At 45.8% G+C, this 72,089-nt stretch overlaps 1 protein-coding gene and 1 long non-coding RNA gene across 2 annotated transcripts; both read right to left on the bottom strand.

Moving 5' to 3' along the window:
• Nucleotides 1-11,416: 11,416 nt before the first annotated feature.
• On the bottom strand, nucleotides 11,417-26,293 carry LOC135050472 (uncharacterized). Its single transcript, XR_010241617.1, has 4 exons — nucleotides 26,215-26,293; nucleotides 22,946-22,990; nucleotides 19,783-19,885; nucleotides 11,417-11,655 (listed from the first exon to the last, which is right to left on the bottom strand). It is a non-coding gene; the product is annotated as an uncharacterized LOC135050472 (long non-coding RNA).
• Nucleotides 26,294-30,253: 3,960 nt separating this feature from the next.
• On the bottom strand, nucleotides 30,254-34,812 carry LOC134989691 (odorant receptor 131-2-like). The gene is made up of 2 exons (XM_063950623.1): nucleotides 34,373-34,812; nucleotides 30,254-31,190 (listed from the first exon to the last, which is right to left on the bottom strand). The coding sequence occupies exons 1-2, from the start codon at nucleotides 34,810-34,812 to the stop codon at nucleotides 30,254-30,256; spliced, it is 1,377 nt and encodes a 458-aa protein (XP_063806693.1).
• Between the last annotated feature and the right edge of the window lie 37,277 nt (nucleotides 34,813-72,089).

The raw sequence follows: 72,089 nt of genomic DNA on the forward strand, positions 1-72,089 counted from the left end.
AATTCTCCAGGGGTGCTGCCTATGCTCTATAAATCCAGGGGTGCTGCCTATCTGCTGTATAAGTCCAGGGGTGCTGCCTATCTGCTGCATAACTCCAGAGGCGCTACCGTATAATTCAAGGGGTGCATTGTCTGAACCCGCTCCTCTCTAGCAGTTATATATTCTAGTGTCCACTGTGTGTGTACCCAGCATTAGGGAGAGGTTCTTCTCAATTATTAATTTTGATTTATTAATAATGTTCCACATTTTGGGATTATTTACAAGATGCACATTTGTTGTACAGGGTTCTTTTTCTTTATATTGTAAATGTTTTCTTAATAATTGTACAATATAAGGGCTGCGTATGGTTATCGCAAGACCTCTCGGTGTTAAAAGAACAGAGTTTCAGTGATCTTGCATTGCATCAGCTTTCCATTGCACTGTAGCACTAGATGGGCCAGGAGCTCATGTGAGGCACAAACAGTTACTGAATAAGGGCCCAGTATGGAGTCTCATGGTGGCTTATAGCCAGGAAGATGTCTGACTTGCCAGGCTGAGGCATGCTGGTGGCACAGAGGTTAGCATTGCTTCTCTTTACAGTCCTACTTGTAATATGAAATGAGTTTGGACTAGAGTGGTACTAGGGCAGGGGCTCGGTAACACAAAATTCAGTGCACAGTACTGCTTAATGCTGTACCAAACCCACCTGAACTCAACTTGCCCAATCCGGGGCTGCTGTGGGGTCTCACGAGGGGCTGCTAAAACATCAATATGAATAAAATAAACAAGACACACAGGTATGCTCACATGCATGTAACTGGGACACACAGGTATGCTTACATGTGTGTAACTGGGAGCTGTGAAAAACGAAAATAAGGCATCTATCACAAAATTTGTAAATAAAAATGCAATAAAAAAAATGGAAAAAAAGAAACCCACGATATTTTCACAAAATATGTCTTCAGACTCTGTGGAGGGGAAAATATCCAAACTTGATCCTGTGGTATACACCAGTTTATTTGCATCCCAGCATTAAATCCGAGATTATCGTAATCTATGAACATGGAGAAGGGGGTACACATTTGGAGGCATTGGCCCCTAGTTTTTCAGTTTGTCCCGTAATGTGGTAATTATATATTTGCTTGGTTAAAGTCCTTTCTGTTCCACACCAGTATAGGAGTGTAGGTGAAAGCCTGTGTGCTGTTCCTGATTGTGTATTCCTCTCTAATTTTTAATCACCTTCTTGACACTGTCCTCTTCCTCTTCTCATGTGAAAAGTCATCAAATATGGAGGTGGTATGTTTGTAGCTAGCTATGATTCGGAGAACTTGGCTAGCTTTTTCCATGGGGACCGCCTGTCGCTGAAATGATGGGTTTATTAAACTGTGCATGTCCTGTTTATAGAACATAAGGGTGGGTGGGAGGGCCCAAGGACAATTCCATCTTGCATCTCTTTTTTTGTCTTTGCATTATGTGCTGTTTGGGGCCTTGTTTTTAGAAGTGTCATCCTGTCTGCCTCTGCAGTGCCACTTCTAGATGGGCCAGGTGTTTGTGCCGCACACTTGGGTCACTTAGCTTAGTCATGCAGCTACCTCGGTGCAATCTTCTGGCCTAAAAACAATATTGTGAGGTGTGAGGTGTTCAGAATAGACTGGACATGAGTGGAAATGGATGTTATTGAGGTTAATAATACTATAGGATCAAAATTACCCCCAAATTCTGTGATTTTAGCTGTTTTTATGTTTTTTTCAAAAATCACCCAGATCCAAAACCAAAACACGAAACCTGAAAAGTGTCTGGTGCACATCTCTAATAATAAGAATTTACTTACCGATAATTCTATTTCTCGAAGTCCGTAGTGGATGCTGGGGACTCCGTCAGGACCATGGGGAATAGCGGCTCCGCAGGAGACAGGGCACAAAAATAAAGCTTTAGGATTAGGTGGTGTGTACTGGCTCCTCCCCCTATGACCCTCCTCCAAGCCTCAGTTAGGATACTGTGCCCGGACGAGCGTACACAATAAGGAAGGATATTGAATCCCGGGTAAGACTCATACCAGCCACACCAATCACACCGTATAACTTGTGATCTGAACCCAGTTAACAGTATGACAAACGTAGGAGCCTCTGAACAGACGGCTTACAACAATAACAACCCGAATTTGTTTGTAACAATAACTATGTACAAGTATTGCAGACAATCCGCACTTGGGATGGGCGCCCAGCATCCACTACGGACTACGAGAAATAGAATTATCGGTAAGTAAATTCTTATTTTCTCTAACGTCCTAAGTGGATGCTGGGGACTCCGTCAGGACCATGGGGATTATACCAAAGCTCCCAAACGGGCGGGAGAGTGCGGATGACTCTGCAGCACCGAATGAGAGAACTCAAGGTCCTCCTCAGCCAGGGTATCAAATTTGTAGAATTTTGCAAACGTGTTTGCCCCTGACCAAGTAGCAGCTCGGCAGAGTTGTAATGCCGAGACCCCCCGGGCAGCCGCCCAGGATGAGCCCACTTTCCTTGTGGAATGGGCCTTGACAGATTTAGGTTGTGGCAAGCCTGCCACAGAATGTGCAAGTTGAATTGTGCTACAAATCCAACGAGCAATCGTCTGCTTAGAAGCAGGAGCACCCATCTTGTTGGGTGCATACAATATAAACAGTGAGTCAGACTTTCTGACTCCCGCCGTTCTTGAAATATATATTTTCAATGCCCGGACCACGTCCAACAACTTGGAATCCTCCAAATCGTTAGTAGCCGCAGGCACCACAATAGGCTGGTTCAGGTGAAACGCTGACACCACCTTAGGCAGAAAATGAGGACGCGTCCGCAGTTCTGCCCTGTCCGTATGGAAAATCAGATATGGGCTCTTATATGATAAAGCCGCCAATTCTGATACTCTCCTGGCTGAAGCCAGGGCCAGTAGCATGGTTACTTTCCATGTAAGATACTTCAACTCCACCGATTTGAGCGGCTCAAACCAATGGGATTTGAGAAAATCCAAGACTACATTAAGATCCCACGGTGCCACTGGGGGCACAACCGGGGGCTGTATATGTAGTACTCCTTTTACAAAAGTCTGGACTTCAGGAACTGAAGCCAATTCTTTCTGGAAGAAAATCGACAGGGCCGAAATTTGAACCTTAATGGACCCCAATTTGAGGCCCATAGACAATCCTGTTTGCAGGAAATGTAGGAATCGACCCAGTTGAAATTCCTCCGTGGGGGCCTTCCTGGCCTCACACCACGCAACATATTTTCTCCAAATGCGGTGATAATGTTGTGCAGTCACCTCCTTCCTGGCTTTTACCAGTGTAGGAATGACCTCTTCCGGAATGCCTTTTTCCCTTAGAATTCGGCGTTCAACCGCCATGCCGTCAAACGCAGCCGCGGTAAGTCTTGGAATAGACACGGTCCCTGCTGAAGCAGGTCCCGTCTTAGAGGTAGAGGCCACGGATCCTCCGTGAGCATCTCTTGAAGTTCCGGGTACCAAGTTCTTCTTGGCCAATCCGGAGCCACTAGTATCGTTCTTACTCCCTTTTGCCGTATAATTCTCAGTACTTTTGGTATGAGAGGCAGAGGAGGGAACACATACACTGACTGGAACACCCACGGTGTTACCAGAGCGTCCACAGCTATTGCCTGAGGGTCTCTTGACCTGGCGCAATACCTGTCCAGTTTTTTGTTGAGGCGGGACGCCATCATATCCACCATTGGTTTTTCCCAACGGTTCACAATCATGTGGAAGACTTCTGGATGAAGTCCCCACTCTCCCGGGTGTAGATCGTGTCTGCTGAGGAAGTCTGCTTCCCAGTTGTCCACTCCCGGAATGAATACTGCTGACAGTGCTATCACATGATCTTCCGCCCAGCGAAGAATCCTTGCAGCTTCTGCCATTGCTGTCCTGCTTCTTGTGCCGCCCTGTCTGTTTACGTGGGCGACTGCCGTGATGTTGTCCGACTGGATCAACACCGGCTGACCCTGAAGCAGGGGTTTTGCCAGACTTAGAGCATTGTAAATCGCTCTTAGCTCCAGTATATTTATGTGAAGAGACATCTCCAGGCTTGACCATACTCCCTGGAAGTTTCTTCCCTGTGTGACCGCTCCCCAGCCTCTCAGACTGGCATCCGTGGTCACCAGGACCCAGTCCTGTATGCCGAATCTGCGGCCCTCTAACAGATGAGCACTCTCCAACCACCACAGAAGAGACACCCTTGTCCGTGGCGATAAGGTTATCCGCTGATGCATCTGCAGATGTGATCCGGACCATTTGTCCAGCAGATCCCACTGAAAAGTTCGTGCGTGGAATCTGCCGAATGGAATCGCTTCGTAAGAAGCCACCATCTTTCCCAGGACTCTTGTGCATTGATGCACAGACACTTTCCCTGGTTTTAGGAGGTTCCTGACAAGTTCGGATAACTCCCTGGCTTTCTCCTCCGGAAGAAACACCTTTTTCTGAACCGTGTCCAGAATCATTCCCAGGAACAGCAGACGTGTCGTCGGGGTCAACTGAGATTTTGGAAAATTCAGAATCCACCCGTGTTGTTGCAGCACTAGTCGGGTTAGTGCTACTCCGTCCTCCAGCTGTTCTCTGGACCTTGCCCTTATCAGGAGATCGTCCAAGTAAGGGATAATTAATACGCCTCTTCTTCGCAGAAGAATCATCATTTCGGCCATTACCTTGGTAAAGACCCGAGGTGCCGTGGACAATCCAAACGGCAGCGTCTGAAACTGATAATGACAGTTTTGCACCACGAACCTGAGGTACCCTTGATGTGAAGGGCAAATTGGGACATGCAGGTAAGCATCCTTTATGTCCAGGGACACCATAAAGTCCCCTTCTTCCAGATTCGCTATCACTGCTCTGAGTGACTCCATCTTGAACTTGAATTTTTGTATGTACAGGTTCAAAGATTTCAGATTTAGAATAGGTCTTACCGAGCTGTCCGGCTTCGGTACCACAAATAGCGTGGAGTAATACCCCTTTCCCTGTTGTAGGAGGGGTACCTTGACTATCACCTGCTGAGAAAACAGCTTGTGAATGGCTTCCAATACCGTCGCCCTGTCTGAGGGAGACGTTGGCAAAGCAGACTTTAGGAACCTGCGAGGGGGAGACTTCTCGAATTCCAACCTGTAACCCTGAGATACTACCTGCAGGATCCAGGGGTCCACCTGTGAGCAAGCCCACTGTGCGCTGAAATTCTTGAGTTGACCCCCCACCGCTCCTGAGTCCGCTTGTAAGGCCCCAGCGTCATGCTGAGGGCTTTGCAGAACCCTGAGAGGGCTTCTGTTCCTGGGCAGGGGCTGCTTGCTGCCCTCTCTTACCCCTTCCTCTGCCCCGAGGCAGATATGACTGTCCTTTTGTCCGCTTGTTCTTATAGGACCGAAAGGACTGCGGCTGAAAAGACGGTGTCTTTTTCTGTTGGGAGGGGGTCTGAGGTAAAAAGGTGGATTTTCCGGCAGTTGCCGTGGCCACCAGATCCGATAGACCGACGCCAAATAATTCCTCCCCTTTATACGGCAATACTTCCATATGTCGTTTGGAATCCGCATCACCTGACCACTGTCGCGTCCATAAACTCCTTCTGGCAGATATGGACATCGCATTTACTCTCGATGCCAGAGTGCAAATATCTCTCTGAGCATCTCGCATATAAAGGAAAGCATCCTTTAATTGCTCTATAGTCAATAAAATACTGTCCCTATCCAGGGTATCAATATTTTCAGTCAGGGAATCCAACCAGACGACCCCAGCACTGCACATCCAGGCTGAGGCGATGGCTGGTCGCAGTATAACACCAGTATGTGTGTATATACTTTTTAGGATAGTTTCCAGTCTCCTATCAGCTGGATCCCTGAGGGCGGCCGTATCAGGAGACGGTAACGCCACTTGTTTTGATAAGCGTGTGAGCGCCTTATCCACCCTAGGGGGTGTTTCCCAGCGCGCCCTAACCTCTGGCGGGAAAGGGTATAATGCTAATAACTTTTTTGAAATTAGCACTTTTCTATCTGGGTTAACCCACGCTTCATCACATACATCATTTAATTCCTCTGATTCAGGAAAAACTACAGGTAGTTTTTTCACCCCCCACATAATACCCCTTTTTGTGGTACTTGCAGTATCAGAGATATGCAAAGCCTCCTTCATTGCCGTGATCATATAACGTGTGGCCCTACTTGAAAATACGTTTGTTTCATCACCGTCGACACTAGATTCAGTGTCTGTGTCTGGGTCTGTGTCGACCGACTGAGGTAAAGGGCGCTTTACAGCCCCTGACGGTGTCTGAGACGCCTGGGCAGGTACTAACTGGTTTGCCGGCCGTCTCATGTCGTCAACTGATTTTTGTAATGTGCTGACATTATCACGTAATTCCATAAACAAAGCCATCCATTCCGGTGTTGACTCCCTGGGGGGTGACATCACCATTATCGGCAATTGCTCTGCCTCCACACCAACATCGTCCTCATACATGTCGACACACACGTACCGACACACAGCAGACACACAGGGAATGCTCTTATCGAAGACAGGACCCCACTAGCCCTTTGGGGAGACAGAGGGAGAGTTTGCCAGCACACACCCAAGCGCTATAATATATATGGGAACAACCTTATATAAGTGTTGTTCCTTATAGCAGCTTAAATATATCAAAATATCGCCAAAAAATGCCCCCCCTCTCTGTTTTACCCTGTTTCTGTAGTGCAGTGCAGGGGAGAGTCCTGGGAGCCTTCCTCACAGCGGAGCTGAGCAGGAAAATGGCGCTGTGTGCTGAGGAGAATAAGCCCCGCCCCCTATTTCGGCGGGCTTTTCTCCCGGAGTTTTAGATATCTGGCATGGGTTAAATACATACATATAGCCTCAATGGCTATATGTGATGTATTCTTTTGCCATAAAGGTATTAAATATTGCTGCCCAGGGCGCCCCCAGCAGCGCCCTGCACCCTCCGTGACCGCTTGGTGTGAAGTGTGTGACAACAATGGCGCACAGCTGCAGTGCTGTGCGCTACCTTCATGAAGACTGAAGAGCCTTCTGCCGCCTGTTTCCGGACCTTCAATCTTCAGCATCTGTAAGGGGGGTCGGCGGCGCGGCTCCGGGACGAACCCCAGGGTGAGACCTGTGTTCCGACTCCCTCTGGAGCTAATGGTGTCCAGTAGCCTAAGAATCCAATCCATCCTGCACGCAAGTGAGTTGAAATTCTCTCCCCTAAGTCCCTCGATGCAGTGAGCCTGTTGCCAGCAGGACTCACTGAAAATAAAAAACCTAAAAACTTTTTCTAAGCAGCTCTTTAGGAGAGCCACCTAGATTGCACCCTGCTCGGACGGGCACAAAAACCTAACTGAGGCTTGGAGGAGGGTCATAGGGGGAGGAGCCAGTACACACCACCTAATCCTAAAGCTTTATTTTTGTGCCCTGTCTCCTGCGGAGCCGCTATTCCCCATGGTCCTGACGGAGTCCCCAGCATCCACTTAGGACGTTAGAGAAATATGTGTATACTGTATTTAATCTTCTAAGTGCCTTTATTTCATTCTTATAATAACTAAATCACTTTATTGTTTATTTTTTTATGTAACTGAATTCAAGTTTCTTAAAGTTTTAGTGCAAACAGTAATCGGAAGTCTGCTGAATTGAAATAATGGGTTCAATTTACTAAGATGTGAGTTCTATTTAAGATGGGATGTTACCAATGGCAACCAATCAGATTCCAGGTATTATCTTCTAGAAGATGCTAGATAACTGAGAGGTAGAATCTGATTGGTTGCTATAGGCATCATCCCATATTAAATAGAACTCCCATCTTAGTAAATTTACCGAGGGTAAAATGTTTTGCTGTAGCATGCCTCCGGGCTGGACACTTTCGGCAGGACAGTCATGAGCCCTGTGGGCTATCCCGCTATCCTGGCAGTCAGGACTTGTGACCCTGTGACTAGAATGTGTTGGGAGGTCTGTCTGGCTGACCACTTTCATACACAGCAATGGAGGCTAGTGCTTTATTGCTGTATAAATATTAGACATGCCACCAGGGGAATGTGGTTCTCCCCCCAACATCATCCTCATCATGATGCAGACAAGTCCCAGTTTTGGAGACATCATGTCTGATTCTCAGCAAAAGATTTTTGTGAGGCATGTTTCAGACGCTACCAGAAATGCCACCACTGTCCAAGCTCTGTAAATTACTCACCCTGATGTTTTACCTTTCCCTCTACCATTCCTGTTCTTTATCTTACCACTTCCCGACTGTTTCAATTAGAGATGAGCGGGTTCAGTTCTCCGAGAACCAGACCCACCCGAGCATTGCGATCCGAGCCGGAATCCAAGTCTGGCCTGGGGTTTACCATCTGACTCGGATCTCAAAACAAGGCAAAACGTCATCCTCCCACTGTAGGATCATCGCAGGTTTTGGATTCTATATAAGGTACCCAGTGATCGAGCCATTTTTTCCGGCTGTGGAGGTTGTAGTGAGCGGATGTATTCATGTGTTGTCTGTCCAGGGGTGCTCCAGGGGTGATGTTTGCTCTGTTTTGTCCATCAAAGGGCTGGGACTGCTAAAGGGGTACCTGTGACCTGGGCTGCTGTGTTCATGGGTACTCTCTCCATCCATGAAGGGTCTTCTGTATAATCAACGTACTCAATACTCTTACAGTGTACTATAATCATATATCATACACATAATATATTATAGCTAAATAAAATAATATATAAATATATATATATATATTTATATATAGATGTGAGACAGATGAGGCGGCACTCAGAGTCTGATAAATAAGTGATCTTTGTATTGGCAAAAAAGTTGACGTTTCGGGGACGTGCTCCCCTTCCTCAGACGCGTCAACTTTTTTTGCCAATACAAAGATCACTTATTTATCAGACTCTGAGTGCCGCCTCATCTGTCTCACATCTGTATTCTGGGGTAGCCCCCCGGGTGGAAGGCACCGGAGCAAGGTATTCGTTGCTGCTAGAGGAGTGCCGGAGTTTGCATGAAAAGGATATATATATATATATATATATCTAGCGGAGACAAGGGCGCCTATTTAGTGTTTAAATAATAATATAGAAAGAACCAAGTGGTAATGTATGGATGTCACTTATTTGATACACACAATGTCTTTGGTCACATGACCAGTATAAATATGTGGAAAGAAATAGAACAGAAATAACATAGCACGTACAGTTTTTAGACCATATTCCACCATAAAATGCAGTTGTATCTAAAAAACCTCCTAAGGATAAGCAAATCCTCACTAAACATCCACCAACAGGGTTTCTAAAGGTTTTTCACATATTTTGAATACAACATATAAAACATATAAAAGAAAAATGGTAAAAATGCAAGCGTACAGAATAAAAACAAGAATTAAAGCTTATCAATCTGTATATGCAACCGGATACATCCTATTTTCCATATAAATCCAATAATGGTAAAAGTGCAAACGTACAGGAATATTATATTAAAAAAGCTTATCTGTCCAAGCTTATCAGTCCGTATATGCAATCGGATACATTCTGTTTTTCATATAAATCCAATAATGGTAAAAATGCAAACGTACATGAATGTTAAATTGAAAGAGCTTATCTGTCCATAAAGAGGTCTCAGGTGCAGCAGTCCAACGCGTTTCGTAGCAGTTTTACTTCATCATGGGGATAGGGTCAGTGAAGAAGAGTAGCCGTATTTATACCTGTACACAATATGAAGGTCTAGCATATTGCCAGGCTGGTGGTGACCTCACTTCCGGTGCTTGCAGCTGAACAGAGTGCACAGTGATTTCTTCACAAACACTGCCATTTCTTTCTGGTCTAGCAGATGTGGCCTGGGTTCAGAAGCCACTCGTCTCTAATTGTTGGGTCCGTGTAAGTGCTCATTGACACAAACAGACAGGGAGACCAGGAGATGAGTTTTTATATATATATATGGAATAAAAATAGAGGAATTGGGTGCCCTAGGATTATATCAACCCCAGAAGATTGGAAAGAACCTCAAAAAGTTATACAATAAGATTTATTTAGGCTTTAAAATATAGAAATTAACTGTTCATTTATAAAAATTTATTAAAAAAATACAAGAGCATACATAGGGGTAAATTTACTAAGATGGGAGTTCTATTTAAGATGGGATGTTGCCCATAGCAACCAATCAGATTTCAGGTATTATCTTCTAGAAGGTGCTAGATAAATGAGAAGTAGAATCTGATTGGTTGTTATGGGCAACATCCCATCTTAAATAGAACTCCCATTTTAGTAAATTTACCCCATAGTGTCCATCATATTACATAGGCAACAAGATGTAAATCTCCTATGCTTTGTGGAAGAATGTAGTCAAACTTCTGCTGTGTCTTTAATCTTCCTTGTAGAATGTTCGGAGATAACATCAGAAAACAGAGTAATAACCCCATTCCTATGTTTAGTTTCCTCTAACAGGGAACTTAGTGGAATCAGGCAGCCAGTTTCTTTAGTATTCCATACGTTTCTTATATTCTATTAGAACAGCGCAGGAGGGGAGTATTGTTTTTGTGTGTGTGTATATATATATATATATATATATATATATATATATAGACCCCTTGATGAAGACAGACCAGACGAAACGCATTGGGTGATTCCTGCTACTATTGATATCCTCAGATAAGCTGCTTTTTTGCTATACCGAATATTCTATATATATGAATTTTGCTGTATAATTTTAGCCTCTTTTTATTCCTCATTTTTAGTAAAAAAATATTTTTAGCACCACTATACCTTGTCTTTTACATGCCTTTTAGAATGTTTCTTAAACAATTTGAAAACATTTTTTAAAAACATTCTTATACGGTGTATTTTTATGTTCAAATCCTTTTTTTATATGTACAATTGTCCTAAACGTTATTTGTAATAAATCCCTCTGCTTTGAGAAATCTTTTGCATAGTCACTTAGATTTTGTACCACCTAAGGTCGCTTGGATCTTATCCGCTTTTTCCAATATATATATATATATATATATATATATATAATTTGTTGGTTTTTTTGGTGCTAAACCCCAGTTTACTATAATATTATTTATGTAAATTGTGCTAAACCCTGGTATGTTATACAACATTTTTTTGCACAAGGATAAGAGCGCTCTCCAGATACCATGTTCAATTAATAGACACCAGTCAAATATATAATGATATTAATCACCATAAATAAATGGGGTCCTCTGGACTGAAGTAACAATGTATTAGTGAATTCCCCCTTTAAATAGTGTTCTTGAATATAAGATGCAAGCTTCTTTAATGCTTTTTGCACCTGAAGGACACTTGTCTCCCTATCCCAAACACTTTGCACTGATAAGGGTGGGTATAGACACTCAAAAAGCACAAAGCATAGTGCAGCGATCCTTTATAAAAAGACACATTTAATGTACAAGATGCACTTACAATGAAGAACAGTTTACAACAACATATTATAAACCTCCACTCGGTATAACAGCATACAGTATAACATCACACCGGGGGATTCCTGGAATCTCAGGTGTTCAGAATTGAATAGGTTCCAAGCTCCAGATGCCCAGTTCCAAACAGGAATCCACATGAGTAAAGTAGATGGCAGCGCCTATGAGTCCACAAGCAAACACATGAGCCATGCTTAACGCATTTCACACTTGTAGTCCTTTGTCAGAAGCGTGGGTGATGGCTCTCAGTGTCTCTATGTAAACCCTAAAATGATAAAACTCATTGCCGCTATTCAGTGTTTTCCCAATACTGCGCATGCCTTCTTTATCAGGTTAGTAGGATAACCCATTACACAGAAACGGTCGGAGATTTCATCTAATTGTTGCTCACATATCTACGCCTCTACAGTTTCTTTTGATTCTTGAAAGCTGACTAAAAGGTTTCCCATCTAGCCAATTGGCATAGTGTTGGCGATTTTTTTTTATATAAAACTATTTGAATCAGTGGCCTTTCTGTAGGTCTTTGTGTTAACCGGTCCATTTAAAATATAGACACTGAGGCCCAAAAATGCCACTTCACTTGATACTGCTAATGAAAATAAGACGAATGGACTTATTATTAAAACGAAGTCCTTCACAAAAAAAAGGGATTCTTCAGTACCTTGCCAAACAAAAAAATGTCATCTACATAGCGCTATGAGGACACTAGGCTCACCACCAGACCACCCCCTTGCCAAATTTGGTGGTCTCCTCAGAAGGCCATAAATAAATTGGCATAACTGGGGGCAAACATAGTGCCCATAGCAGTGCCATGGGCAAACCTAGTGCCCATGGCAGTGCCAATTCGCAAGAAGATGGTACCATTGAAATAAAAGTCCAATTTTTATTTGGATTAAACAAGTAAATAGTAAAATACAGCTACTTCCGTAGCAGCTCTACTGTGGTGTAATGTGTATAAGGGGCTCAACCATAATGTAATGTGTAAAAGGGGCCCTGCTGTGTGGCATAACATGTATAGGGGGTACTACTTTGTGGCATAACATGTACAGATAGAGCCACCTTTATCTTGGCCTTTAATAGGATTAAATGAGCCAGGGCAGTCAGTCTTAGGTGGTCATTCCGAGTTGTTCACTCGCTAGCAGTTTTTTTGCAGCCATGCAAACGCTATGCCGCCTCCCACTGGGAGTGTATTTTAGCTTAGCAGTAGTGCGAACAAAAGCATCGCAAAGCGGCGGCAAATTTTTTTTGTGCAGTTTTAGAGTAGCTCAAAACCTACTCAGCACTTGCGATCACTTCAGACCATTCAGTTCCTGTTTTGACGTCACGAACACACCCTGCGTTCGCCCAGCTACGCCTGCGTTTTTCCTGGCACGCCTGCATTTTTTTGAATACTCCCTGAAAATGGTCAGTTGACACCCAGAAAGGCCCACTTCATGTCAATCACTCTGCGGCTACCAGTGCGACTGAAAAGCTTCGCTAGACCCTGTGTGAAACTACATCGTTCGTTGCAATAGTACGACGCGTCTGCGCATTGCATCGCATGTGCAGAAGTGCCATTTTTGCCTGATCACTGCGCAGCGAACAAATGCAGCTAGCGATCAACTCGGATGACCCCCTTAATCCCCTGCTGTAATGACTTAATCCCCTGCTGTATTGTTCTCTCTTATTGTATTGCAGCTGAGATCAATAGATGAAAGGCTTATGCTAAAAGCCATAGTGTACCTAGGCAAAACATAGAAGTCAACATAATCGTGGCTCCATCTGTATAAGGGGTACTACTGTGTGGTGTAATGTGAATTGGTACTATTGTGTGGCCACGCCCTTCCCATGAAACCACACCCCTATATTTTAGTTGAACTGTCCATATTTTAAGCATGGTGGCACCAAAAGGAAACTTTTGTTACACAAGGTCTAGAACTGGCTCTGTCACCAATTTAGGATTTAAAAAAAAAAAATCCTTCAAATATAACATGCCACCACATGTTGGCCAGGCCACCAATTCAGTACAGGTGAGGGGTGCGCCAAAACATACCTTTGCTCCAGGCACCATGGCGCTTAGCTAAACCTCTGTATCTAGAGAACAGCTTGATATCTGCAGCTATACTGTATATGTGTTTGTTTTTTTATACTTTTATACTCCCTATAGAATGTTGCATAATTTTACACAGAGGTCCAAAGCTGAGACTGTTACCCATTAATGAGCTGTCTCATCAGACTATATCAGTCCTGTTTCCCGGATGATGCAATACTTCCACCTGCAGAATACAGGTTTTCAGAATCTCTTAATTAGGTTGGGTACACACTGGGTAAGATTCAGGTCCCAACACTGTTGTGGTAAAAGCCTAAAGTACTGATGTTTGGAACCTTGCCCATGTGCCAAACCCATACTGCGTGTCACTGCCATTTTGTGGGAGTGCAAAGGTGATGGAGCTGTGGTGACCAGTCTGCGTAACATCATGGGTTACTCAGCAGGCCGATGGTGTAGCAGATTATCTAATGCTGCATTCTCAGATGCAGCAGACGATCACACATGCAAGCAGGAGACGTCTACTTATACCAGACCCCCCAGCTGCATTATCATATCTGAGCATTACCGCTGCCTCCTTGGATGATAAAGCTATCACCATACGAATCACCCCCACTATGCTATTTGTCATTTGTACAGCTGACTACCGACCTAAGTGCATCTGTCTGTGTGTACATAAGATATGTCTGTTAACAAGGTCATCCCTGCAGCACAGCTGATATATCATGCAGAAATACAGTGTCTGTAAATCTGTATTTGGGTATGGCCAACCCTACATCCATCACTATTCCATTGAATATGACTACTTAAATAGAGATGTCTGTTGACTCTTGTGTTTTGATTTTGGAACTGTATTAACTTTGAGTTTTGGTTTTGCTAAAACCACTTTCACGTGTTTTGGTTGGATATTAAAAATAACATGCATAGTGTAACAAACCAAGTACTTCAGCAACACTACCGCTTTTGTGGCTGAAGTGCTTGGTTTGTTTGGGCCCCCACAAAACAAGCTACCAATGGTATTAAGGCAGCTAAGCTATCAGTGCTGCCAATGGTCTGTACAGTTGCATGATGTCATCATTATTGTCATCCTCACTGTCACCCTCATCATCCTCACATAGTATTAATTCATCCCCACTGGAATCCACAGTCTGTACTTTGGTCTTCTTCCTGGAATTTGTAGTTAATGTTAAGTAACATCATCTTTTTCCACAATTTGAGGAACTAGTCTCCTACACCGATTGCTGACAAGGTTCTCGGGTAGTGCTGAAAACGCTCTCCGAGTACACTCTGGAGAGTGGGCAGCTTAAGTAATGCAAAGCCAGTTTGTAAAAGGGCCTTCAAATTGCCTTTTTCCTTCCAGTAATCAAAAGGAATCTGTGATTTGCCTGTTTGTACACTGTCATTAAAATAATCCTCCACCATTCTTTGGATGATGACCGTATCAAATGGAGTTACGGTAGAGATGTCACTAATTTTGGGCAGTTCTTTTTGACCCAACCAGATGTCATAATGTTGTGTTGACTCATCTGCAACACCACTGGGTCTAAAGGACTTGATCTATAAGTTCCTCCATCTGCTTAAGCATATAAAAGGTGGATTAAACCTTGTTACCACCTCTTGCTTCAGCTGGTGTCCGGAAAAATTGAACTGTTGTTGCTGGCACTGATATCTCCTACATGTTATTGCTGAATGCTGAAAAGTCCCAAAATGTTTTGGCCTACAGACAGCATCTCCGGCATGACTCTGTCATTTCTTAAACTCTGTACCACCATGTTGATTGTGCGAGCAAATCATGACATGTGTTACAATTCACCCAGCTACAATGCTTTCACATTATTTGTGGCATTATCAGAAATCGCAAATCCTGGAGAGTCCAAGCGGAGTAAGCCATGTTGATATGACATACCTTAGTTTCTCTAAGAGGTTGTCAGCGGTATGCCTCTTAGTGAAGCCGGTGATACAGAGTAGCCTGCCTCTGAATGAGCTAGCATTGCTTGTTAGATGCTGCTGCTGTTCGTGCTGCTGAACATGATTCATCTTCCCAGTAGGCTGTCACAGTCATGTAAACTTTAGTTTGTGTGGTTAATCATATCTGTGGTTAAGTGGGTACAATTGCATTATGTAGGCCAGGGCCGAAAACTGGGATTTATGACGCCCGGGTCAAGGCAGTAATTATGTCAGTATATAAATGTGTTTTGTTTATATATATATATATATATATATATATATATATTAGGGATGAGCGGGATCAGTTCCCTGAGAACCAACCCCTCCCCCCCCCCCCCTCCCTGAATTTCACGCCCCGAGCCCGGCTCAAATTTTTACGCCAGACTCAGAATCCAAAATGAGGCAAAACTTCATCATCCCGCTGTCGAATTCTCGCGGGTTTTGGACTCCATATAAGGAGCCGCGCATCACCGCCATTTTCACTCCAGTCCTGGAGAGTGTAGCGAGAGGATGTGTCCCCTCAGTGTCTGTGCGGAAAGTGGTGTGGCACATGGGGTGGCGGCCTGCTCTTATGTGTCATTCCATTTCTGCATTGTGCTACATCAGTCCAGTGGTGTTGTCTTGTGCTGCATCAGTTCAGTCACAGTGGTGGTGTCCTGTACTGCCATAACTCCAGTGCTGCTGTATAAATCCAGTCCAGTGCAGTGGTGGTGTCCTGTGCTGCATCAGTCCAGTGGTGGTGTCCTATGCTGCATCAGTCCAGTGGTGGTGTCCTATGCTGCATCAGTCCAGTGGTGGTGTCCTATGCTGCATAAGTCCAGTGGTGGTGTCCTGTGCTGCATCAGTCCAGTGGTGGTGTCCTATGCTGCATAAGTCCAGTGGTGGTGTCCTGTGCTGCCATAAGTCCAGTGTTGCTGCTGTATAAGTCCAGTGCAGTGGTGCTGTGTTGTGCTGCATCAGTCCTGTGGTGGTGTCCTGTACTGCCATAAGTCCAATGGTGGTTTCCTGTGCTGCCATAAGTCCAGTGGTGCTGCCGTATAAGTCCAGGGGTACTCCCGTATAAGTCTAGGGGTACTGCTGTATGAGTCATGGGGTACTGGCGGATAAGTCCAGGGGTACTGCTGTATAAGTCCAGTCCAGTGGTGCAGCAGCATAAGTTCAGGGGAACTGCTGTATAAGTCTAGTGGTACTGCTGTATAAGTCCAGGGGTACTGCTGTATAAGTCCAGGGGTACTGCCGTATAAGTACAGTGGTGCAGCCGCATAAGTTCAGGTTTACTGCCGTATAAGTCCAGGGGTACTGCCGTATAAGTCCAGGGGTACTGCCGTATAAGTCCAGTGGTACTGCCGTATAAGTCCAGTGGTGCTGCCATATAAGTCCAGGGGTACTCCCGTATAAGTCCAGGGGTACTGCTGTATGAGTCATGGGGTACTGGCGGATAAGTCCAGGGGTACTGCTGTATAAGTCCAGTCCAGTGGTGCAGCAGCATAAGTTCAGGGGAACTGCTGTATAAGTCTAGTGGTACTGCCGTAAAAGTCTAGTGGTACTGCTGTATAAGTCCAGGGGTACTGCTGTATAAGTCCAGGGGTACTGCCGTATAAGTACAGTGGTGCAGCCGTATAAGTCCAGGGGTACTGCCGTATAAGTCCAGGGGTACTGCCGTATAAGTCCAGGGGTACTGCCGTATAAGTCCAGTGGTACTGCCGTATAAGTCCAGGGGTACTGCTGTATAAGTCCAGTCCAGTGGTGCAGCAGCATAAGTTCAGGGGAACTGCCGTATAAGTCCAGGGGTACTGCTGTAAAAGTCTAGTACTGCTGTATAAGTCCAGGGGTACTGCAGTATAAGTCCAGGGGTACTGCCGTATAAGTCCAGTGGTGCAGCCGCATAAGTTCAGGTGTACTGCTGTATAAGTCCAGGAGTACTGCCATATAAGTCCAGTACAGTGGTGCAGCAATATAAGTTATGGGGTACTGCCGTATAAGTCCAGTGGTACTGCCGTATAAGTCCAGTGGTACAGATGTATAAGTCCTGGGGTACTGCCGTATAAGTCCAGGGGTACTGCCGTATAAGTCCAGGGGTACTTCCGTATTAGTCCAGTCCATTGGTGCAGCCATATAAGTTCAGGGGTACTGCAGTATAAGTCCAGGGGTACTGCTGTATAAGTCCAGTGGTACTGCCGTATAAATCCTGGGGTACTGCTGTATAAGTCCAGTCCAGTGTTGAAGCCATATAAGTTTAGGGGTACTGCCGTATAAGTCCATATTTTACAGCATACAGCAGTTTGCTTTTAATTTTTAACAACTGCACCCCTGAATTTTTACAACATACAGGGCCAGTGTAATGCTATTTGAGCAGCAACACCCCTATATTTTACAGCATACAGCAGTGTGCTTTTAATTTTTAACAACTGCACCCCTGAATTTTTGCAACATACAGGGCCAGTGTAATGTTATTTGAATAGCAACACCCCAATATTTTACAGCATACAGAAGTGTGCTTTTAATTTGACAACTGCAGCCCTGAATTTTTATAGCATTCAGGGCCAATGTAATGTTATTTGAACAGCAACACCCCTATATTTTACAGCATACAGCAGTGTGCTTTTAATTTTTAACAACTGTACCCCTGAATTTTTATAGCATACAGGGCCAGGGTAATGTTATTTGAACAGCAACACCCCTATATTTTACAGCATACAGCTGTGTGCTTTTAATTTTTAACAACTGCACCCCTGAATTTTTACAACATACAGGGCCAGTGTAATGTTATTTGAGCAGCAACATCCCTATATTTTACAGCATACAGCAGTGTGCTTTTAATTTTTAATAACTGCACCCCTGAATTTTTACAACATAGAGGGCCAGTGTAATGTTATTTGAACAGCAACACCCAGATATTTTACAGCATACAGCAGTGTGTTTTAATTTTTAACAACTGCACCCCTGAATTTTTACAACATACAAGGCCAGTGTAATGTTATTTGAACAGCAACACCCCTATATTTTACAGCATACAGCAGTTTGCTTTTAATTTTTAACAACTGCACCATTACATTTTTACAACATTCAGGGCCAGTGTAATGTTATTTGAACAGCAACACCCCTATATTTTACAGCATACAGGAGCAGTGTGCTTTTAATTTTTAACAACTGCACCCCTGAATTTTTACAACATACATGGCCAGCAGCACCCCTATATTTTACAGCATACAGGGAGACAGTGCCCCTGCCCCCTGTACAACACAGTGACAGCCAGGACAGCAACACCCATGTATAGCTGCAGCACATGAAACACCAGTGACAGCCAGGACAGGGACACCACAGTGACTGCAGCAGCACCCCTACAGAGCACACACTAACCCCACCCCACGCCGCCACCCACAGAGAGAGTCCGGAGTGAAAATGGTGAAAATGGCGGTGACACACGGCTGTTTATATGGGATTCAAACCCCACGAGAATCCGACAGCGGGATGATGACGTTTTGCCTCGTTCTGGTTCCCGAGCCGGAACTCATCTCTAATTTATATTCTGTATTATGGGAGGTTCAACCTTTTCCTGACAACCCATGTTATTTATATTAAATATGTTTGATACAGCCTATACCATAGGTTCTCAAACTCGGTCCTCAGGACCCCACACAGGGCATGTTTTGCAGGTCTCTTTAAAGAATCACAAGTGAAATAATTGACTCCACCTGTGGACCTTTTAAAATGTGTCTGTGAGTAATTAATACACCTGTGCACCTGCTAGGTTACCTGCAAAACATGCACTGTGTGGGGTCCTGAGGACCGAGTTTGAGAACCTGTGGCCTATACTATAGACCATCTATATATTCAGTCTATCAAAAGACTAATGTGTACATATATGTCCAGGTTCAGTACTAGGTTCATCAACCACTTCCTCAGACTCCTGCACTTGTTCCAATGTTCTGTAGAATGGGAAACTGGAAAGCATTTCAAAACCTCCCTCTAGAAATCCTGCGTTTGCCCATGAAATGGGCAGGGATATTCAAATGGATCTCATATTGAATGTTGCTCATATTTACTGTGCTGCAAACGGGAAATTATGAGCCATAAAAAGTAATCTCAAAGCAGCAGGACAGTAGCGCAAGTGACCTTCTGGGACACCATGCACCTGTTTTTGCGTCCTTATACATGTTTACAGAAGAAGCATGTGGATTATCTGTTAATATGGCAGCATGTAAGGACGTGCTAATTTTGTAAGGAGACACTGTATAAACAAAAACATGAGATTTTGCTTTGTGAGAGAAGAGATGTAATTTAGAACTGAATCAGCAGATGGAGCATTTATTGGGACATTCTCCAGTTAGTGGCTGATCACAGTGGCTCTTATCTGAAAGAACATGTACAGTTGTAATAACAGGTATAGATGGGTAGAGGTGGTGTGGGTGGTCATACCTTAACTCTTCAGCTGTACCCGTCTGTCTCGCCCAGATCTCACCGATGCAACCCTAGGCAGAAGAACGGAAACCCAAAAGAAGCCCCAAAGAAGTCACTGCACCTGAGGATGGTAACCACTGTTTTATTTTACAGCAAGATTCAGGATCAGGTTAAGTTTTAGAGTTAGAGTTAGGATTAGGGTTAGGTTAAGGTTTACAGTTAGAGTTAGGATTAGGGTTAGGTTTAGGATTAGGGTTATGTTTAGATTTAAGGTTAGAGTTAGGTGTAGGGTTAGGTTAAGGTTTAGAGTAAGAGTTAGGGTTAGGTTTAGAGTTAGGATTAGGGTTAGGTTAAGATTTAGAGTTAGAGCTAAGTTTAGGGTTAGGTTGAGGTTTAGAGTTAGAGTTATGGTTAGGTTTAAATTAGGATTATAGTGAGGGTTAGGATTAGGGATTAGGCTATATTTAGTATTAGGGTTAGGTTTAGTTTTATGGTTAAGGTTATGGTTAGGATTAGATTTAGGGCTAGGGTTTAGGTTAGGGTTAGGTTTAGGATAGGTTCAGGGTTAGGTTTAGTGTTAGGGTCAGGTTTAGGGCTAGGTTTAGGGTTAGGGCTATGTTTAGATATAGGTTTAGAATAAGGTTTAGGGTTAGGATTAGAGCTAGGTTTAGGGTTAGATGTAGGTTTAGAATAAGGTTTAGGATTAGGATTAGGGCTAGGTTTAGGTTTAGATGTAGGTTTAGAATAAGGTTTAGGGTTAGGATTAGGGCTAGGTTTAGGGTTAGATATACAATAGGTTTAGAATAAGGTTTAGGGTTAGGATTAGGGCTAGGTTTAGGGTTAGACGTAGGTTTAGAATATGCTTTATGGTTAGGATTAGGGCTAGGTTTAGATGTAGGTTTAGAATAAGGTACAGGGTTAGGATTAGGGCTAGGTTTAGGGTTAGACGTAGGTTTAGAATAAGGTTTAGGGTTAGGATTAGGGCTAGGTTTAGATGTAGGTTTAGAATAAGGTACAGGGTTAGGATTAGGGCTAGGTTTAGGGTTAGACGTAGGTTTAGAATAAGGTTTAGGGTTAGGATTAGGGCTAGGTTTAGGGTTAGATGTAGGTTTAGAATAAGGTTTAGGGTTAGGATTAGAGCTAGGTTTAGGGTTAGATGTAGGTTTAGAATAAGGTTTAGGATTAGGATTAGAGCTAGGTTTAGGGTTAGATGTAGGTATAGAATAAAGTTTAGGGTTGGGATTAGAGCTAGGTTTAGGGTTAGATATACAATAGGTTTAGAATAAGGTTTAGGGTTAGGATTAGGGCTAGGTTTAGGGTTAGACGTAGGTTTAGAATATGCTTTAGGGTTAGGATTAGGGCTATATTTAGATGTAGGTTTAGAATAAGGTACAGGGTTAGGATTAGGGCTAGGTTTAGGGTTAGACGTAGGTTTAGAATAAGGTTTAGGGTTAGGATTAGGGCTAGATTTAGATGTAGGTTTAGAATAAGGTACAGGGTTAGGATTAGGGCTAGGTTTAGGGTTAGACGTAGGTTTAGAATAAGGTTTAGGGTTAGGATTAGGGCTAGGTTTAGGGTTAGATGTACAGTAGGTTTAGAAAAAGGTTTAGGGTTAGGATTTGGGCTAGGTTTAGGGTTAGATGTACAGTAGGTTTAGAATAAGGTTTAGGGTTAGGATTTGGGCTAGGTTTAGGGTTAGATGTACAGTAGGTTTAGAATAAGGTTTAGGGTTAGGATTACAGCTAGATTTAGGGTTAGACGTAGGTTTAGAATAAGGTTTAGGGTTAGGATTACAGCTAGGTTTAGGGTTAGATTTAGAGCTAGATATGGTTAGGGTAATGTTTAGGGTTATTTTTCGGTTTAGTGTTAGATGTAGGGTAATTTACCGCACAGTTAAAAACTGGCATTTTAGCCCAATAACACTATCGGCTAGACAATTACAGTCCTTTTTTACCATGTGGTAAATGACCCATTAATGGGTGATAATACATTGGATTTGGGATCATTTCCTAATACCATGTGTTATCAGACAAAAAATGGGTCTCCTGTGGCATTTTATTGGGGATTCTGCTTCACGTACATAATCCCGGATAACTGCCAGGCTATGGGGTAATAGGATAGCCCTGGGGGAATCCATTAGCTGAGGTAATTCACCGCAGCTAATTGGATAGCCCCCATATTATCTTATTTAGCAGAGAAAGTTGAGATGTTTCCAAATTCTTTGATCTTGGATTTCCTATGCTGTAAATATAGTTTTGGACTAGTAATATATAAGAAGATATGACCAGGAATGGAAATACTTTTATCCAAGTAAGCAGGTTTCTGCACTACGCTCATGAATATTTGTGATTTAGGTGATCAGATAATGCAATAAAACAATATAAAGGAAAACACAATTTACTCAATTCAAAGACTATGGGCTAAATGTAATAGGGTCCCAGTTTGTAAAATGTGCAAGTTTACAGCTAAACTCGCTTATTTTTATAACTTGGTCAATGCAATAGGATGCAGGAACATGCAAACTCGCTGGGACCTGTAGTGCCTCCAGTAAAAGACTATTTTTTCAGAACTCAAGCTGAATGAAGTATCAACTCACAACCACAGCCATGGGGTGCCTGGAATAGCCCTGGGCTTCAGCAATGGCCTTGGGTGTCTGGAGAGGGGAGGGGGGGATTTATTGCAGGGGTCCCCACTTCCTCAGGACACCCCATCCGGGGCTGACTAGTTAGGGGGGGTTAATGCTAGCCACAGGGACCAATATAAGCATGTCCCCTGGTTGTAGCATTACCTCCCTAGCCAGTGAAGCCCAGTGCAGGTTTTAAAAATATGGGGGACCCCTATGTCTTTTTTCCCTTGTATTTTTAAAACCAGGACCAGTCCAAGAGCCCTGTGCTGGTTCTTAAAATACAGGAGAACCCTACACAATTTTTTCCCTGTATTTTTTGCCCCAGGACCAGCTCAAAGAGCCCAGGGGGGTACCCCATGTCATTTTTTATTATTATTTTTAACTATTCATTAACTTATACAGACATAAGCATGCACAGATCTCACTGATATTTGCTTGAAGGTGCGAGTTTGTCCCACACAATAACCCGGACCCTATTACATTTGGCCCTATAAATCTTCCAGTGCTGAAACGTTCCATTCAGGAGTCATATAAAATACTCTTTTTACCACAAACCTCTATACTGACTGACGTGGGATAAAGGGGTTGTTGTCTCCTGGTCTTGAAGAAACATGAATAGAAATCCATTAAAGACAAAGAAGCGGCAGTAATTAAGTATACATATTTATTTCTATTTTTATGACAAAAATACAGATAATTGCAAACTGGCGCACTATTATCATATGTGGTAACACTAACTGAGTAATACATGTAAACTCCAACTTTCTATGTGACCATAGCAACGTAACATATATTTGTTATAAATAATGAAAGATTCATATCCAGGCACGGAGCGATCTCCTGAGGAATACGCCAGAGTAGAGGACGCAAAACTGTCACCCAGTCCTACTGTTATTTATTTAGTGACTGCAATGTAGGAATTATTGCGCTGGTAATATGTATTAGTCTATTGGAGATACAGGGGTACATGTATTAATTGTCACGGTATCAGCGCACGTCATGTGAGATGTCATTATCAGCACTGCTATCTTAGCACGCCGATGGGCCACCCAATGTATGAACGGTAAGTAGCACTGACCATTCTGACACCTGCAGCTATCGATTCCGTCACCTGCAGGTGGTGTTTCCCTATTCACAGCCACTGTAGTGGCTGCTGCGGCTGCCGTGGTCCAGGCTGCATGGGAGATCTCACGATAGTGGAGCCGGCTGGGTGTGGAGACACAGGGGGAGATGTACTAAGCCTTGAAAAGTGATAACGTGGAGAGTGGTAAAGGACCAGACAATCAGCTCCTAACTGCCATGTCACAGGCTGTTTTTGAAAAATGACAGTTAGGAGCTGATTGGCTGGTAGTTTATCACTCTCTAATTTATCACTTTTTAAGACTTAGTACATCTGGCACTCAGAGCATCAGCACTAGGTCAATGTACTGGGGGTTCTAGCAGGGATCACCAGAGGGGGGGAGCGAGATGTTAGTACATCTCGTCGGTACTGTTTCCTGCTTTGCCTCGGTAAAGAGAGTGAAGCAGGAGGTGTTATAGCAGCATATGTTCCGCTTTAATACATCTGCCCCTCAAAGAGGTGTCTGCCTACTCCTGGGTTCAGGAAGGTATTGTAGCTGGTTGGCATTTTGTTAAGTCATCTACAGATCCTGGGATCAAGGGGTTTCTGTACTAAGCTTTGGAGAGAAATAAAGTGGACGGGATAAAGTACCAACCAACCAGCTCCTAACTGTCATTTGTGCCTATCTTTTCTGCACATCTCTGATTAAATCTCAAAATATTTCCAGCAGTATACTGTATACTGCTGTACCTCTGTATAATGCCCACATGCAGGGGCGTCAGAACGTTTTTAGGTTGGAGGGGTAAAATATAATCTGAGTTTGGCGCCCCTAGCTTCCCAGCACAGTGTGACAGTGGGTGACATGAAAGGCGTATGTGTCGGTGCATCATTATGATTATGAGCATTACCAGCAACATGGTAAGCGTGGGATCTGTTTGGATACCGGCAGTCGAAATACCTACGTCGGAATCCCGACACTGCTCGGAATGCTCTACTTGGCATCCCGAATAGGATCACAATCCCGGCGCCGGCGGGGAGGCAGATGTTGGGCAGAGAGAGGGGGGACAGATGCTGGGCAGAGAGGGGGGAGGGACAGATGCTGCGGAGAGGGGGACAGATGATGGTCAGAGAGAGGGGGGACAGATGCTGCGGAGAGGGGGGCAGATGATGGTCAGAGAGGGGGGGGACAGATGCTGCGGAGAGGGGGGCAGATGCTGCAGAGAGGGGGACAGATGATGGGCAGAAAGAAGGGGGGACTGATGCTGCGGAGAGGGGGGGGGGACTGATGCTGCGGAGAGGGGGACAGATGATGGGTAGAGAGAGGGGGGGGGACTGATGCTGCGGAGAGGGGGACAGATGATGGGTAGAGAGAGGGGGGGGACTGATGCTGCAGAGAGGGGGACAGATGATGGGTAGAGAGAGGGGGGGGACTGATGCTGCAGAGAGGGGGACAGATGATGGGTAGAGAGAGGGGGGGGGACTGATGCTGCGGAGAGGGGGACAGATGATGGGTAGAGAGAGGGGGGGGGACTGATGCTGTGGAGAGGGGGACAGATGATGGGTAGAGAGAATGGGGGACAGATGCTGCGGAGAGGGGGACAGATGATGGGTAGAGAGAGGGGGGGGACTGATGCTGCAGAGAGGGGGACAGATGATGGGTAGAGAGAGGGGGGGGGGACAGATGCTGCGGAGAGGGGGACAGATGCTGCAGAGAGAGGGGGGGGACTGATGCTGCGGAGAGGGGGGGACAGATGATGGGTAGAGAGAGGGGGGGGACTGATGCTGCGGAGAGGGGTGGCAGATGATGGGTAGAGAGAGGGGGGGGACACTGATGCTGCGGAGAGGGGGACAGATGATGGGTAGAGAGAGGGGGGGGACTGATGCTGCGGAGAGGGGGACAGATGATGGGTAGAGAGAGGGGGGGGGACACTGATGCTGCGGAGAGGGGGACAGATGATGGGTAGAGAGAGGGGGGGACTGATGCTGCGGAGAGGGGGACAGATGATGGGTAGAGAGAGGGGGGGGACACTGATGCTGCGGAGAGGGGGACAGATGATGGGTAGAGAGAGGGGGGGGGACTGATGCTGCGGAGAGGGGGACAGATGATGGGTAGAGAGAGGGGGGGGGACTGATGCTGCGGAGAGGGGGACAGATGATGGGTAGAGAGAGGGGGGGGACTGATGCTGCGGAGAGGGGGGGGACTGATGCTGCAGAGAGGGGGGGGGACTGATGCTGCGGAGAGGGGGACAGATGATGGGTAGAGAGAGGGGGGGGGACTGATGCTGCGGAGAGGGGGACAGATGATGGGTAGAGAGAGGGGGGGGACACTGATGCTGCGGAGAGGGGGACAGATGATGGGTAGAGAGAGGGGGGGACTGATGCTGCGGAGAGGGGGACAGATGATGGGTAGAGAGAGGGGGGGGACACTGATGCTGCGGAGAGGGGGACAGATGATGGGTAGAGAGAGGGGGGGGGGACTGATGCTGCGGAGAGGGGGACAGATGATGGGTAGAGAGAGGGGGGGGGACTGATGCTGCGGAGAGGGGGACAGATGATGGGTTAGAGAGAGGGGGGGGGGACTGATGCTGCGGAGAGGGGGACAGATGATGGGTAGAGAGAGGGGGGGGGACTGATGCTGCGGAGAGGGGTGGCAGATGCTTGAGAACCATGTAGCCGTCAGAGAGAGAGAGACAGCAGCTGCATAGAGAGGGTGGTAGAGACAGCCAGGAGCTATGGAGACAGAGGAGTCAGGTTGAATACTCACATTTGGACAAGGGCCATGCTGTGAATGTTGTGTCTATGTTCTCTACATCCTCCGTGTTCCAGGGGGTCAGGGGAGCATGTGACAGCTCCTCCAATCAGGGGCTCTTCTAATCATCATGTGCCAAGCTCCTCCAATCACTGCTCAGCACATGTTCTTCTGACCTTATTGCTGATATCAGGGAGGGGAGGAGACGAGAGGCACCGCAGTCAGTTGCAGGGACTTCCCCTGCTGCTGCTCTCACAGTGAGTACAATCTAACCCCTCCTCCCATCCCTGTGCTGCCGGCGCTGCTGCCGGTCATGCAGTGTGACAGGCGCAGCGGCGCTGCGGCAGCCGCAGCAGCAGAGTAGCAAACCAGGGAGAGCGCCTCCCTGCTTTGCAGACTGAGCGGGTAGTGCCGGACCTGGGCGCCTCTCTCATGTTTGGGGGGAGCAAGCTGCCCCCTTGCCCCCCCTATTCTGACGCCCCTGCCCACATGTATGTATGTATACTGCTGCACCTGTGTATAATGCCCACATGTATGTATGTATACTGCTGCACCTGTGTATAATGCCCACATGTATATATACTGCTGCACCTGTGTACAATACCCACATGTATATACTGCTGCACCTGTGTATAATGCCCACATGTATATACTGCTGTACCTGTGTATAATGCCCACATGTATATATACTGCTGTACCTGTGTATAATGCCCACATGTATATACTGCTGCACCTGTGTATAATATCCACATGTATATACTGCTGCACCTGTGTACAATACCCACATGTATATACTACTGCACCTGTGTACAATGCCCACATGTATATACTGCTGCACCTGTGTATAATGCCCACATGTATATACTGCTGTACCTGTGTATAATGCCCACATGTACATATACTGCTGCACCTGTGTATAATACCCACATGTATAGACTGCTGCACCTGTGTATAATGCCCACATGTATATACTGCTGTACCTGTGTATAATGCCCACATGTACATATACTGCTGCACCTGTGTATAATACCCACATGTATAGACTGCTGCACCTGTGTATAATGCCCACATGTATATACTGCTGTACCTGTGTATAATGCCCACATCTATATACTGCTGCACCTGTGTATAATTGCCCACATCTATATACTGCTGTACCTGTGTATAATGCCCACATGTACAGTATATACTGCTGCGCCTGTGTATAATGCCCACATGAATACAGTATATTCTGCTGCAACTGTGTAAAATGTCCACATGTATATACTGCTGAACCTGTGTATAATGCCCACATTTACTGTATATACTGCAGCACCTGTCTATAATGCCCACATGTATATACTGCTGTGCCTGTGTATAATGCCCAAATGTATATACTGCTGCACCTGTGTATAATGCCCACATGTATATACTGCTGCGCCTGTGTATAATGCCCAAATGTATATACCACTGCACCTGTGCATAATGCCCACATGTTTAGACCGCAGCACCTGTGTATAATGCCCACATGTATATACCGCTGCACTTGTGTATAATGCCCACATATACAGTATTAACCACTGCATCTGTGTATAATCCAATCTGCACTCCATATGCATGGTCTCTCAGTGCCTCCGGGGTTTGACGGTCAAAGTCGTAGCACTAGGAGAAACTTTTCCAACTCGCTGGCCGCTTTTTGGCACCAGTTCCCCGAGCAGTAGACTGAGCAAAGTTTAAATCCCTGCCAGTACAATTAGACCAATTCCCAGCTGTGGCTGGGAAGGTCCGTAAACCTGGACCAGAGCCGTGTGGTTGAGAGCCCACCGTGCTGTCCCTCAACCACACCTCAGAGCCCCTATCCGGTGTTTGCACTGAACCAGGTTCTTTCACCGGGTGGTCTTCAGTTTGCCGGCTGTTGGGATCCAGGCGCACAGTACACCCGGCGCCAGAATCCCGACACCCGGCATACTGACACCTTTTCTCCCTCTTGGGGGTCCACGTCTCCCCTGGAGGGAGAATAAATAGCGTGGTTCGCATATAGCACCACCGCTTGCTGCGCTGTCGGCAAGCCGGTGGTCGGGATCCCAGCGCCTATATGCTAAGCGTTGGCAACCTTGCCCCCGGCAACTCATACCACACCATTTTTTTGCATGTACATCAGTTTGACCAGAGCCATACAGTATGTGTCCGCGAGGAGCGAGGTTGGAAAACACTGCTCTATCCTTTCTGCAATGACATGTACAGTAAGTGCACTGGTGCAGCAATAGAGGTCTCCACAAGCCCAGAACATATATGATTAGAGCACGCATGGGGTACAGAGAAGAGATGGGGGTAGGACAAGCATGAGAAGGTCAGTAAATGGCAGACAAGAGACCAGGAGCAGAAGGATGGGGCTTCCAACTTCTGATGTCACTTTGTATTCTTATTACCAGGCCTGATGCTCATTTATACCACTACCTATCAGTCACTGATGGTCAATTACAGCAGGATATGGAAATACATGAGATGCCTTCACCCCCTAAGTCATTGTAACTTTTTTTTCTAAATAAATATATCATTCATTACATTTTTTATGACAGTCAGTGGACATTGGAGCCGCCCTAATTATGCGTTTCACGTTTATGTTGCAATGCTTTTATGATGTGCACTTGTGAGTCTGTAAGTGAAATTACCTCCATATAGGCCCTCATTCCGAGTTGTTCGCTCGGTATTTTTCATCGCATCGCAATGAAAATCCGCTTAGTACGCATGCGCAATGTTCGCACTGCGACTGCGCCAAGTAACTTTGCTATGTAGAAAGTATTTTTACTCACGGCTTTTCATCGCTCCGGCGAACGTAATGTGATTGACAGGAAATGGGTGTTACTGGGCGGAAACACGGCGTTTCAGGGGCGTGTGGCTGAAAACGCTACCGTTTCCGGAAAAAACGCAGGAGTGGCTGGAGAAACGGTGGGAGTGCCTGGCGAACGCTGGGTGTGTTTGTGACGTCAACCAGGAACGACAAGCACTGAACTGATCGCACAGGCAGAGTAAGTCTGGAGCTACTCTGAAACTGCTAAGTAGTTAGTAATCGCAATATTGCGAATACATCGGTCGCAATTTTAAGAAGCTAAGATTCACTCCCAGTAGGCGGCGGCTTAGCGTGTGTAACTCTGCTAAATTCGCCTTGCGACCGATCAACTCGGAATGAGGGCCATAGAGCACCTACTGCAGTCAGTACAAAAGTTGTCCCATTGGAAGTATCGGATGACTCCCCAAAACAGACACCTACTGGTCACTCACAAAAGAACAAGGCTCAGTCTAATTAACCAGAGATTCATCCCACAAATGCCCCTGCCCCTACTCGTGAGTTGAATTATTTCTGCTAAATACAAGGCACATGAGAGCACCAAGCCTGCATGATAGCAGGAATTCCCAGGTCCCCCATCAGGAGATGCTACTACATTTAACGCAAACTGCCACCTTGTCATGCAGATACACGCACCTACCTTAGAAACAGGCGTGTCTGTGCAAGAACTGGAACATGATGTCACAATATAAGTTTTGCATTGCAGAGGTATATTTTTACACAATTCTAAGTAACCCTTAATAGGTTAGCACTATATTAAACAAGAGGGTTATATGCCCACATTTATCAAGACTTGGAGAGTGATAAATTGCCCGGTGATAAAGTACTAACCAACCAGCTCCTAACTGCCATGTTACAGGCTGTGTTTGAAAAATGACAGTTAGGAGCTGATTGGCTGGTACTTTATCTCTGTGCAATGTCTCACTCTCCAAGGCTTGATAAATCTGGGCGATAGTTTTTATTAGGATGTGTTATCTATTGCACAATATAATGCACAATACAAGAAGTAGATGCAAAATGCACTTTAGGTGACGCCTCCATCAGCTCTATATGATGAAGGTGAGAGTTGGGGACTTCTGCAGAACTGGAAAGCCAGTCTATGACTGAAGCAGTGAGAGATGTCCAGCACATTTCTATAGAGAGCCATGCTGGTCTGAGGGGGGTCACTATTACACTATATGTGGGTGATTATGTATTATTATCCTACACATGGTGTAATTCATGTTTTTAAGCTTTGCAGAGCAAATATTTTTTCATGCGATGGCGGAAGAGCTCATCTCTTATTCCATATATAAGGGGGCAGAGGAACCTTGGTAGACACATGAAGAAGCAAAAGTTAATGATTGGTAATAAGGCAACATACTCTTTCAGTACCACATCTAAAATGCCATAGCTGAAAGCCGTCATACATAGCATCAGCTGAAACGCGTGGAGCATGACCGTTTTTCCAGCCTTGAAAGCAGAAGACTTTCCTGAGTCAATCTTAAAAGCAACCATGGTAATCTTGATGTAGGTGAATATGATGATCAGCCCCACCAAGGAGAAAGTCAGGGAGTAAGTGAAGAGTCTTATGGAGCTTTGCACTGAGGTTATGGTTAGTCTGGTACGGCTGCAAGTCACATAAAGGGAGAAAAATTCCTTATCTACAGATGTGGTTAGAACAATCAAATCAGCGACATTAGGTATAAGCCCAATTGTCCATATTATACCGATGGCAATCCCAGTTCTGTGTAAGGTGCAGATCTCTCCGTGTCTCAGTGAGAAACATACGGCCACATAGCGTTCCAAGGACATGACGGCAAGGTTGTATGGTGTGACCTTCATAGAGGTAGAAGACACAGTGACTAAAACGTAACACAATGGTACAGAGAAGGTGATTGGATAGAAAGAAGTATAAAACAGGAAAATACTGAAGAGAAGGTAAACTAAGTCAGTGATGAGCATGTGGGCAAACAGGAGGTAGCGGGCTTCTTCTCGGGCGTGGATTTTGGTGAAGTAGATGCTCAGCATAAGTATCATCACCAACACGAAGAGGACAAAACATATCATCGTTATTCCTAAAAGGCTCAATCTCATAATCTCGTGGTTGCTGTAACCGGACACCTGGGTTATGTTGGGCCGGATATCTGTAATGTTCATCATAACGGGAGGATAGAGGCTCATTCTGCAATAGAAAAATGAGTGCAAATTATTCCAGAGAAATTATTCCAATTGCAGAAACTATTTTATATTTGAGGTACTGTACAACTCTCAGCTTAATTATATCATTTTACTCATCTATTCCATTGCACATAAACTACAGAATTAGAGATGTGCACTGGACCCGATGATTCGGATTTGGATTCGGCGGCAGGATTTGGATTTGGATTTGGATTTGCCAAACATCCATGGGTTTGGATTTTTTTTTTTTTTTAGATTGTCAAAAACACCAAACTCACATAATTTTTGCATTTTTGTTGTCCCTGGAGTATTATTAACCTCAATAACATTAATTTCCAGTCATTTGCAGACAATTTTGACGACCTATAGCTCACAATGTTGTTTTCATCCACTTTAGGTCAAAGTCTGCAGCGAGCTGGCTGGTTACTTACTACTAGGCGACAGAGCAGCGGCACAAACAGACGGCAGTTTGTAGCATATCTATGAAACACTGCCACACAGCAGTGGGATAAATGAACGGTGGTGCAAGATGGAATTGACCTTGGGCCCTCCCACCCACCCTTATGTTGGATATTAAACAGGACATGCACAGTTTAACAAACCAATCACTTCAGTGATAAGGACTGCCACACTTGTGGCTGAAATGATTGGTTTGTTTGGGGGGGGGGGAAACAAGCTACCAATTGCCTTAAAGCAACAGCTGTACAGTGTCTAGAAGATGTAATCACCACTGCCATCCTCACCCTCATCAGTGTGTACATCATCATCATACAATATTAATTAGAGATGAGCGGATTCGGTTTTACTCGGTTCTCAAAACGACATCTTATTGGCTCACGGATGTCACGTGTTTTGGATAGCCAATAAGATTCGGTTTTGAGAACCGAGTAAAACCGAATCCGCTCATCTCTAATATTAATTCCTCACCGCTGGAATCCACCATTACAGATGTCTCTGTATTTCGATGTAGTTGCTGGGAAAGGTCTTCTTGATGGAATTTCCAGTTCATTTTGATGAACATCATCTTTTCCACATTTTGAGGAAGTAGCCTCCTACGCCATTCCCTCACAAGGTTCCCAGCTGTGCTGAAAACTCTCTCTGAGTACACACTGGAGGATGGGCAGCTTAAGTAAATACAAAACCAGTTTGTACAAGGACCTCCATATTTACTTTTTTTACTTCCAGTACACGAAGGGACTCTGGCCCTCCTTTCCGAGTTGATCGCTCGCTAGCTGCTTTTAGCAGCAGTGCAAACGCTAGCCCGCCGCCCTCTGGGAGTGCATGTTAGCTTAGCAGAAGTGCGAACGAAAGGTTAGCAGTTCTGCTACTAAAAAATTTCATGTAGTTTCAGAGTGGCTCAATACTTACTCCTAGCTTGCGATGACTGCAGTCTGTTTAGTTCCTGGTTTGACGTCACAAACACGCCCTGCATTCGGCCAGACACGCCTCCGTTTCTCCAGCCACTCCTGCGTTTTTATCAGGCACGCCTGCGTTTTTTAGCACACTCCCGAAAAATGGTCAGATTCCGCCAAGAAACACCCCTTTCCTGTCAATCACACTACGATCACTCGAGCGACTGAAAAGCTTCGCTAGACCTTGTGCATAGTTTTGTGTAAAAGTACTTAGCACGTGCGCGCTGCGTACCATGCGCATGCACAGAAATGCCGATTTTTAGCCTGATCGCTACGCTGCGAAAAACGGCAACGAGCGATCAACTCGGAATGAGGGCCTCTGTGACATGCCTACTTTTACAGTGAAAATAATCCTACACCATTCTTTGGATGGTGACCGTATCAAATGGAGTTATGGTAGAGGTGTCACTAATACTTGGAAATTCATCTAGACCCGAACTGATGTCAAAATGTTGTTTTGACTGATCTGCATCACTGTTCATGAATGTTGGGAGGGTACACAGGTGCTATTGAGACCTTGTAATAGAGTTTGTACACTAACTCTGAGATATAGTGAAAGCACAATACACATTTATTGTTTGATCATTTTATTGGGAAATATTTCAGTACTACACACAGCGAGCCATTAGAGTACTAGTATTATCACATTATATATAATGACATCTGGAATCTTGCCTTAACGATCCCATACTTTAAATCCTGGGAGGGATTAGAATATTTTGGACGTTTATTTTAGGAGTCTCTTTAGTAGTAAAAAACGCGAACTACAGATATACAGGAACTATATACTCCTAACACACTCTTGACTATCTACAAATTTTGATAGTAACATATGAGCCAATCCGGTGACATCTAGTGCGCAGCATTTTCATTTTTAATCACGATTTCCTTTCTATTTACACTATTCTATTTTCCTCTTAATGGGGGTCATTCCGAGTTGTTCGCTCGCAAGCTGCTTTTAGCAGCTTTGCACACGCTAAGCCGCCGCCTACTGGGAGTGAATCTTAGCTTATCAAAATTGTGAACGAAAGATTAGCAGAATTGCGAATAGACACTTCTTAGCAGTTTCTGAGTAGCTCCAGACTTACTCGGCAACTGCGATCAGTTCAGTCAGTTTCGTTCCTGGTTTGACGTCACAAACACACCCAGCGTTCGCCCAGACATTCCTCCGTTTCTCCAGCCACTCCCGCGTTTTTCCCAGTACGGCAGCGTTTTTTCGCACACACCCATAAAACGGCCAGTTTCCGCCCAGAAACACCCACTTCCTGTCAATCACATTACGATCACCAGAACGAAGAAAAAACCTCGTAATGCCGTGAGTAAAATACCTAACTGCATAGCAAATTTACTTGGCGCAGTCGCACTGCGGACATTGCGCATGCGCATTAGCGACTAATCGCTCCGTTGCGAGAAAAAAATAATGAGCGAACAACTCGGAATGACCCCCAATATTCGCTGGTTTTAATACATATCATAATAAAAGTTATATTTTAATACAAGATTGTGTGCACCACCATAGGGCATTTCGAACCCTTTCTCCTTCTTTCTCCTGTAGATTTACTTTGCCTGTGGTAGCACCCCCCAAACAGTTTGGAATAACACTAACGTGTTTTTGATAATATAAATGGGGGTCATCTATTGAATATAAATTAACTTGTGTGACCAGTACTACAGTAACCTGATCTACATCCCCACAAGGTCTTTTGGTAAAAAAAAAAAAATCTTGCTTTTTTTGGAAGAAACTGAAGGAGGAGACATCACTTGAGCTGCCAACTTGCTCACCAGGAGCTCTTTGCATCTCTTAAGATCTGTGTCAGTGGGAAAGAAAGACACAGCATATGACTTGAACCTAGGATCCAGCACGGTTGCCAAAATGTAGTGATCTGATTTCAAGATATTGGCAACCCTTGGATCCTGGCAAAGCGAATAAAGGACTTGATATACAAGTCCGGCATGTTTTGCGGATTTGTCTTGTTTTATTTCCTCCTTCAGTTTCTTCAGTTGTTTTTCCAAAAGCTTAATTAGGGGAATCACCTGGCTCAAGCTAGCAGTTTCGGAACTCACTTCACAGGTGGCTACTTTGAAGGGTTTGAGCACCTTGCACAAGACAGAAATTACTTTCCACTGTGCTGGGCTAAGGTACATACCACCCGCTCCTCCCACAAAGGCATGGCTTGTTGTATAGCTACGAATGGCTTTCTGCTGTTCCTCCATCCGCTGAAGCATATAAAGGGTGGAGTTCCACCTTGTTACCACCTCTTGCTTCAGTTGATGGAAGGATAGATTAAACTGTTCTTGCAGGTGCTGCAATCTCCTGCATGCTGTTGCAGAATGCCGAAAATGCCCCAAAATCTTTCGGGCCACAGACAGCATCTCTTGCACGCCCCTGTCATTTAAAAAAAACCCTGAACCAACAAGTTGATTGTGTATGCAAAACTGGGGATGTGTTGGAATTCACCCAGCTGTAATGTTTCATGATATTAGTGTCATTATCCAAAACTTCAAAACCTGAAGAGCATCCAAGTGGGGTAAGCCATGTTGCTATGACATCCCTTAGTTTTTCTAAGAGGTTGTCAGCGATATGCCTCTTAGTAAAGCCGGTGATACACATAGTAGCCTGCCTTTGAATGAGTTGGTGATGTTTGCAAGATAGTACTGCTGCTGATGAAAGTGATTCACCCACCCAATGGGCTGACACAGTCATATAATCTTTAGTTGCCCACTCCCGCTTGTCCACATATCTGTGGTTAAGTGGACACTGACTACAATGGCATGTTTTAGGCCGTGAACGAGGTTTTTCTTAACGACCTGGTACAGCCAAGGAATGGCTTTTCTGGTAAAATGGAACAGAGATGGGATTTGGTACCAGGGAATATTAACTGCATAAAACCCACTGAATTTATGGCAGATATTGGATGCAGATCTGTTACTATCCAAGCAGTCATGGCGTCAGTGATATGCTGTGCGACGGAGTCAAAACTGACATACTTGTTTCTCCTTGTCAAGCATTGTTGAACTGTCAATTGTTTTTTGGAAATACTACTAGTAATAGCAGTTTTCTTGGTCCACATCTGGGATGATGAACTACCCTCAGCAGCAGCAGCAGAACCAGCAGCAGTAGGCCTTGTGCTCAAGGATTCTTCTGCGGAATCCTGGAAAGGGGAGGATTCACCTAGTATTAACAAATTGGTTTCAGGACCATCTCTGGTCATTACTGAGGATATTGAGGTTGAGGATGAAGGTAACATAGTAACATAGTAACATAGTATCTAAGGTTGAAAAAAGACAATTGTCCATCGAGTTCAACCTATTTGTGGTCTCCTATGCAGGATTATTAGGTCTAAAATTTTGACTGATGCTGATGTCTGCAGTTACGTTTTATCCCTCTTTTTATAGTAACTATAGTGCGTGACTAAGCACCATAACCCTGGATATCCTTATCCATTAGGAATTTATCTAACCCTTTCTTAAAGGTGTTGACTGAGTCCACCATTACAACTCCCTCAGGCAGGGAATTCCAAACACGTATAGTCCTTACTGTGAAAAAGCCTTTACGACATATTGTGAGGAATCTCCTCTCCTCTAACCTGAGCGAGTGTCCACGAGTCCTCTGTGTTGATCTAACCAAAAACAGGTCCTGCGCAAGCTCTGTGTATTGTCCCCTTATATATTTGTAGTTTTTGATCATGTCCCCTCTTAGTCTCCTTTTTTCCAGTGTAAACATGCCTAGTCTTGCAAGCCTTTCCTCGTATTCCAGCGTCTCCATGCCCTTAATTAGTTTGGTCGCCCACCTCTGAACCTTTTCTAGCTCCAGGCAGAGCCGGCGTGAAGCGCTCAGCGAGGGTATGCCATGCAGGACGGCGCCGGGTCGGAAAGGCGCCGTCCCTGCTCTGCTGAGGAGGGAAGCCGCAGCTGTATTTTATTTTGTGAGACAGATCTCTTTGTCTCATCTGGGTGCCGCTGCATTCCCCTCAGAGGAACGGATCACAGCACGGAGTGCCCAGGCCATCTGCTGCGGTGCAAGCTCCTCCCAGCAGCTCTCAATAGCCTGATTCCCCTTACCTGTACCATGGAGGAGGTGAGGGTGCGCTGTCTGCAGACAGGATCCGGTCCTGCGTTCCCCCTTTACCCTTGCCATGCTGTTAATGTGTAGGGTGAGCGGTGAGTGTCGGAAGGTGGGGGCGGGAGTAATCTCTGTAGTGTAGTCACTGCTGGTTTTGCTGCCACTTCACAGTCACTACTTTTTCTTGTCATGTTCCCTACAGTTTGTTCTCCAACCCCACCCTATACCATCTCCCCTGGTACAGGACCCAATAGGTGCTGCTAACCCTCATTGTTATTTTGGCTCCCATTTGTCACTGTAACTGTGTGAAAACCAGACTTGCTGGTTGCACCCTGGAACTGTGTATGTATATGTGTGTTTCCCGCCTCTGTGCAAGAAGTGATTGTCCTCATGGGATGGTATCAGGATCCCAGCGTTTGGGATGCTGCGGCCAGAATACTGACAGCAGCATCCCAACGTGCAGGATCCCAACACATGTATGGTATGTAGTCTAACCCTAACCCTGTACCTCCCTAACCCTCACACACATTATTGTACCCCTTATAATCAATTTTACAAAATATTGCACGTTACATTTCAAAATATAAAACATTGTAAAGAAACATGTTAAGAGGACTTTTTTGTAGGAGGGCGAAAATCTATAGTTTGCAGGGGGGCGCCGAACACCCTAGCACCGGCCCTGGCTCCAGGATATCCTTTTTGTAGTACGGTGCCCAGAATTGTACACAGTACTCAAGGTGTGGCCTCACTAGTGATTTATATAATGGAAGTATAATACACTCGTCCCTAGCATCGATTCCCCGTTTTATGCATGCTAATATCTTATTAGCCTTCTTTGCTGCAGTCCTGCTTTGGGTACTACTGCTTAGTTTGCTATCTATGAGGACACCTAAGTCCTTTTCCAGTACAGAATCCCCTAATTTTACCCCATTTAGTATGTAGGTGTTATTTTTGTTCTTGTTACCACAGTGCATTACCTTACACTTGTCTGTATTGAAGTGCATTCTCCATTTCGCTGCCCAAGCTTCTAATTTAAATAAGTCGTTCTAAAGCGACTCAGCATCCCCCTCCGCATTTATAACTTTACACAATTTGGTATCATCTGCAAAAATTGACACCATGGGGTATACTTACTAATATTCGTGTTTTAGCAGTTTTTAAGGGTGTTTGATCTCGAATGGTATCGGGTGCATTTTACTGCAACTTTTTGAATCCTGGGGGGTAATTCCAAATTGATCGCAGCAGGAATTTTGTTAGCAGTTGGGCAAAACCATGTGCACTGCAGGGGAGGCAGATATAACATGTGTAGAGAGAGTAAGTGTGAAAGTCGAAAAATATTGCAGAACACACATCACGTACAAACTACACACACATGCCCGCTGCGCGTGCACTTGTTCTGCCGTGCGTGCACATATCCGCAATTTGCGTATGGTCGCTCCCGCGGTCCTGCGCGTGGTATGGGTAATTACGGCAGAGTTTGTGAGCGCATGGAGAGCTATCAAAACATTACATATTTAATCCAAATAGTGTACATTGTACACATAGTCCCCCTGCCCCACATAAGAAAGTAACAACAGTTTAAATGATTCCAGAACAAAGGGATTCACCTTTACAGGATAAGAGGGGACAGACTAAGGTTATAAGGTGGTGTTTGGTATCCAGCTGTAGGGTATTTTAAGGGTAACATTCCGGTGTTGGTTTGCGGAATATCACATGTTCCTGAGGATAGTTAGGTGCAGAAGCAGAATATAGATATAAACTGTATTTACTGTATATTATGTATGCGGCGGGAATCCAGAGGAGACCACCCACAAGAGCATTGCCTACCTTTTCAAATCGACCTATGACTTATCCTGTACTGTAAAAGTGCATTCCTGTGTCCAATGGACAAAGGGATTACAGTATCCTTTGTATTGCTTTTGGAAGAATTGTATAAATAAAGCCTGCTGCAGCCTGGCCACACACAAGACTCTCAACGCTATCAACCTGATAGCGGAGGACCGGGCCGGGTTGCGCAAGCGAATATTCTCACGTATGTACATTGACTGTAGCCATTTACTCTGTTGTATTGTAGTGCATAATTTGTATTGTTAACCCCCTTTCAGAAATATTACTCTGTGGTGTCGGTACCCAGTGATTAACTACAAATCGGTGTTGTGTCCTCTTTTCCCTGCTAAGGTTTAAAGTGTATTGCATTGCCTAACTGTATAAGGTTTAAAAGCGTATTAATTGGGTGTGTACGCGCTGCGAGTACTTTGTATTGTCAGCGCGGCGTGTGTACGCAAAGTCCGTACATTGTACGGGACTCATTACGCAAATTGCGTAAAAGGTACGTAGAGTGCGTATTAAGTCTAGCGGCCGCAGCGGCTCCATGGTAAAAGTGTGTTTAAAGGTATAGCTGTATGTTTTAATATAAAATCGACATTATCAATTGGGGGCATCGTCCGGTTTTTCCTCATACCCGCAGCCTAGCAGGTTAAAGCAGACTTTATCTATCAGCAAAGGGCGGACAGGTATCCTACGTAAACCTTTTTCTTGCCTGTGGATACACTGGAAACCCTATTTTATTGCTGATTAGATGGCGTCTGCTCTGCATGGTTTGTAGGGATGCTGGTAGGACCCGTAAAGTAAATACGCAAAGCTATTTGAAAAGTCTGTGAATTTCTGTTTGGCACCAAATGCGCACACAACACAATCGTACACCTGTACTCTTTGTATACCCACTCACATTGTTGCCATAAGTACTGATTACTAGATTCATTTAGACCTGTGTAAAAGCCGGAGAAATTTTTTGCTATTTAGTTACAATATAGAATACATATTAAGGAAGTAAACGTAAAACACAAACACAGTCTGGCCTAGTTAAAAAGGTTTATACAGAAAGAAACTGTGTTGTGTTAAGTGAGCGATTATAGGTAATATCGCTTACATTTATAGAAGTGTGGGATTTGTAGTATTGTGGACGTACGGTTTTTGTACACGTGTCTCGGACAAAGTACGGGACTGCGTACGCAACGTAAAGACATACGCACGGTCGCGTGTTTACGCAACGTGCGTAAGGGTACGGCCGCTAAGTACAAATTACACAATAGTATCGTTTAGTTTAGGGGCGGGACAGTAGTCACGCTACATTAGCACAAATTGCTCGGTTTCCAAGATTTAGTTTAAATAAAACCTTTTTTACTGTATTGCCTCTGGGAATAAAGCTGTTTATCTCAATGAAAGATAATTTTCTGTACAGAAAAACCAAAGTGTATTTGAGTGAGCGAACGTGAGTGAGCGAACGTAACAGTGAACATAGTGGACCCCAGGAATTCGGGATCCCGTCGAGTGGTACTTCAAGTGAGTGGAGACTTGGTGGCGTGAGGCAGCTGACTCATGTTAATATAGATTGAAGTACAAAGGAGCAAGGTAGGAGAGTACCGCGGCCCAGGAGGTCAGCGAGGTTTAGAGTACCGCGGCCCAGGGGATCAGCGAGGTTTACCCATATAGTTTTTGATACGCTCCGGCTGAGGTTTCGCAGCTTGTGATTCGATTCCAGTGGTCGTACGGCGGATAAGTTACAAGTACCTATACGCAGAGCCGGCCTTAACCAATATGATACCCTAGGCAAAATTTTGGCTGGTGCCCCCTAGTACCGCCACTAGTTCTGCAGGAGATGCCTGGCATGAATCATCTGGCAGCTCTGCTTACGTCTGGCGCCTTTTGTTTATGAAACTGCATCTTATTTGCATTACTATGTGGCTAGGATGCACAAGCAGCTTCTGCTGATTAAAATAATATGCAGCATGCCTATATTCTATGTGTGACTGCGGCTGTATCTGCATACAAAATGTTACATTGCAGTGTATTCCTGGAAATCACTGTAATGTAGCATTTCGTATGCAGATACAGCCGCAGTCACACACCGAATATAGGCATGTTGCATATCATTTTAATCAGCAGAAGCTGCTGGTGCCCCTAAGCATACCAAATGCCCTTGGCATTTGCCTAGTTTGCCTATGCCTAAGGCCGGCTCTGCCTATACGCTGTGCGATTGGACCGTGCGTTCGTGGGTGCAATATTTAGTGCAACATGATACCACGATTTTACGCAAAGCTCGTAAAAAGGGTATCATTAGCGCTGTATATAGCATACGCAAGCGTGATTTGTGTATAGTAAAGGTTTAGGGAGTTTTCGCTGGCCTCTCTCAGGAAATCTCCAACGGCCTATATTTACTGGAAAGGGTAAGTTATTCCCAGAAACCTTCCAGTAAATAGAGGTTACATAGTGTATGGTAGTACTGGCCAACGTGGGCGCGAGTGGGTGAAAGCACTCGGAGAACTTTCACCGTTGCCTTATATTGAGTATTTTGTTTTCTCTGACGTCCTAAGTGGATGCTGGGACTCCGTAAGGACCATGGGGAATAGCGGCTCCACAGGAAACGGCACAACTAAAGAAAGCTTTAGGACTACCTGGTGTGCACTGGCTCCTCCCACTATGACCCTCCTCCAGACCTCAGTTAGAATCTTGTGCCCGGCTGAGCTGGATGCACACTAGGGGCTCTCCTGAGCTCCTAGAAAGAAAGTATATTTTAGGTTTTTTATTTTACAGTGAGATCTGCTGGCAACAGACTCACTGCAGCGAGGGACTAAGGGGAGAAGAAGCGAACCTACCTAACTGGTGGTAGTTTGGGCTTCTTAGGCTACTGGACACCATTAGCTCCAGAGGGATCGACCGCAGGACCCGACCTTGGTGTTCGTTCCCGGAGCCGCGCCGCCGGCTCCCTTACAGAGCCAGAAGCAAGAAGTGTTCCTGAAAATCGGCGGCAGAAGACTTCAGTCTTCAACAAGGTAGCGCACAGCACTGCAGCTGTGCGCCATTGCTCCTCATGCACACCTCACACTCCGGTCACTGATGGGTGCAGGGCGCTGGGGGGGGGGGGCGCCCTGAGGGCAATATAAACACCTTGGCTGGCAAATCATCACAATATATAGTCCCAGGGCTATATATGTGATAAATTACCCCTGCCAGAATCCATGAAAAAAGCGGGAGAAAAGTCCGCCGAAAAAGGGGCGGGGCTATCTCCCTCAGCACACTGGCGCCATTTTTTCTTCACAGTGCAGCTGGAAGACAGCTCCCCAGGCTCTCCCCTGCAGTTTTCAGGCTCAAAGGGTTAAAAAGAGAGGGGGGGCACCAAATTTAGGCGCAATTATGTGTATACAAGCAGCTATTGGGGGAAAAATCACTCAGTTATAGTGTTAATCCCTGCATTATATAGCGCTCTGGTGTGTGCTGGCATACTCTCTCTCTGTCTCCCCAAAGGACTTTGTGGGGTCCTGTCCTCAGTCAGAGCATTCCCTGTGTGTGTGTGTGTGTGGTGTGTCGGTACGGCTGTGTCGACATGTTGGATGAGGAAGGTTACGTGGAGGCGGAGCAGAGGCCCGGAAAATGGGATGTCGTCCTCTGTGGGGCCGACACCAGAGTGGATGGATAGGTGGAAGGTATTAACCGACAATGTCAACTCCTTACATAAAAGGCTGGATGACGTAACAGCTGTGGGACAGACGGCTTCTCAGCCCGCGCCTGCCCAGGCGTCTCAAAGGCCATCAGGGGCTCAAAAAACGCCCGTTACCTCAGATGGCAGACACAGATGTCGACACGGAGTCTGACTCTGGTGTCGACGAGGTTGAGACATATACACAATCCACTAGGAACATCCGTTGCATGATCTCGGCAATGAAAAATGTGTTACACATTTCTGACATTAACCCAAGTACCACATAAAAGGGGTTTTATTTCTCTAACGTCCTAGTGGATGCTGGGAACTCCGAAAGGACCATGGGGAATAGCGGCTCCGCAGGAGACTGGGCACAACTAAAAGAAAGCTTTTAAACTACCTGGTGTGCACTGGCTCCTCCCACTATGACCCTCCTCCAAGCCTCAGTTAGATTTCTGTGCCCGGCCGAGCTGGATGCACACTAGGGGCTCTCCTGAGCTCCTAGAAAGAAAGTTTATTTTAGGTTTTTTATTTTACAGTGAGACCTGCTGGCAACAGGCTCACTGCATCGAGGGACTAAGGGGAGAAGAAGCGAACCTACCTGCTTGCAGCTAGCTTGGGCTTCTTAGGCTACTGGACACCATTAGCTCCAGAGGGATCGACCGCATGGAACTGGCCTTGGTGTTCGTTCCCGGAGCCGCGCCGCCGTCCCCCTTACAGAGCCAGAAGCAAGAAGAGGTCCGGAAAATCGGTGGCAGAAGACATCAGTCTTCACCAAGGTAGCGCACACCACTGTAGCTGTGCGCCATTGCTCCTCATGCACACTTCACACTCCGGTCACTGAGGGTGCAGGGCGCTGGGGGGGGGGCGCCCTGAGCAGCAATAAAAACACCTTGGCTGGCAAATATATCACAATATATAGCCCCAGAGGCTATATATGTGATAAATACCCCTGTCAGAATCCATAAAAAAGCGGGAGAAAAGTCCGCGAAAAAGGGGCGGAGCTATCTCCCTCAGCACACTGGCGCCATTTTCTCTTCACAGTGCAGCTGGAAGACAGCTCCCCAGGCTCTCCCCTGTAGTTTGCAGGCTCAAAGGGTTAAAAAGAGAGGGGGGGCACTAAATTTAGGCGCAATATTGTATATACAAGCAGCTATTGGGAAAAATTCACTCAATATAGTGTTAATCCCTAAATTATATAGCGCTCTGGTGTGTGCTGGCATACTCTCTCTCTGTCTCCCCAAAGGGCTGTGTGGGGTCCTGTCCTCAGTCAGAGCATTCCCTGTGTGTGTGCGGTGTGTCGGTACGCCTGTGTCGACACATTTGATGAGGAGGCTTATGTGATGGCAGAGCAGATGCCGATAAATGTGATGTCGCCCCCTGTGGGGCCGACACCAGAGTGGATGGATAGGTGGAAGGTATAAACCGACAGTGTCAACTCCTTACATAAAAGGCTGGATGACGTAACAGCTATGGGACAGCCGGCTTCTCAGCCCGCGCCTGCCCAGGCGTCTCAAAGGCCATCAGGGGCTCAAAAACGCCCGCTCCCTCAGATGGCAGACACAGATGTCGACACGGAGTCTGACTCCAGTGTCGACGAGGTTGAGACATATACACAATCCACTAGGAACATCCGTTACATGATCCCGGCAATAAAAAATGTGTTACACATTTCTGACATTAACCCAAGTACCACTAAAAAAGGGTTTTATGTTTGGGGAGAAAAAGCAGGCAGTCTTTTGTTCCCCCATCAAATGAGTGAATGAAGTGTGAAAAAGCGTGGGTTCCCCCGATAAGAAACTGGTAATTTCTAAAAAGTTACTGATGGCGTACCCTTTCCCGCCAGAGGATAAGTTACGCTGGGAGATATCCCCTAGGGTGGATAAGGCGCTCACACGTTTGTCAAAAAAGGTGGCACTGCCGTCTTAGGATACAGCCACTTTGAAGGTACCTGCTGATAAAAAGCAGGAGGCTATCCTGAAGTCTGTATTTACACACTCAGGTACTAGACTGAGACCTGCAGATAGTGCTGCTGCAGCGTGGTCTGTAACCCTGTCAAACAGGGATACTATTTGGCGAACATAAGACGTCGTCTTATATATGAGGGATGCACAGAGGGATATTTTGCCGGCTGGCATCCAGAATTAATGCAATGTCCATTCTGTCAGGAGGGTATTAGAGACCCGACACAGGACAGGTGATGCTGACTTTAAAAGGCACATAGAGCCTTATAAGGGTGAGGAATTGTTTGGGGATGGTCTCTGGGACCTCGTATCCACAGCAACAGCTGGGAAGAAAAATTTTTTACCTCAGGTTTCCTCACAGCCTAAGAAAGCACTGTATTATCAGGTACAGTCCTTTCGGCTTCAGAAAAGCAAACGGGTCAAAGACGCTTCCTTTCTGCACAGAGACGAGGGAAGAGGGAAAAAGCTGCACCAGTCAGCCAGTTCCCAGAATCAAAATTCTTCCCCTGCTTCCTCTGAGTCCACCGCATGACGCGGGGGCTCCACAGGCGTAGCCAGGTACGGTGGGGGGCCGCCTCAAAAATTTCAGCGATCAGTGGGCTTGCTCACAGGTGGATCCCTGGATCCTTCAAGTAGTATCTCAGGGGTACAAGATGGAATTCGAGGCGTTTCCCCCCCGCCGTTTCCTCAAATCTGCCTTGCCGACAACTCCCTCAGGCAGGGAGGCTGTGCTAGAGGCAATTCACAAGCTGTATTCCCAGCAGGTGATAGTCAAGGTGCCCCTACTTCAACAAGGACGGTGTTACTATTCCACACTGTTTGTGGTACCGAAACCGGACGGTTCGGTGAGACCCATTTTAAATTTGAAATCCTTGAACACATACATAAACAAATTCAAGTTCAAGATGGAATCGCTCAGGGCGGTTATTGCAAGCCTGGAGGAGGGGGATTACATGGTATCCCTGGACATCAAGGATGCTTACCTACATGTCCCCATTTACCATCCTCACCAGGAGTACCTCAGATTTGGGGTACAGGTTTGCCATTACCAATACCAAACACTGCCGTTTGGACTGTCCACGGCACCGAGGGTCTTTACCAAGGTAATGGCAGAAATGATGATACTCCTTCGAAAAAAGGGAGTTTTAATTATCCCGTACTTGAACGATCTCCTTATAAAGGCGAGGTCCAAGGAGCAGTTGTTGGTCGGAGTAGCACTATCTCGGGAAGTGCTACAACAGCACGGATGGATTCTATACATTCCAAAGTCACAGCTGGTTCCTACCACACGCCTACTGTTCCTGGGGATGGTTCTGGACACAGAACAGAAAAAAGTGTTTCTCCCGCAGGAGAAAGCCAAGGAGCTGTCATCTCTAGTCAGAGACCTCCTGAAACCAAAATAGGTATCGGTGCATCACTGCACACGAGTCCTGGGAAAAATGGTAGCTTCTTACGAAGCAAAATTCCATTCGGCAGGTTCCATGCCAGAACCTTTCAGTGGGACCTCTTGGACAAGTGGTCGGGATCGCATCTTCAGATGCATCGGCTGATAACCCTGTCTCCAAGGACCAGGGTATCTCTACTGTGGTGGCTGCAGAGTGTTCATCTTCAAGAGGGCCGCAGATTCGGCATACAGGACTGGGTCCTGGTAACCACGGATGCCAGCCTTCGAGGCTCGGGGGCAGTCACACAGGGAAGAAATTTCCAAGGACTTTGGTCAAGTCAGGAGTCGTCCCTACACATAAATATTCTGGAACTGAGGGCCATTTACAATGCCCTAAGTCTGGCAAGGCCTCTGCTTCAAAACCAGCCGGTACTGATCCAATCAGACAACATCACAGCAGTCGCCCATGTAAATCGACAGGGCGGCACAAGAAGCAGGATGGCGATGGCAGAAGCCACAAGGATTCTCCGATGGGCGGAAAATCACGTCTTAGCACTGTCAGCAGTGTTCATTCCGGGAGTGGACAACTGGGAAGCAGACTACCTCAGCAGACGCGACCTACACCCGGGAGAGTGGGGACTTCATCCAGAAGTCTTCCAACTGTTGGTAAACCGTTGGGAAAGGCCACAGGTGGACATGATGGTGTCCCGCCTAAACAAAATACTAGATATTGCGCCAGGTCAAGGGACCCTCAGGCAATAACTGTGGACGCTCTAGTGACACCGTGGGTGTACCAGTCGGTTTATGTATTCCCTCCTCTGCCTCTCATACCAAAGGTACTGAGAATAATAAGAAAACGAGGAGTAAGAACGATACTCGTGGTTCCGGATGGGCCAAGAAGAGCTTGGTACCCAGAACTTCAAGAAATGATATCAGAGGACCCATGGCCTCTACCGCTCAGACAGGATCTGCTACAGCAGGGGCCCTGTCTGTTCCAAGACTTACCGCGGCTGCGTTTGACGGCATGGCGGTTGAATTCCGGATCCTAAAGGAAAAGGGCATTCCGGAGGAAGTCATTCCTACGCGGATAAAAGCCAGGAAAGAAGTAACCGCAAACCATTATCACCGTATTTGGCGAAAATATGTTGCGTGGTGTGAGGCCAGGAAGGCCCCAACGGAGGAATTTCAGCTGGGTCGTTTTCTGCACTTCCTACAGTCAGGAGTGACTATGGGCCTAAACTTGAGTTCCATTAAGGTCCAGATTTCGGCTCTGTCGATTTTCTTCCAGAAAGAACTGGCTTCACTGCCTGGAGTTCAGACATTTGTAAAGGGAGTGCTACATATTCAGCCCCCTTTTGTGCCTCCTGTGGCACCTTGGGATCTCAACGTGGTGTTGAGTTTCTTAAAATCACATTGGTTTGAGCCACTTAAAACTGTGGATTTGAAATATCTCACGTGGAAAGTGGTCATGTTATTGGCCTTGGCTTCGGCCAGGCGTGTGTCAGAATTGGCGGCTTTGTCATGTAAAAGCCCTTATCTGATTTTCCATATGGATAGGGCAGAATTGAGGACTCGTCCCCAGTTTCTCCCTAAGGTGGTATCAGCTTTTCACTTGAACCAACCTATTGTAGTGCCTGCGGCTACTAGGGACTTGGAAGATTCCAAGTTACTGGACGTAGTCAGGGCCTTAAAAATTTATATTTCCAGGACGGCTGGAGTCAGGAAAACTGACTCGCTTTTTAGCCTGTAGGCACCCAACAAAATAGGTGCTCCTGCTTCTAAGCAGACTATTGCTCGCTGAATTTGTAGCACAATTCAGCTGGAGCATTCTGCGGCTGGATTGCCGCATCCTAAATCAGTAAAAGCCCATTCCACGAGGAAAGTGGGCTCATCTTGGGCGGCTGCCCGAGGGGTCTCGGCTTTACAACTTTGCCGAGCTGCAACTTGGTCAGGGGCAAACACGTTTGCTAAATTCTACAAATTTGATACCCTGGCTGAGGAGGACCTTGAGTTCTCTCATTCGGTGCTGGAGAGTCATCCGCACTCTCCCGCCCGTTTGGGAGCTTTGGTATAATCCCCATGGTCCTTTCGGAGTTCCCAGCATCCACTAGGACGTTAGAGAAAATAAGATTTTACTCACCGGTAAATCTATTTCTCGTAGTCCGTAGTGGATGCTGGGCGCCCATCCCAAGTACGGATTGTCTGCAATACTTGTACATAGTTATTGTTAATTAAAGGGTTATTGTTATGAGCCATCTGTTGAGAGGCTCAGTTATGTTTCATACTGTTAACTGGATATGGTATCACGAGTTATACGGTGTGATTGGTGTGGCTGGTATGAGTCTTACCCGGGATTCAAAATCCTTCCTTATTGTGTCAGCTCTTCCGGGCACAGTATCCTAACTGAGGCTTGGAGGAGGGTCATAGTGGGAGGAGCCAGTGCACACCAGGTAGTCTAAAAGCTTTCTTTTAGTTGTGCCCAGTCTCCTGCGGAGCCGCTATTCCCCATGGTCCTTTCGGAGTTCCCACCATCCACTACGGACTACGAGAAATAGATTTACCGGTGAGTAAAATCTTATTTTTTGGGGAGAAAAAGCAGCCAGTGTTTTGTTCCCCCATCAGATGAGTGAATGAAGTGTGTAAAGAAGTGTGGGTGTCCCCCGATAAGAAACTGGTAATTTCTAAAAAGTTACTGATGGCGTACCCTTTCCCGCCAGAGGATAGGTCACGTTGGGAGATATCCCCTAGGGTGGATAAGGCGCTCACACGTTTGTCAAAAAAGGTGGCACTGCCGTCTTAGGATACGGCCACTTTGAAGGAGCCTGCTGATAAAAAGCAGGAGGTTATCCTGAAGTCTGTATATACACACTCAGGTACTATACTGAGACCTGCAATTGCCTCAGCATGAATAGTGCTGCTGCAGCGTGGTCTGATTCCCTGTCAGATAATATTAATACCCTAGACAGGGATAATATTTTGCTAACATAGAGCATTTTAAAGACGTCGTCTTATATATGAAGGATGCACAGAGGGATATTTGCCGGCTGGCATCCAGAATTAATGCAATGTCCATTCTGCCAGGAGGGTATTAAGAGACCCGGCAGTGGACAGGTGATGCTGACTTTAAAAGGCACATGGAAGGCCTCCTAAGGGTGAGGAATTGTTTGGGGATGGTCTCTGGGACCTCGTATCCACAGCAACAGCTGGGAAGAAAAAAATTTACCTCAGGTTTCCTCACAGCCTAAGAAAGCACCGTATTTTCAGGTACAGTCCTTTCGGCTTCAGAAAAGCAAGCGGGTCAAAGGCGCTTCCTTTCTGCACAGAGACAAGGGAAGAAGGAAAAAGCTGCACCAGCAGCCAGTTCCCAGGATCAAAAATCTTCCCCCGCTTCCTCTGAGTCCACCGCATGACGCTGGGGCACCATAGGTGGAGACAGGTGCGGTGGGGGCGCGTCTCGGGAACTTCAGGGACCAGTGGGCTTGCCCACAGGTGGATCCCTAGGTTCTGCAAGTAGTATCACAGGGATAAAAGCTGGAGTTCGAGGCGACTCCCCCTCGCCGTTACCTCACATCAGCCTTGCCTGCTGCCCTTGGAGAAAGGGAGGTAGTACTGGCAGCAATTCACAAGCTGTACTTCCAGCAGGTGAAATCAAGGTACCCCTCCTTCAAAAAGGCTGGGGTTACTATTCCAAAATGTTTGTGGTACCGAAACCAGACGGTTCGGTGAGACCCATTCTAAAATTGAAATCCTTGAACACTTATATACGAAGGTTCAAGTTCAAAATGGAATCGCTCAGGGCGATTATTGCAAGCCTGGAGAATTGCATGGTATCACTGGACATCAAGGATGCTTACCTGCATGTCCCTATTTACCCTCCTCACCAGGATTGTCATTACCAATTCCAGACGTTGCCGTTGGTCTGTCCCCGGCACTGAGGGTATTTACCAAGGTAATGGCCGAAATAATTATCCCGTACTTGGACGATCTCATTATAAAGGCGAGGTCCAGGGAGCAGTTGTTCGTCGGAGTAGCACTATCTCGGGAAGTGCTACAACAGCACGGCTGGATTCTGAATATTCCAAAGTCGCAGCTGGTTACTACGACGCGTCTACTGTTCCTGGGTATGGTTCTGGACACAGAACAAGAAAAAAGGGTTTCTCCCGGAGGAGAAGTCCAGGGAGTTGTCGTCTCTAGACAGAGACCTCCTAATACAAATACAGGTGTCGGTGCATCAATGCACGCGAGCCCTGGGAAAGATGGTAGCTTCTTACAAAGAAATTCCATTCGCCAGGTCCCATGCAAGGATCTTCCAGTGGGATCTGTTGGACAAGTGGTCCGGGTCGCATCTTCAGATGCATCGGCAGATAACCCTGTCTCCAAGGACCAGGGTGTCGCTGTTGTGGTGGCTGCAGAGTGCTCATCTTCTAGAGGGCCGCAGATTCGGCATACAGGACTGGGTCCTGGTGACCACGGATGCCAGCCTACGAGGCTGGGGGGCAGTCACACAGGGAAGAAACTTCCAAGGACTATGGACAAGTCAGGAGACTTCCCTACACAAAAATATTCTGGAACTAAGGGCCATTTACAATGCCCTAAGTCAGGCTAGACCCCTGCTTCAACACCGGCCGGTGCTGATCCAGTCAGACAACATCACGGCGGTCGCTCATGTAAACCGACAGGGCGGCACAAGAAGCAGGATGGCGATGGCAGAAGCCACAAGGATTCTCCGATGGGCGGAAAATCATGTGTTAGCACTGTCAGCAGTGTTCATTCCCGGAGTGGATATCTGGGAAGTAGACTTTCTCAGCAGACACGACCTCCACCCGGGAGAGTGGGGACTTCATCCAGAAGTCTTCCAAATGATTGTACACCGTTGGGAAAGGCCACAGGTGGACATGATGGCGTCCCGCCTCAACAAAAAGCTAAAAAGATATTGCGCCAGGTCAAGGGACCCTCAGGCGATATCTGTGGACGCTCTGGTAACACCGTGGGTGTACCAGTCGGTGTATGTGTTCCCTTCTCTGCCTCTCATACCCAGGGTAATGAGAATAATAAGAAGGAGAGGAGTAAGAACTATACTCATTGTTCCGGATTGGCCAAGAAGAGCTTGGTACCCAGAACTCCAAGAAATGATCTCAGAGGACCCATGGCCTCTGCCGCTCAGACAGGACCTGCTGCAGCAGGGGGCCTGTCTGTTCCAAGACGTACCGCGGCTGCCTTTGACGGCATGGCGGTTGAACGCCGGATCCTGAAGGAAAAGGGCATTCCGGAGGAAGTTATTCCTACGCTATTTGAAGCTAGGAAAGAAGTGAACGCAAACCATTATCACTGCATATGGCGGAAATATGTTGCGTGCTGTGAGGCCAGGAAGGCCCCAACGGAGGAATTTCAGCTAGGTCGATTTCTGCACTTCCTACAGTCAGGGGTGACTATGGGCCTACAATTGGGTTCCATTAAGGTCCAGATTTCGGCTCTATCGATTTTCTTCCAAAATAGAACTGACTTCACTGCCTGAAGTTCAGACTTTTGTTAAGGGAGTGCTGCATAGTCAGCCCCCGTTTGTGCCTCCAGTGGCACCGTGGGATTTCAACGTGGTGTTGGATTTCCTGAAGTCGCATTGGGTTGAGCCACTTAAATCCGTGGAGCTAAAATACCTCACGTGGAAAGTGGTCATGCTGTTGGCCTTGGCGTCGGCCAGGCGTGTATCAGAATTAGCGGCTTTATCATGCAAAAGCCCTTATCTATTTTTTTTATATGGATAGGGCGGAATTGAGGACTCGTTCCCAATTCCTTCCTAAGGTGGTATCAGTTTTTCATGTGAACCAACCTATTGTGGTGCCTGCGGCTACTTGGGACTTGGAGGATTCCAAGTTACTGGACGTAGTCAGGGCCTTGAAAAATATATGTTTCCAGGACGGCTGGAGTCAGGAAAACTGACTCGCTATTTATCCTGTATGCACCCAACAAGCTTGGTGCTCCTGCTTCTAAGCAGACTATTGCTCGCTGGATCTGTAGCACGATTCAACTTGCACATTCTGCGGCTGGACTGCCGCATCCTAAATCAGTAAAAGCCCATTCCACGAGGAAAGTGGGCTCTTCTTGGGCGGCTGCCCGAGGGGTCTCGGCTTTACAAATTTGCCGAGCTGGTACTTAGTCGGGTTCAAACACTTTTGCAAGAGTCTACAAGTTTGATACCCTGGCTGAGGAGGACCTAGAGTTTGCTCATTCGGTGCTGCAGAGTCATCCGCACTCTCCCGCCCATTTGGGAGCTTTGGTATAATCCCCATGGTCCTTACGGAGTCCCAGCATCCACTTAGGACGTCAGAGAAAATAAGATTTTACTCACCAGTAAATCTATTTCTCGTAGTCCGTAGTGGATGCTGGGCGCCCATCCCAAGTGCGGATTGTCTGCAATACTTGTATATAGTTATTGCCTAACTAAAGGGTTATTGTTGAGCCATCTGTTGAGAGGCTCAGTTATATTTCATACTGTTAACTGGGTATTGTATCACGAGTTATACGGTGTGATTGGTGTGGCTGGTATGAGTCTTACCCGGGATTCAAAATCCTTCCTTATTGTGTCAGCTCTTCCGGGCACAGTATCCTAACTGAGGTCTGGAGGAGGGTCATAGTGGGAGGAGCCAGTGCACACCAGGTAGTCCTAAAGCTTTCTTTAGTTGTGCCCAGTCTCCTGCGGAGCCGCTATTCCCCATGGTCCTTACGGAGTCCCAGCATCCACTACGGACTACGAGAAATAGATTTACCGGTGAGTAAAATCTTATTTTTTTGTGGGATTAGCCGAAAGGGCAATACCTGCAAATTATGGGGGCCAGTTGCTCAAGTAAGGGACGTGCAACCAGGGTTCAGGTTGACATACCGCTGCCCTGGGGGTCAGCGAGGTTCATTATGTGTGAAAAGTATGGTTCACACACAGAAGTTTTATGCAATGAATGGGAACGTATGACTGCGGAAGATAGGGAGCCATTCCCTAAGGTAGGCAGTTTTGAACCAGAGGTATTGCAGAATTCAAGGATTAGGATATGTCTGATAAAATCCCGAAAACAAAGGGTCAGACATACAGATTGTTTAAACTTATGGCAACAAGAAGGGGATATGCAAGCAAAATTAACATACGCAGCAGGTTCCAAACCTAGCGGGAATGAGAACACAAACACACCATTGTCGACACAGGTCGAAGGGGAACAGAAGGCTACAGTCAATGATACATCCGTAAATGATAGTAATATGAAAGAGCAATGTATTAACCCTAACTTTTGCAAAATGTATCCTGTTTTGAAGTCTCTCCAAGGTTTTAGGTCACAGGAAGATGAAGGATTCAGCCAAATCGCAGCTCTCCTCCAAGCAGTCACCTTGCTGGAAACTCAGGTGGGGCCTGTCCAACCAGGTAGTGCAGTAACAATATTCCCCAATGAGAGAACGGGTGCGGTCACAGCTACCGGTAAGTGTGAGACAGTTCATTGCACAGAGACAACAACACCTCACTGTAAACAGATTAGGAACGGAATGTTAGAATTACACCCTGTCTTGGAAATAGTAACTCCCAATGGGGGAACCAATAGTCAGAGAGTAATCCTCACCAGGAATAATGCAATATATTGCTCGTGGCCCAGAGATGAGCTGCGGTCAATCATTTCAGAATTCCCCGACCCTCGGAAGCATTTAGCCAGATGTCAAAAGTTTATCAGAGATCTGGGTAATGCGTATGAACCGACAAACCAACATTGGCGGACATTTTTGAAAGCGTGCCTACCCCCTAATATTGACACCCAAAAATTAATCACTGATTGTAGATTAGAGTCGGATAGTCTTATGACTGACAAAACACAATCAGGAGAAAATTACAGAGAGGTGGCTGTCTCTTCGCTGATGGACGGACTCGATAAGACAGTGAGGGACAGAGTACAAACCTCTTTGCCTGGTTGGAGAGGGGTCACAGTAGCTTGCCTTAGAGAGTGCGCAATTGAACACCATAGGAATATTGCTAGGCGTAGGAAACTGCAAGAGGAGAGGCTGAGGATTGAAAGTATGCAGGCTCTTACACCAAAGTCTCATCAGCCCAAACCCCAAAACCCTAGTAGTAACAAAAGACCGAGAATATGTTACATTTGTAAAAATAAAGGACATTTTGCTAGAGATTGTAAGAGTAGTACAGCACATAGCCAATATAGACCCCTAGACAGAGTAAACAAGCCACGTTATTAAACACATAGACAGGATCAAGGGACATATATTAAGGAATCACGAGCCATATATAAAACACAGATTCGGTTAATGGGAAGAACAGAATAAATGCAACTTTTCCCTTTTGACAGAACTTACTGGGGTTAGGAGGAGGCCTCTAAACTTCTGCTTCTCTCTCTAGCAGAAGTGACCTCTAAGTAACTTAACAGGAGTTTTGTTAGAGATGGTATACATATAGAGTGCTCCCACCCAGGAAGCACAAAATATGTTAAATACCCACGAAGACTAATGTTGCATTTCACTGTTCTAGATGCATGTCCATTACAGGTAGAGGAAATTATCTCAAAGATACCGGGTTCCCTATGAACTTAGAATGGACAGGACACTGGATTGATGGCTGGGATAGTCCCAGTAGAGATATAACACACATAGAATTTTTTTAGGGGAACAGACCGATTAGGGAATCATTCCCCGTAGTGCCCAATCCAGATGTCAAACTTCGTAAAATCTTCTGTGCCTTTACCAACTTATCTGTTACTAAACTCTATGTGATGTGTCTTCAAAGTTTCCTCTTCATCTCTTACGTTCACCGACAGGATTACAGTTCAAACGTCACATGCCTACTCGGTCTTTTCAGAGTTCTGCCCAAACCCAGTATATCTCACCAGCATAGGGACACCAGTATCAGTGTGCCTGGTCATGCACAAAGGGTGGAGAATGGGAATACTGGTGAAGGGAGACTGTGCATAGATATCGATATACATGATGGTGTGACAGCCTGATGGTGAACGCAAATCTGACAAATTTTCCTTTTATTATTTCCCCTCTCTTTTCACTTTCCACAGATGGTTTACTTCACACAACTGATAATACACAACAGTTAAACACATTGAAATGCAAGATTTATGTTCCCTACAGAAAGGTCGCTGACCCGGAGAGAACTCGTGACAAAGAGCAGAGTGTAGAGAACATCGTATCACTGGAGTGTCTGTTCCGGGAAGGTTGAGAGGCAGGACTATTGAGACGGCACCTGAGCGCAGAGAACAACAAGACCAGAGGTGGTTGTCGCACCAGTTTTTTTATTATTTTCTCCATTTCCCATTACCCTCCTCTCTCCTTCTCTTTCTCCCCCTTCTTGTTTCCCTTCTCTTCCCTTAACAAGATGGACTTACCCCAAGAGACTGCATTCCGGGTTTTCCTGTTAATCCTGATGTTGACCAGGACAGTCTGTTACATAGAAACATAGAAACATAGAATTTGTCGGCAGATAAGAACCACTTGGCCCATCTAGTCTGCCCCTTTTTTTTTTTTTTTTTAATATTATTTTTATCTCTAACCTTATTTGATCCTTATTTCTTTGTAAGGATATCCTTATGTCTATCTCATGCATGTTTAAATTGCTCTACTGTCTTAGCCTCTACTACCTCTGATGGGAGGCTATTCCACTTGTCCACTACCCTTTCCGTGAAATAATTTTTCCGCAAATTTCCCCTAAACCTCCCCCCCTCCAGTCTCAGTGCATGTCCTCGTGTCCTATTGCTTCTCTTCATTTGGAGAATGTTTCCCTCCTGGACTTTGTTAAAACCCTTGATATATTTGAAGGTTTCTATCATGTCCCCCCTTCCCCTTCTCTGCTCCAAACTATACATATTGAGATTTCTTAGTCTTTCTTGGTATGTTTTGTGATGTAGGCCATGCACCATTTTAGTTGCCCTCCTTTGTACAGTTTCTAATGTATTAATATCCTTTTGAAGATATGGCCTCCAGAACTGAATACAGTATTCTAGATGAGGCCGTACCAATGACCTATACAGTGGCATTATTACTTCTTTCTTTCTGCTGCTGATTCCTCTCCCAATGCAGCCAAGCATCTGACTAGCCTTCCTCATTGCCTTGTTACATTGCTTACCTGCCTTTAAGTCATCTGAAATAGTGACTCCTAGATCCCTTTCCTCCTCAGTAGTTTCCAGTATAGTGCCATTAATACTGTATTTAGCTTTAGGATTTTTGAGACCCAAGTGCATGATTTTGCATTTTTTGGCATTAAACTGTAATTGCCAGACTCTTGACCATTCCTCTAGTCTACCTAGATCCTCAATCATTTGTTTTACCCCACCTGGTGTGTCTACCCTGTTGCATACCTTTGTGTCATCTGCAAAAAGGCATACTTTCCCTTTAATGCCATTTGCAATGTCACCAATAAAGATATTAAAAAGCACTGGTCTAAGTACAGATCCCTGGGATACTTCACTGGTAACATTTCCCTCCTGTGAATGCACTCCATTTACCACAACTCTCTGTTTTCTATCCTTCAACCAAGATCTTATCCATTCAATAATCCTAATATCCAATCCCAAACTTTCAAGTTTATTTAGCAGTCTGCGATGTGGAACTGTGTCAAAAGCCTTACTAAAGTCTAGATAAGCTATATCCATGGCTCCACCTTTATCCATCACTTTAGTCACACAATCAAAAAAGTCAATAAGATTTGTTTGACATGATCTCCCCCCAGTGAATCCATGCTGTTTGGGATCCAGTAAATTGCCGGATTTTAGATAATCTACAACTCTTTATTTTAAGAGTGTTTCCATCAATTTCCCTACTACTGATGTAAGACTCACTGGTCTGTAGTTGTTTGCCTCTTCCTTGCTTCCACTTTTGTGCAGTGGGACTACGTTTGCTCTTTTCCAGTCCCCTGGAATTACTCCTGTAGCTAATGACTGGTTGAATAATTCTGTCAATGGTGCTACCAGCACCTCTTTAAGTTCTTTTAGTATCCTTGGATGTATCCCATCTGGCCCCATAAATTTGTCCACTTTCAGCTTTGAGAGTTCTGTTAGGACCTTCTCCTCTGTAAATGTACTTGTTTCATTTTCCTGAATATCCCGGGCAACTTAACTGTGGCCCCTTCCCCTCTCTTTCAGTAGTAAATACTGAGCAAAAATAATCATTAAGATGATCTGCTATTAAATTGTCTCCTTCAACAAGACTCCCAGTGTCCGTCTTTAGTTTTATAATTCCGCCTTTTGTTTTTCTCCTTTCGCTTATATACCTAAAAAAAGTTTTGCCTCCTTTACCCACTGACTGGGCCATTTTCTCCTCAGCTTGTGCCTTTGCACATCTGATTACCTTCTTTGTCTCCTTCTGTCTAACAAGATATATCTTTTTGTCTTCATTATTTTGTGTCTGCTTATATTTCCTAAAAGCCATCTTTTTTGCTCTCACAATATTTGCTACTTCTTTTGCAAACCACACTGGCTTCCTTTTCCTTGTGTTTTTCCTATCAGTTTTGATACAAAGGTCTGTTGCCTTCAATATTGCACATTTTAATTAATGTTTCCCACCTCTCCTGCACTGTTTCCAAGTTCCTCCACTCTGCCAAAGAATCGCTTACACATTTTCTCATCCCTACAAAATCAGCCTTCCTAAAATCCAATACCTTTGTTTTTGTATGGGACGAGTCAGTCTCTGTCTTAATGCTGAACCATACTGCTTGATGATCACTGGATCCCAGGTTTTCACCCACTTTTACGTCCGATAATCTGTCTCCATTTGTAAGTATTAAGTCTAATATTGCGTCTTTCCGAGTGGGCTCCCTCACCAATTGGTGGAGGGATGCTCCCTGAAGAGAATTTAAAATGTTCCTACTTCTAGTGGAACTAGCAACAGACACCTCCCAGTTTACATCAGGAAGATTAAAGTCTCCCATGATTATTACCTCTCCTTTTAATGCCATTTTAGTTATGTCCTGCAATAGGTTCTTGTCAAGTTCCTCTTCCTGACCTGGTGGCCTGTATATCACGCCAATACGAATAATCAACTTTTCCCCTGTTTCTATGGTCACCCAAAGGGCCTCAGTTTTTTCTTCAATACTTTGTATTAATGTAGTATTTATTAGGGATGTGCACTTGAAATTTTTCGGGTTTTGTGTTTTGGTTTTGGGTTCGGTTCCGCGGCCGTGTTTTGGGTTCGACCGCGTTTTGGCAAAACCTCACCGAATTTTTTTTGTCGGATTCGGGTGTGTTTTGGATTCGGGTGTTTTTTTCAAAAAACCCTAAAAAACAGATTAAATCATAGAATTTGGGGGTCATTTTGATCCCAAAGTATTATTAACTTCAAAAACCATAATTTCCACTCATTTTCAGTCTATTCTGAATACCTCACACCTCACAATATTATTTTTAGTCCTAAAATTTGCACCGAGGTCGCTGGATGACTAAGCTAAGCGACCCTAGTGGCCGACACAAACACCTGGCCCATCTAGGAGTGGCACTGCAGTGTCACGCAGGATGGCCCTTCCAAAAAACACTCCCCAAACAGCACATGACACAAAGAAGAAAAAAAGAGGCGCAATGAGGTAGCTGTGTGAGTAAGCTAAGCAACCCTAGTGGCCGACACAAACACCTGGCCCATCTAGGAGTGGCACTGCAGTGTCACGCAGGATGGCCCTTCCAAAAAACACTCCCCAAACAGCACATGACGCAAAGAAGAAAAAAAGAGGCGCAATGAGGTAGCTGTGTGAGTAAGCTAAGCGACCCTAGTGGCCGACACAAACACCTGGCCCATCTAGGAGTGGCACTGCAGTGTCACGCAGGATGGCCCTTCCAAAAAACACTCCCCAAACAGCACATGACGCAAAGAAGAAAAAAAGAGGCGCAATGAGGTAGCTGTGTGAGTAAGATAAGCGACCCTAGTGGCCGACACAAACACCTGGCCCATCTAGGAGTGGCACTGCAGTGTCACGCAGGATGGCCCTTCCAAAAAACACTCCCCAAACAGCACATGACGCAAAGAAGAAAAAAAGAGGCGCAATGAGGTAGCTGTGTGAGTAAGCTAAGCGACCCTAGTGGCCGACACAAACACCTGGCCCATCTAGGAGTGGCACTGCAGTGTCACGCAGGATGGCCCTTCCAAAAAACACTCCCCAAACAGCACATGACGCAAATAAAAATGAAAGAAAAAAGAGGTGCAAGATGGAATTGTCCTTGGGCCCTCCCACCCACCCTTATGTTGTATAAACAGGACATGCACACTTTAACCAACCCATCATTTCAGTGACAGGGTCTGCCACACGACTGTGACTGAAATGACGGGTTGGTTTGGACCCCCACCGAAAAAGAAGCAATTAATCTCTCCTTGCACAAACTGGCTCTACAGAGGCAAGATGTCCACCTCATCATCATCCTCCGATATATCACCGTGTACATCCCGCTCCTCACAGATTATCAATTCGTCCCCACTGGAATCCACCATCTCAGCTCCCTGTGTACTTTGTGGAGGCAATTGCTGCTGGTCAATGTCTCCACGGAGGAATTGATTATAATTCATTTTAATGAACATCATCTTCTCCACATTTTCTGGAAGTAACCTCGTACGCAGATTGCTGACAAGGTGAGCGGCGGCACTAAACACTCTTTCGGAGTACACACTTGTGGGAGGGCAACTTAGGTAGAATAAAGCCAGTTTGTGCAAGGGCCTCCAAATTGCCTCTTTTTCCTGCCAGTATAAGTACGGACTGTCTGACGTGCCTACTTGGATGCGGTCACTCATATAATCCTCCACCATTCTTTCAATGGTGAGAGAATCATATGCAGTGACAGTAGACGACATGTCCGTAATCGTTGTCAGGTCCTTCAGTCCGGACCAGATGTCAGCATCAGCAGTCGCTCCAGACTGCCCTGCATCACCGCCAGCGGGTGGGCTCGGAATTCTGAGCCTTTTCCTCGCACCCCCAGTTGCGGGAGAATGTGAAGGAGGAGATGTTGACAGGTCGCGTTCCGCTTGACTTGACAATTTTGTCACCAGCAGGTCTTTGAACCCCAGCAGACTTGTGTCTGCCGGAAAGAGAGATCCAAGGTAGGTTTTAAATCTAGGATCGAGCACGGTGGCCAAAATGTAGTGCTCTGATTTCAACAGATTGACCACCCGTGAATCCTTGTTAAGCGAATTAAGGGCTCCATCCACAAGTCCCACATGCCTAGCGGAATCGCTCCCTTTTAGCTCCTCCTTCAATGCCTCCAGCTTCTTCTGCAAATGCCTGATGAGGGGAATGACCTGACTCAGGCTGGCAGTGTCTGAACTGACTTCACGTGTGGCAAGTTCAAAAGGTTGCAGAACCTTGCACAACGTTGAAATCATTCTCCACTGCGCTTGAGACAGGTACATTCCACCTCCTATATCGTGCTCAATTGTATAGGCTTGAATGGCCTTTTGCTGCTCCTCCAACCTCTGAAGCATATAGAGGGTTGAATTCCACCTCGTTACCACTTCTTGCTTCAGATGATGGCAGGGCAGGTTCAGGCGTTTTTGGTGGTGCTCCAGTCTTCTGTACGTGGTGCCTGTACGCCGAAAGTGTCCCGCAATTCTTCTGGCCACCGACAGCATCTCTTGCACGCCCCTGTCGTTTTTTAAAAAATTCTGCACCACCAAATTCAAGGTATGTGCAAAACATGGGACGTGCTGGAATTTGCCCATATTTAATGCACACACAATATTGCTGGCGTTGTCCGATGCCACAAATCCACAGGAGAGTCCAATTGGGGTAAGCCATTCCGCGATGATCTTCCTCAGTTGCCGTAAGAGGTTTTCAGCTGTGTGCGTATTCTGGAAACCGGTGATACAAAGCGTAGCCTGCCTAGGAAAGAGTTGGCGTTTGCGAGATGCTGCTACTGGTGCCGCCGCTGCTGTTCTTGCGGCGGGAGTCCATACATCTACCCAGTGGGCTGTCACAGTCATATAGTCCTGACCCTGCCCTGCTCCACTTGTCCACATGTCCGTGGTTAAGTGGACATTGGGTACAACTGCATTTTTTAGGACACTGGTGAGTCTTTTTCTGACGTCCGTGTACATTCTCGGTATCGCCTGCCTAGAGAAGTGGAACCTAGATGGTATTTGGTAACGGGGGCACACTGCCTCAAGAAATTGTCTAGTTCCCTGTGAACTAACGGCGGATACCGGACGCACGTCTAACACCAACATAGTTGTCAAGGCCTCAGTTATTCGCTTTGCAACAGGATGACTGCTGTGATATTTCCTCTTCCTCGCAAAGGACTGTTGGACAGTCAATTGCTTGGTGGAAGTAGTAAAAGTGGGCTTACGACTTCCCCTCTGGGATGACCATCGACTCCCAGCAGCAACAACAGCAGCGCCAGCAGCAGTAGGCGTTACACGCAAGGATGCATCGGAGGAATCCCAGGCAGGAGAGGACTCGTCAGAATTGCCAGTGACATGGCATGCAGGACTATTGGCATTCCTGGGGAAGGAGGAAATTGACACTGAGGGAGTTGGTGGGGTGGTTTGCGTGAGCTTGGTTACAAGAGGAAGGGATTTACTGGTCAGTGAACTGCTTCCGCTGTCGCCCAAAGTTTTTGAACTTGTCACTGACTTATTATGAATGCGCTGCAGGTGACGTATAAGGGAGGATGTTCCGAGGTGGTTAACGTCCTTACCCCTACTTATTACAGCTTGACAAAGGCAACACACGGCTTGACAAATGTTGTCCGCATTTCTGGTGAAATACTTCCACACCGAAGAGCTGATTTTTTTGGTATTTTCACCAGGCATGTCAACGGCCCTATTCCTCCCACGGACAACAGGTGTCTCCCCGGGTGCCTGACTTAAACAAACCACCTCACCATCAGAATCCTCCTTGTCAATTTCCTCCCCAGCGCCAGCAACACCCATATCCTCCTCATCCTGGTGTACTTCAACACTGACATCTTCAATCTGACTATCAGGAACTGGACAGCGGGTGCTCCTTCCAGCACTTGCAGGGGGCGTGCAAATGGTGGAAGGCGCATGCTCTTCACGTCCAGTGTTGGGAAGGTCAGGCATTGCAACCGACACAATTGGACTCTCCTTGTGGATTTGGGATTTCGAAGAACGCACAGTTCTTTGCGGTGCTTTTGCCAGCTTGAGTCTTTTCAGTTTTCTAGCGAGAGGCTGAGTGCTTCCATCCTCATGTGAAGCTGAACCACTAGCCATGAACATAGGCCAGGGCCTCAGCCGTTCCTTGCCACTCCGTGTGGTAAATGGCATATTGGCAAGTTTACGCTTCTCCTCCGACAATTTTATTTTAGATTTTGGAGTCCTTTTTTTACTGATATTTGGTGTTTTGGATTTTACATGCTCTGTACTATGACATTGGGCATCGGCCTTGGCAGACGACGTTGCTGGCATTTCATCGTTTCGGCCATGACTAGTGGCAGCAGCTTCAGCACGAGGTGGAAGTGGATCTTGATCTTTCCCTAATTTTGGAACCTCAACATTTTTGTTCTCCATATTTTAATAGGCACAACTAAAAGGCACCTCAGGTAAACAATGGAGATGGATGGATACTAGTATACTTATGGATGGACGAGCGACTGCCGACACAGAGGTAGCTACAGCCGTGGACTACCGTACTGTGTCTGCTGCTAATATAGACTGGATGATAAGGAGATGAAATTAATATATATATATATATATATATATATATATATAACATCACTAGTACTGCAGCCGGACAGGTATATATATTTATTATGTAATGACTGATGACGGACCTGCTGGACACTGTCAGCTCAGCAGCACCGCAGACTGCTACAGTAAGCTACTATAGTAGTATGTATAAAGAAGAAAGAAAAAAAAAAACCACGGGTAGGTGGTATACAATTATGGATGGACGAGCGACTGCCGACACAGAGGTAGCTACAGCCGTGGACTACCGTACTGTGTCTGCTGCTAATATAGACTGGATGATAATGAGATGAAATCAATATATATATATATAATATCACTAGTACTGCAGCCGGACAGGTATATATATTTATTATGTAATGACTGATGACGGACCTGCTGGACACTGTCAGCTCAGCAGCACCGCAGACTGCTACAATAAGCTACTATAGTAGTATGTATAAAGAAGAAAGAAAAAAAAAAACCACGGGTAGGTGGTATACAATTATGGATGGACGAGCGACTGCCGACACAGAGGTAGCTACAGCCGTGGACTACCGTACTGTGTCTGCTGCTAATATAGACTGGATGATAATGAGATGAAATCAATATATATATATATAATATCACTAGTACTGCAGCCGGACAGGTATATATATTTATTATGTAATGACTGATGACTGACCTGCTGGACACTGTCAGCTCAGCAGCACCGCAGACTGCTACAGTAAGCTACTATAGTAGTATGTATAAAGAAGAAAGAAAAAAAAAAAAACCACGGGTAGGTGGTATACAATTATGGATGGACGAGCGACTGCCGACACAGAGGTAGCTACAGCCGTGGACTACCGTACTGTGTCTGCTGCTAATATAGACTGGATGATAAGGAGATGAAATTAATATATATATATATATATATATATATAATATCACTAGTACTGCAGCCGGACAGGTATATATATTTATTATGTAATGACTGATGACGGACCTGCTGGACACTGTCAGCTCAGCAGCACCGCAGACTGCTACAGTAAGCTACTATAGTAGTATGTATAAAGAAGAAAGAAAAAAAAAAAAAACACGGGTAGGTGGTATACAATTATGGATGGACGAGCGACTGCCGACACAGAGGTAGCTACAGCCGTGGACTACCGTACTGTGTCTGCTGCTAATATAGACTGGATGATAATGAGATGAAATCAATATATATATATATATATAATATCACTAGTACTGCAGCCGGACAGGTATATATATTTATTATGTAATGACTGATGACGGACCTGCTGGACACAGTCAGCTCAGCAGCACCGCAGACTGCTACAGTAAGCTACTATAGTAGTATGTATAAAGAGGAAAGAAAAAAAAAAAAAACCACGGGTAGGTGGTATACAATATTATATATATATTATATACAATTATATATATATATATATATATATATTAAACTGGTGGTGACTGGTGGTCAGGTCACTGGTCACACTATCAGCAACTTGCAAGTAGTACTCCTAAGCAGACAATCACAATATATATTATACTGGTGGTCAGTGTGGTCACAATGGCAGTGTGGCACTCTGGCAGCAAAAGTGTGCACTGTACGTTATATGTACTCCTGAGTCCTGCTCTCAGACTCTAACTGCTCCCCACTGTCAGTGTCTCCCCCACAAGTCAGATAATATACAGTCACACTATCTATCACTTCAGCAAGTAACTAGTACTCCTCCTAATGCTCCCCAAAATTACTACTGTGTCTCTCTCTACTGTCTCACTCTCTTCTCTATAAACGGAGAGGACGCCAGCCACGTCCTCTCCCTATGAATCTCAATGCACGTGTGAAAATGGCGGCGACGCGCGGCTCCTTATATAGAATCCGAGTCTCGCGATAGAATCCGAGCCTCGCGAGAATCCGACAGCGGGATGATGACGTTCGGGCGCGCTCGGGTTAACCAAGCAAGGCGGGAAGATCCGAGTCGCTCGGCCCCGTGTAAAAAAACATGAAGTTTGGGCGGGTTCGGATTCCGAGGAACCGAACCCGCTCATCCCTAGTATTTATGGCATTTTTTACATACATTGCTACCCCTCCTCCGATTTTTTTTTTCGGTGAGGGTCCCAGATAGGACGAGAAAGGATCTGGAATGGGTTCTGATGGCGAGGATGGATTTGTAGAATCTCGAGAGCAACACACTAATCAAGCAAAGGCGAGTATCAGAAAGCGCTCTGGTAGTCAAGGAGCTCGGAGGCACTGTAAAGGGTTATTGTCTGAGGAAAATTGCATTTGTAGGAATTGTGAGAACATAGTCGAGGATGGGTGCATCCAGAGATGTCAGTCCAGCCTTAATATCGACATGGACCGTCATCCGTTGAGTGATTACCACTCACTAGTGGGTCTTAAACCAGACAGAATGCTGGGTGTGCTCACAAGTACCTCAAGGTCAGAGCAAGTTAGGATTAGTACCATACCCTTTAGCAATAGATGAGGTACTTGAATTACGGGGTGGGAAACCGGTGGACAAGAAATTTAATATTTCTAGGCCCCCTAGCTTGAAGCTCCACCAGTATCATGTAGATAGATCCTTATTATGTTTCAATATTTCCAATTACCGAAAACCGGGAAATTGGGAAGTGACGTGGGATAACCAGACAATAACCTTTTCACACAGAGCTGATAGGATACCCATAGACTCGCAACTTGTACGCCAAATAGCCAACAGTGGAAGGTATTTCCGGTATAGGTATACTCGAGGAAGCAAGACCATGTGGGTTGGAAAAGTATCACCAGGGTACTGTGCTCATATCATCCAGCCCGATACTTGTACAGAGCAGATGGGAGAACTAGGGATTGGGATTTTCACGTGGAAAGTTTGCAATATGGTGATGTCATATTTTGTCCCCTATGTTCTCCCCGATGATTCCTATTTCATATGTGGGAGGAAGGCGTACAAGTGGCTTGCCCCGAGCTCAGAAGGATTGTGTTATATTGGAAGAGTGTTGCCAGAGGTCATGACCATAACCCATTATAAGATGAAAGAGGTTCACCGCAGTGCTCAGGCTCCTTATACTCATACTCACTATGAACACATCGTCAAGAGACACCTCATAGAGAGGACAGAGCACGTAGCCTCTGATTTGATCCACGAATCCACCGGGATTCAATTCCTTCTCGCATTAGACATCACCCGTACTGCCAGAGGAATTATAAATTATAGGTATATCCATGCGCTAGCGAACTTGATAGATAATATCACTGAGATGTATGACGACACCTTCAGGGGTACAGGAAGGGAGTTACAAGCTTACAAGATGGAACTGATCCAGCACAGGATGGTCCTTAATTATATCACAGCCGTGACGGGTGGGTACTGTGTCACTTTGGCAACTCAATATGGTGTGAAGTGCTGCACGTATATTACAAACAGCACTGATGACCCAACCGAGATTATCGATCAAAAGATGGACGATATCTTGCAGTTGAAGTGGGAGTTCCGGAGGAGACACAACCTTACCCTGACTGCTGTGAGTAATGAACTGACCGGCTGGGTCTCATGGTTGAACCCACGCAATTGGTTCTCAGGTATAGGAGAGTGGGCTCAAAATGTTATTATGAGTGTAGGGAAGTTTCTCCTTTGTATCCTGGGAGTCGTCATAATTATTGGCTTGATATTTAGGTGTGTTCGAATTCTAACGCGGCACAAGCACGGCACAAAATTGATGAGTCTAAGGAGCGGGGGCGCTGTTACAGCAGCAGATTTAATTTACAACCCATCCATAGAGACAGTGTTATGATAAGGATTGCAAATGAATTCCATGGCCTGTTTCTTTCACCTGTTTTTCCTTTGTCTCCCCCTCTGCCCAGATACACCCATCCGGAAAAGACATCGACCATACCCAAGAATATTTATGAAAATATTATGTGAATGTATTTGAGATATGTGTCTTACCTTCATCTCTACAACCTTCAGTTAATGACACACATAGTCGACAGGTAATATCCACATGTACTAGCACTCACATATGTTTCCCCTCCATGTATCATCAACTAAATATGCACCACATTTGTTGGAACATAAGCCGAAAAGAGCTCGGTAGTGTTTGTCGGCCCACTTACAGACCCTTAATACGGGATAAGAAGGATTTAATGTATACTTTGCAATAACTCGAAGCTTATCTAGAACATACACGGCACGATGATACATGCCCCTCAGACATGGATCCATACATACATGCTTTTTACTATCCCACTAGGTCATACATTTCCCGCTTACAACTCTCCCCCGATCATCCAATTTTCTGTAGATATTGTGTAGATATTTTTCAGTTTAGTGATTAGATAGTGGCAGTTATTGTTGACTGCCAAAGGGTGGACTGTCAAAGTCGAAAAATATTGCAGAACACACATCACGTACAAACTACACACACATGCCCGCTGCGCGTGCACTTGTTCTGCCGTGTGTACACATATCCGCAATTTGCGTATGGTCGCTCCCGCGGTCCTGCGCGTGGTATGGGTATTTACGGCAGAGTTTGTGAGCGCATGGAGAGCTATCAAAACATTACATATTTAATCCAAATAGTGCACATTGTACACATAGTCCCCATGCCCCACATCAAAAAGTAAGAACAGTTTAAATGATTCCAGAACAAAGGGATTCACCTATACAGGATAAGAGGGGACAGACTAAGGTTATAAGGTGGTGTTTGGTATCCAGCTGTAGGGTATTTTAAGGGTAACATTCCGGTGTTGGTTTGCGGAAGATCGCATGTTCCTGAGGATAGTTAGGTGCAGAAGCAGAATATAGATATAAACTGTATTTACTGTATATTATGTATGCGGCGGGAATCCAGAGGAGACCACCCACAAGAGCATTGCCTACCTTTTCAAATCGACCTATGACCTCTCCTGTACTGTAAAAGTGCATTCCTGTGTCCAATGGACAAAGGGATTACAGTATCCATTGTATTGCTTTTGGAAGAATTGTATAAATAAAGCCTGCTGCAGCCTGGCCACACACAAGACTCTCAACGCTATCAACCTGATAGCGGAGGACCGGGCCGGGTTGCGCAAGCGAATATTCTCACGTATGTACATTGACTGTAGCCATTTACTCTGTTGTATTGTAGTGCATAATTTGTATTGTTAACCCCCTTTCAGAAATATTACTCTGTGGTGTCGGAACCCAGTGATTAACTACAAATCGGTTTTGTGTCCTCTTTTCCCTGCTAAGGTTTAAAGTGTATTGCATTGCCTAACTGTATAAGGTTTAAAAGCGTAATAATTGGGTGTGTACGCGCTGCGAGTACTTTGTATTGTCAGCGCGGCATGTGTACGCAAAGTCCGTACATTGTACGGGACTCATTACGCAAATTGCGTAAAAGGTACATAGAGTGCGTATTAAGTCTAGCGGCCGCAGCGGCTCCATGGTAAAAGTGTGTTTAAAGGTATAGCTGTATGTTTTAATATAAAATCGACATTATCATAAGATTTGGGTGGGTTATTTTGTTTCTGTGCAGGTTAAATACTGGCTGCTTTATTTTTACACTGCAATTTAGATTGCAGATTAAACACACCACACCCATATCTAACTCTCTCTGCACATGTTATATCTGTTCCCCCTGCAGTGCACATGGTTTTGCCCAACTCCTAACAAAATTCCTGCTGCGATCAACTTGGAATTACCCCCCTGATACGGTCATTTACTAAGCTGCCGAGTTTTCCTCATTCGTCTTTTCTCTGACGTCCTAGTGGATGCTGGGAACTCCGAAAGGACCATGGGGAATAGCGGCTCCGCAGGAGACTGGGCACAACTAAAGAAAGCTTTTAGGTCACCTGGTGTGCACTGGCTCCTCCCACTATGACCCTCCTCCAAGCCTCAGTTAGATTTTGTGTCCTGCCGAGGTTGGATGCACACTAGGGGCTCTCCTGAGCTTCTAGAAAGAAAGTATATAATTAGGTTTTTTATTTTACAGTGAGACCTGCTGGCAACAGGCTCACCGCAGCGAGGGACTAAGGGGAGAAGAAGCGAACCTACCTGCTTGCAGCTAGCTTGGGCTTCTTAGGCTACTGGACACCATTAGCTCCAGAGGGACCGACCGCATGGAACTGGCCTTGGTGTTCGGACCCGGAGCCGCGCCGCCGTCCCCCTTACAGAGCCAGAAGCAAGAAGAGGTCCGGAAAATCGGCGGCAGAAGACATCAGTCTTCACCAAGGTAGCGCACACCACTGTAGCTGTGCGCCATTGCTCCTCATGCACACTTCACACTCCGGTCACTGAGGGTGCAGGGCGCTGGGGGGGGGCACCCTGAGCAGCAATAAAAACACCTTGGCTGGCAAATATATCACAATATATAGCCCCAGAGGCTATATATGTGATAAATACCCCTGTCAGAATCCATAAAAAAGCGGGAGAAAAGTCCGCGAAAAAGGGGCGGAGCACTAAATTTAGGCGCAGTATATATAACAGCAGCTATAGGGGACATAATTCAGTTAGTCCCAGCATTATATAGCGCTCTGGTGTGTGCTGGCATACTCTCACTCCGTCTCCCCAAAGGGCTTTGGTGGGTCCTGTCCTCTGTTAGAGCATTCCCTGTGTGTGTGCGGTGTGTCGGTACGGCTGTGTCGACATGTTTGATGAGGATAATGATGTGGAGGCGGAGCAGATGCCTATAGAAGGGATGTCACCCCCTGCGGGGCAGACACCTGAGTGGATGGACTTATGGAAGGAATTGCGTGCACGTGTCGACTCCTTACACAAAAAATTTGACGACATACCAAATGCGGGACAGCCGGCTTCTCAGCTCGTGCCTGTCCAGGTGTCTCAAAGGCCATCGGGGGCTCTAAAACGCCCGCTACCTCAGATGGCAGACGCAGATGTCGACACGGATACTGACACCAGTGTCGACGACGATGAGTCTAGTCTAATGTCCACTAAGGCCATTCGTTGCATGATTGAAGCAATGAAAGAGGTGTTACAAATTTCTGATATGAACCCAGGTACCACTAAAAAGGGTATTATGTTTGGGGAGAAAAAACTACCCGTAGTTTTTCCCCCATCAGAAGAATTAAATGAAGTGTGTGAAGAAGCGTGGGCTTTCCCTGATAAAAGATTGGTAATCTCTAAGAAGTTACTAATGGCGTTCCCTTTCCCGCCAGAGGATAGGTCACGTTGGGAGACACCCCCTAGGGTGGATAAAGCGCTCACACGTTTGTCTAAAAAGGTGGCACTACCGTCTCCGGATACGGCCACCCTCAAGGAACCTGCTGATAGAAAGCAGGAGGCGATCCTGAAGTCTGTATATACACACTCAGGCATTATACTTAGACCAGCTATTGCGTCAGCATGGATGTGCAGTGCTGCCGCTGCGTGGTCAGATTCCCTGTCAGAAAATATTGACACCCTAGACAGGGACACTATTCTGCTAACAATAGAGCATATAAAAGACTCAGTCTTATACATGAGAGATGCACAGAGCGAGATCTGCCGGCTGGCATCTAAAATAAGTGCATTGTCCATCTCTGCTAGGAGAGGCTTATGGACTCGCCAGTGGACAAGGGATGCAGATTCAAAAAGGCACATGGAAGTTTTGCCTTATAAGGGTGAGGAGTTATTCGGGGATGGTCTCTCGGACCAAGGGGTATATTTACTAAGGTCCCGATTTTGTCCGAGATGCCGTTTTTTCTTCAAAGTGTCATCTCGGTAATTTACTAAGCAGAAATCACGGCAGTGATGAGGCCATTCGTATTTTTTTGCAAGTCCAACAAAAAAAATACGAATGAATACACCATCGGTCAAAACGCGGCTGTTTAAGTATGAATCTCAGTCATTTACTAAGAAGTGCAAAGCAAAAAAAAAAAAAAACACTGCCGTGAAAAAATACAACTCGTAAAAAAGTGCTAAAAAAAAAAACAGACCTGCTTTTTTGAGCCGTGATTGGATAGGCATGCACGGATCCATGAGATCCGTGCATGTATATCAGTGGGAAGGGGTGGGAAAGTGTTAATTTGTTTAAAAAAAATTGCGTGGGGTCCCCCCTCCTAAGCATAACCAGCCTCGGGCTCTTTGAGCCGATCCTGGTTGCAGAAATATGGGAAAAAAAATGACAGGGGTTCTCCCATATTTAAGCAACCAGCATCGGGCTCTGCGCCTGGTCCTGGTTCCAAAAATACGGGGGACAAAAAGCGTAGGGGTCCCCCGTATTTTTAAAACCAGCACCGGGCTCCACTAGCTGGACAGATAATGCCACAGCCGGGGGTCACTTTTATACCGTGCCCTGCGGCCGTGGCATCAAATATCCAACTAGTCACCCCTGGCCGGGGTACCCTGGGGGAGTGGGGACCCCTTCAATCAAGGGGTCCCCCCCCCAGCCACCCAAGGGCCAGGGGTGAAGCCCGAGGCTGTCCCCCCATCCAATGGGCTGCGGATGGGGGGCTGATAGCCTTTTTGTAAAAGTGTAAGATATTGTTTTTAGTAGCAGTACTACAAGGCCCAGCAAGCCTCCCCCACATGCTGGTACTTGGAGAACCACAAGTACCAGCATGCGGCGGAAAAACGGGCCCGCTGGTACCTGTAGTACTACTACTAAAAAAATACCCAAAAAAAGACAATACACACACACCTTGAAAGTAAAGTTTTATTACATCCATCCACACAAACATACATACATACTTACCTTATGTTCACACGCAGGTCGGTCCTCTTCTCCAGTAGAATCCATGGGGTACCTGTTGAATAAATTATACTCACCAGATCCTGGGTACCAGGCTCCTCGGATAATCCTTTTGTAATCCACGTACTTGATTAAAAAAATAAAACGGAGACCCGAGCCACGCACTGAAAGGGGACCCATGTTTTCACATGGGTCCCCTTTCCCCGAATGCCAGAAACCCACTCTGACTGATGTCTAAGTGGGTTTCTTCAGCCAATCAGGGAGCGCCACGTTGTAGCACCCTCCTGATCGGCTGTGTGCTCCTGTACTGTCTGACAGGCGGCACACGGCAGTGTTACAATGTAGCGCCTATGCGCTCCATTGTAACCAATGGTGGGAACTTTGTGGTCAGCGGTGAGGTCACTTTCGGTCAGCCGCTGACCATAAAGTTCCCACCATTGGTTACAATGGAGCGCATAGGCGCTACATTGTAACACTGCCGTGTGCCGCCTGTCAGACAGTACAGGAGCACACAGCCGATCAGGAGGGTGCTACAACGTGGCGCTCCCTGATTGGCTGAAGAAACCCACTTAGACGTCAGTCAGAGTGGGTCTCTGGCATTCGGGGAAAGGGGACCCATGTGAAAACATGGGTCCCCTTTCAGTGCGTGGCTCGGGTCTCCGTTTTATTTTTTTAATCAAGTACGTGGATTACAAAAGGATTATCCGAGGAGCCTGGTACCCTGGATCTGGTGAGTATAATTTATTCAACAGGTACCCCATGGATTCTACTGGAGAAGAGGACCGACCTGCATGTGAACATAAGGTAAGTATGTATGTATGTTTGTGTGGATGGATGTAATAAAACTTTACTTTCAAGGTGTGTGTGTATTGTCTTTTTTTGGGTATTTTTTTAGTAGTAGCAGTACAGGTACCAGCGGGCCCGTTTTTCCGCCGCATGCTGGTACTTGTGGTTCTCCAAGTACCAGCATGTGGGGGAGGCTTGCTGGGCCTTGTAGTACTGCTACTAAAAACAATATCTTACACTTTTACAAAAAGGCTATCAGCCCCCCATCCGCAGCCCATTGGATGGGGGGGACAGCCTCGGGCTTCACCCCTGGCCCTTGGGTGGCTGGGGGGGACCCCTTGATTGAAGGGGTCCCCACTCCCCCAGGGTACCCCGGCCAGGGGTGACTAGTTGGATATTTGATGCCACGGCCGCAGGGCACGGTATAAAAGTGACCCCCGGCTGTGGCATTATCTGTCCAGCTAGTGGAGCCCGGTGCTGGTTTTAAAAATACGGGGGACCCCTACGCTTTTTGTC

The sequence above is a fragment of the Pseudophryne corroboree genome, chromosome 2, assembly GCF_028390025.1.
Source record: "Pseudophryne corroboree isolate aPseCor3 chromosome 2, aPseCor3.hap2, whole genome shotgun sequence".
NCBI lineage: Eukaryota > Metazoa > Chordata > Amphibia > Anura > Myobatrachidae > Pseudophryne > Pseudophryne corroboree.

Coding starts and splice junctions, on each gene's coding strand:
- LOC134989691 (XM_063950623.1), bottom strand. CDS start 34,812: ATGGAGGAACAGCAGAAAGCCATTCGTAGCTATACAACAAGCCATGCC. Junction 31,191..34,372: donor AAAGAGCTCCTGGTGAGCAA/GTTGGCAGCTCA, acceptor TTTCTATTGCAG/AATGAGCCTCTATCCTCCCG.